Raw genomic sequence first — 72,089 nt, 5'->3', positions numbered from 1 at the left:
ATTGTGTTATATTTAATACTGCAACCAGAATGAGTTATAAAAATGCTACACTTTTTATGCCTTTCTCAGTCCAGAAAAGAAAGAGTCAAAATATATTTTATATATATACATCTGTGAAATAAAACAGAGAAGAAAAAATGTGGCACTTTGAAAGTGTTTCCTGGGATTTAGGAATTGTTTTGTCAGTTAATGAAAACCTACAAAGTAAGCTGTTCTCCTTTGTTTTTCTGACAGATTTAATCTTCTGAAGCAGCTGTTGTAATCATTTAAAATTGTCTCCTCTAGTTTAGTATTCCAAACCAGACCATCTACCACAGGATTAAACATAACACCATTCTTTGACTTTTAGGCCCCAGAAACCAGCTAATGCTGATAATACATAATGCTGGGCTTGGTCCAAGTTGTGTTAGCAGTTTCTGCTTTCTGATGTATGTCAGTGGAGTTCAGTCAACAGAATTCAAGACACCTCTGTGCAAATAGATTCTGTTTCACCACTTATGCTTTCCTCGGTAAGAGGGGAGCTACTGAAGAGGCTGCTACTTATGGCTTTCTTAATTTCAGATCACCTCTAGGCAACCTGGCCCATAACAGGAAAAGATAGCTTGCAAAATTACCATATAATCTGATTTTGCAGTATCCTTTCAATACGGATCCTCAGACACCACTGAACTGATGCAGTGATGGCGGTAATGAAAACACGATTTTCCTTTGCATTTCAGATGATTCTCTACTATACTCAAAAGGCTACATTTTCCATGTCCACCTGAAATGGATTTACATCTCTTTAACACGGATCATAGCTTAATAAAACATAAAAGGAAGTAAAATAAAAGTTTAACCTTTGTCTTCTATTCATCCTTACAGGACCATGGAAATGAGCAGTGGTGTTTGTAAGAACAATGCAAGGAAAGAGCTCCGCATAAATTACAGTTTTCTTCATGATTATCAAAATTTGAGAATATTTTGCCCACACTGAAGTTTTGAGAATTAAAAATATTTGTAATGATTAAAGATTTGTATATAAATTTCTCATCCCATTAAGAAAAAGTTTCATAAAGAAAAAACATCATGGTCTCTGTTTCAAGGAAAAAATATCAGTTCAATTATATCAACAATGTTCATTTATATGTGTCTTTGGGCAGACAGTCTAGTTTTTTTGACAGAAGTTGCTGAAATACCATTCCCCAAACCACAGATATTTTGCAATTTGATTTCTCTTCTGGTCAAAGGTTATTCCCAGGGAATCTTGTTCATTCAAAGGTGCAGCATATTTTCTATATACATGAAATAGACAAGTGTGTGCTTCCATTAAGAGTAAAAACCAATATTCCACCCTTACTGAAAATATAGCTGAAAAATATTCATTTTACCAAGAATTAGTCAATCTAATTCTTATGAATCCAATTAACTTCAAAAACAACATTATTCCTTTTCATTTTATTTTACTCACATATTTTATTTTATTTTGATTTTATTTTACTCATATTTTTTTTACTCACATCAAGACAAGAGTAAAACATTCTTTTCTGAATGGCTATTTCTGAGTTGTACTAATTGCCAAAATATTAAAGAACACAACTAAAATTGTAATTTTGTGTGTATGTATTTTTACATTTTAGTTTCCATGTAAGCTAAAAGATGTCTTTTCTACTACAGTTTTTCAAAGATTGTTGCTTAGCACAAATAAATGGAATATAAACTTTTAATTAGTCAGTATGTTGCATATGCCTATATTTAGACTTGAGTAAACAACCCAAAGATAAGAAAATATTTGAGCATTCAAAGAACAGAGTTTAATGATCTTGAAAGTATACTGACACCAAAGAAAAACAAAAAAAATAGGTTTTTGAAACCTCAACTATTTTGAGGTTTCTGTTTTGAAAATCCTGAACAACCCAACATAACCCTATTGGTATTTCCATGTTCACTTGTGATAGCATGGAATGCACCATGCAATTATAGTACATGTATGAGAGGCTTCAATGAAACTTCTGTTCCCTGGAAAGACAAATTATAGGATATCATAAGTGAAACCAAACTGCATGCATTTCACATATACTTTGTAAAGTTTTCTCCTATACTGAATACTACTATCTAAATAAAACCTAGTAACATATGATTAATGTATTACTCTAAGATTAGCACAGTTTTATCTCACCGTTTTGTCTTCTTTTGTGCTTGTTCAGCAATATTATACAATTCATTGGTAAATTTTGATATTTGTGAATTTCACTGTATATGAGTTCTGCAGGTTTGATTTTTTTTTTTTTAATTTGTGCTAAAATGAGTGAGCCATGACAGTGTACCTTGGCAAATAACAGACAAATTCCCACTTCTACTTCAGTTTTCACTCAGAATGGACTGTAGGCATTTGTGAGTTGTTGATTGTTTTTGTGTTTGGGGTTGGGGACATTTGCTTTGTTTTTTGTTGGGTTGTTTTGGGATTTCCAATTTTGTTTTGGCACGACATCCAGATTAAAATGTGAATTACAGCACTGCATTGATAAATTTTATATTAACTATGTACATTGAATGGCAGATCATATTGGAAACATGTCAGAAAATTATGCAGTTAAAGAGATTACCTTAATGAATGTGTACAGCAAGTCTCCATTTCAGCTTTTCCAATATTTTGAGCCTTTGATTTGGAAAACTAGATTACACTCTTCTAAGGAGGAGAAAGTCAATAGTGTGGTAAAAGGAAAACAAGAGCAAGACCAAGTTTATACACTGAGTCCTTTCTTCAGTGGTGTGATTTTTATGCTTCTTTCAAAGTTTTTTCACAGAATATTTTTTACATTTTTTTTTTTAATTTAAAATCTGAATTTTTCTTTGGAGATACATACACTCTTTTATGACCATACAAAAGTGTAAAAGAACTAGGCTCATTATTTAAATACAACAACTGGTGTTCAATTAATGCAGGATCGATGTAGACTTGGTTTATTTCTTTTTTACTTTATTCTTTTTAGCCTGATTTATTTCTTTTTGCTTTTTTCACTGAACATTCTGTCTGATTTTCACAAAGGACATCTTCTCTTTGATTCACTGAGGAATGTCATGATCTACTTACACTGTACTTTCCAGCTCGTGCAATTCTCACATTACATTAGCTGTCCATTGTTGAGCAAGTGTTAGAGGAAAAAGTCAGGAGAAAGTGGAATTCTAAGAGACTTTCAGCCAATGGGTCTACTTCTTAAGGATCAATCCAAAAATGCAACATTACATATTGTTCTCTGTTTCATGTTATTTTATAGATTTCAGATGAATTTGCAAATTATTTTCTTTTTCTGTTCCTAATTATCTTTCTAAATACACTCTATTGAAAAGGGATGTTCAAAATATTTCATGTTAGAGCTAAATGAATGCTAAGTAGTTCTGATGCAATTATTACTTCAGAAATAGTCTACAACCCCAAAATTCTTTGACCAAGGGGAGCAGCCAGTATATAATTTTATGTTCAAAACCACTTATTATACACCCATAGGAAGATTATTCGCTGGGTTTACTATATAAATCCTTCAGTTTATAACAAAAATTCACTCAAATCATAGGACTTCAATTTTTTAAAACATCCAGAATGGTAAACAAATATGTCAAAAAACAGATAAGTAGGTTAAAAAAAAAAATTCAGGAACACTTACCTACTTCTTATACAATAATTTCTCTGTGAATATGTTTTTCAGAATGAGTACTTTTTATAATAAAAGTCTGTAACAAATTGACTTTGGCCATCTTCCACACTAGTGCACACACACGGAGATTCTCTCTCACTTTCCCTCCTCAACAGGTGAGGAAATGGCAATGAAAATATTTGTGAGTCAAGACAGGGAGTTCATTTACCAAATACAAACATGGGCAGAATAGAATGGATTTGAGAAGAATAAATTTAATTTATCATCGGTCAAAATAGAATAGGATGGTGAGAAACAGTGACCCCCTTCTTCTCTACCTAGAAGACCTTCTTCCCTACCCCATTCCTCTTTTTCCCAGATTGAATTCCATATTGCCATTCCTGACTCCTCTACCTTCCTCACCCAAGAAGTGGAGGGGAGGATTGGAGGATGGGGGCTGTCTGCATAACAGCTCCACTCTGCTCCTCCTTCCTTATCACACTTTTCCCCTGCTTGACAATCAATTCTCTCCACAGCCTGCAGTCCTCTAGGATAAGCCTGTGCCTGGATGGTTTTCCATAGGCTGCAGTTTCTACAGGCATATACCCTTATTTTTGTGTCAGACTCTTGAAAAAATTGCCCAACTTGTATAGGAAAATATAATCAACAAGGGTTTAATTCAGCCTTGATACATGTCACAGATGTTCTCTCTCATCAGAAAAAACAGGAGGAATGGTAATGCAATCATCATTTCATCCTAGTGAGAAAATCTTCCCTTCAAAAGTCTTTATTACCTTAATATTCTAGGCTAAGATTCCTTCAAAGTGAAAACATCACAATTGTTATAATGCATCAAGATAGAGTGTATGTATATATATATATATATATATATATATATATATATATATATATATATATATATATATAAATGCATATATACATGTATATTACACACACACACACACACACACACACACACACACACATATATATATATATACATCCACATGCAGCTTTTAAGTATACTCCTCTACATTTAAAAAAATCTCTAAAAACAAGAATTACCAGGTAGTATATCATGTTGGTTTTATGTAATAAAGTTAAATAGGCAAATAAATGTCTGTGAGACTGAAATGCAATTTACCATATTGGTCAAATGCAAATTTTCTTCTGAATGAATTTTAGTTTCGGTTTGCTGTCAGCAATGAAACTCAACTTATTCAAACTTGCCTTTTTAACTAATGTAAACTTTGAGGCAGTTTCACAGATCATTAAATATTGTGCTAATTTATGTAAAGTAAAATGCAAAGTACGTTTCATAATTTTCTGTTTTCATATTCTTAATAAGGATCACGAATATTATTGTGGACAGACTGAATACATTTCATATTTGTATCCCTATTAAGTGCTTCTTCCAAAAGAAGGATTAATCTCAAGCATGGCTTTATTATTTAGTTAGTTTTATTCAAAGCAGATTCCACAGGGCATTTTAATGGGAACAAAATGTTCAGGGAGTCACATACACAAGTTGATGCACAAATATTTTGAATTTAGATGCAATTACTATTAGACACTTAAGTTTTTTCTATATCAAGCAAAAGAGAAGTCAGGAAACATCCTATTTAAGAATTTATACCCATTGAAAATCTTCATCAGATGACTGTAACTAACTACTTGTCAAATAACTACTAGTTGAATAACTGGAAAAAACATTAAGTCTTGAGGATATCATCTTTGCAAAGTAATTAAAAAAAATAAAATTAAATACTTCTGATCAATATAAATCTTTCTTCAGCTGTGTTTTTTTCTTCATCAGGCAAAGGAGGTTTGACTAAACTACATTCCTGATTGGCCAAGGCTCTTTTCTAGCAACTTAACTGTTTTCTCTAACTAGTGTTAAAATTCCTATTGACCTCTCTAACCAAGAGGTCAATAGGAATTTTCATCCTGCTTCCATAAGCTATTTAGCAAACAGGGAAATGGGCAGTGAGTTAGATTGAAAGCAGTCAGAACTGCTAGGCTAAGATGGATGTGATCAGCAGCATCTAGTCCAGATGGACAGCAGTCACTAGCGATGTGTGGTTCAGCAATCAGTAATTCAGCGCTGTTTCATCTCAGCAACAGGGGGGAAAGTGCACCCTCAGCAAAAGTGTAGGCTCTACAAAGTTCAGTCTAGGTATGTCAGATGGGTATGCTGCCATTTAGAGAGGCCTGAACAGGCTGGAGAGATGGGCTAACAACATAATGAAGTCCAGCTACAGGAAATGCCCTGTGTTGCCCTTGGAAAGGAGCAACATATAGGCACACATAGTACTCAAAGCTGTAACTCCCTTAAATCTGGTCAGAGTTTGTTATATATAAAACCAGATTATTTATTCAATTTATGACAATCTGTTGAAATCATTGAATGAAACTATACAGATGAAGAATGTGAGAGTGTGATTGCAGTCTTAGAATCACAAAATTGTAGGAAGTTTTGCATTGGAGGAGACCTTAAAGATCATCTATTTCAACCCTCTTTGCAGTAGCACCTTCCAAGAGATCAGGTTACCCAGTGTCACATCCAACCTGACCTAGATCACTAACAGTGATGGGACATCCACAACTTTTCTAGACAATCTGTCTCAGTGTCTCACCACCTCCACAAAAAAATTTGGTTTGTCCAGTCTAAATCTAAGTTTTTTCAGCTTAAAACCATTGCCTCTTGTCCTGTCACTGCAGACTCTGATTAAAAGTCATTCTCCATTTTTCTTTAACCCTCTTTTAAGTACTGAAAGTAACACAAGTTCTCCCTGGAGTCTTTTCTTCTCCAGGCTAAACAAATGAAATGTACTGTACATACTGCCCAAACATATTGTTTCTAGTAATCATAGAAGTTTTTAAAGAGGAAATAATCTGTTTGAATTAAATAAACAAACAGGGATTCTAATACAAAGTAATTAACAGAATTTCAAAGGCATAAAAAATGTTAGTTAATATCCATTGGGAAAAGTACTAAGGAAAGCATAAGTAAAAGATTATTTAAAAGCTCTTTTCAGTCCAAATTTATACTTTGAAAATAAAATTACACTGTAACAGAATATGATACACTTAGCTTAACAAAATTCCTGTGCTTTTGATATAGGCAAATTTCATATCTATTTCGACATTCTTTTTCAGTTGTCATTCAAAAAAGAAATTTAATCTGTTCTGATGACAATGTGAGTGAAACCATAGAAACAGATTAGGCATTTTAGAATTGGCATTGGAAAAAATCAGTTGTGGTGATCATGGAAATATCAAATCATATTTTACAACGTTGGAAAAAAATCTGAATGCACTGTAACGTATGCAGGTGAATGACATACCCAAGGGTAGATAGGCAAGTGGTACTAGTGGATTTTTTCTTTAATTCAGTGAAGCTGTAATCAATTATGTCATCGCAACCCCACAATTTCTTTTTACAGATTACAATCTGTCTTTGGGTAGGTTAATTTTGAATGTAAACCACTCTGCCTTTAAAACACATCTGTATTTCCAGTTTCAGTTCATATGTTTTAATATGAAACCATCAGGTTTTTCTTCACCACATTAAAAAAAAAATGTCATTTTGTGTTAGCATATTTTCTCAAAAGCACTTTGTAGATACGTAAAATTGCTGAAATGAAATGTGCTTATTTTTTCAGTTTCTAAAAAACAAAAAAGAGAAAAAGAAAAATTGTAAGAGAAAGAAAAAGTTAATTTACTTCAAGAAGCTAAATTGGCTAAAAAGATACATATTTTAAAAAAGATACATGTTTAAAAATCTGAATTATTGTAAAGAATATAAATTTTATTTTGTTGTGTTTTGTTGTGGTGTCACTATCACCTTGTTTGATTTCAGAGCAGCTTACTTCAAGACATACCTACCAATATACTTGTGAACTCGAAAGTCACCCTTTCTAAAGACAGGACAAATTTCAAACAATTTATAAGAGAATAATGGACCATTACTTCCTCATAAACTTGCTAATTACAAAAGGACTGAGATCTATAGCTACCATACATGATGTACTGTCAAAACTATGGATTTGACTTTGATAACACCTCATAGAAGTCAGAAACTTTATGCCCATGTATTTAAATTATTACCCAGGTGGCATATTTCTTCTTCTAAAATGTAACTATTTCAAGCCTTGGGGAAGGCAATGAGCTGTCCAGCGCTTAATTTTTTTTTTTTTTTATTTTGCTTCCATCAGCACAAATGCACAGCATGAACAGGCACATCTGAAGCAACATGAGCTCATAATATCTGTTTATTCATATCAAGCAATTTTTTCCATCTATATTTCTCAGTCTATTGCTGTATTTGCTTGTCACCTGAAATCCAGATATGTGAAATCTGAAATATATGGAAAGTATCAGTTTCAAGGTTTGGTTTGAATATGAAAATATCTTTGATTCCTTCTCATACTTTCTTTCCCAGGAAAGACTTCTGCTGCCTTAAATGATTAAATACATGTCTGAAAACAGACGTAGTTAAAGAACAAGTATTAACTTTTTTTTAAAGCCACCCTCTTTCCTATAGTTACAATAAACTTCCTTTTGAGTTCTATGGAATGCAGTTATTTTCACACTTGTATCAGGAATGCACAATGTAATTCTTCAATAAGAAGTCAGTATGCGTGTTCAGGACAAATGCATATAAAGGAAATAGGAATGATGAATATGTCACTGCAGAGATTTTATGACTCAGACTTGTTAATACACACTGCAATATCTTTGTGGTCTGGGACCAGGAAGTTGAAATCCTCTCTCGTCTCACTATAGACGGGATGAATGGTATTGACTGTTGCCCTAGTTAGTCTGTCACCAAGAGATAACCTGGGCACTCTTCTGGTTCTACTCTTTGGCAGTCAATTTTGACAGCGGCATACTCCATTCTGACATGTAGAAACTATTCTAGGAGATAAGGGATTCAAACTTCTCAATGAAACTTAAACTTTCTGTGTGTTTTCAAGTATGAACTTCTGAATTGTGGATATGCTATGAAAAATCTTAGGCAATCTCTGTACTCCACATCTAGTCTTTTTAAAACAGATATAATATGGAATGAAAGAAAAAATTTGAGAGAAAAAAGATGTCCACACATCCTCATCCTGGAGGAAGAAAGAATACAGACATTGTACACAGGGTCTACAGAAAGACAGCTTATGAAGTTAAGGGAAAATGCCTCCTCCCACGCAGTCATTGAGTAGACTGTATGTTTAGTTCCTGCCCTCTATCCCTCACTGCAGCATAAAAACATCCTTGTAATATTAAAACTGTCCTCAGCACAGAACCAAAACAGGGCTATGCACAATCTGTTCTTGAGAAAATTAACTCTGTTCCAGCCAGACCTACTACAAGTGAAGGATATTTTCAGGGAAAGAGGTCATTTGGAATATGATTTAGTGGTGAACTTTATACAGTTATGGCAGTAGAATAAATGATCAACATCTTTTTTCAGTGTCTGCAATAAAATTAAAATAGCAATGCAGGGGATAACAGAAGTTTTTTTTTTAATTTTAATGACAGAAAACATTGCTGACTTCATTAGAAGGGCTTTAAGCTAGGATGGCTGGAGAGAACATTACTACCAGCTGGGCTGCAAGAAAGTGATGGACAGATCTGCTGAGGAAAAAGCATGGGGTGGCATCGAGGAAAGGGATCAAAAATTCAACAGAGCTGAGACTGGGGTTACACCCAGCACCTGAATGTGGGTGAGGAAGTCCCTGCAGGGCACCATGGAGGACAAATCCCCCAGATTATATCTAGGAACATGTTGAATGGCAAGGTGCTCTGCTGAGGCCAGGTTTGCCAAGGGGGAGGAGTGGAGGTTTATGGTGTCAAACCCTCTGGTCTGCACAAGAACAGCCCAGGTGCAGGGGCGGGATGAGTAGCACTGCTGGAGGGTGACCAGGATAAATGGACCCTTGTTAAACAACAAGCTGGGTTTTGAGCCATATGGAACAGAAGGCTGATAAGAAACAGATCCTGCAGTAAATCAGATAAATGTACAATCATACAGAAGGATAAAATTATCTAAGGTTCCAATAAAAGAACTGAAGTGTAGCACTTTTTCAGTTCTCCTGCAAAAAAATGACATACAAATCACTTATGTTTTAAATGCATCCTGCAGAAGAGGTGTGCTATCTTTATTCCAAAAATCAATGAAGTCATGTTGGATTTTTCTCCACATTCATTCATGAATAAAACAATTAGTTTTTATTTTAAAAAGATCCATAAAAACCTTCATCCAATAATATATATGTTGCTTGTAGCTTCTAAACAAAACTCAAGAGGTAAGAGTTTTGGGGGGGGTCTTATTTTGCAAATATTTATTTTAAATTATTTATATATTTTTGTATATATAATTTAGATATTTATATATATAATGGTAGGATGCTTCTATGTACTGGAAAGATAAACATGTTGTTTGTTATTCAAAACCAGCTAAGTTGAAATATTTTTATATCATACTACAAAACTATGATATAGTAGACACAATAGAGATTATGTTATAGTCACACTCATTACAAGGTTTTTGTTTTGCTGAAGCGAGCCATTGATCTGTTTGATTGGCTTGTACAGTTCTAAAGACTCTCTCTACTCTTTATTTAGAAGTACAAATAGCTCAGCTTTAAGGCATGGATTAGCTCCTTCCTTCCTTTTGTAACTACCTGTGTGTCTTAGTGGAACAGAAAATGTCTTTCTTTTAGAAGAGTGCTGATTGAGAAACAAATTTTCAGAAAATATTCAGTAAAGTCATAACACTTGAAATATAGTGTTACATTTCTTCTTTTTCTTTCTCCCTGGTGATGCATGAAAGCCATTTGGCAGTATTCTGCTGAACTCCAGCTTTCTGTCCAGAAAGGTAAGACACCCCAGTAGGTAGTACGTTTTACCATCCCTGGGTTACAGTTTGTTCAGCCAGAAAGATGTACTTTCATGAGTTTTTACTGCAGGCATTCACAGAAAAGATCAAAATTTAAGAGCTTGCAATAATAAAGTTTTAGGATTCAATTAATTTGCTACATTTAAGCATCCATCTAGGCCATTTGAGATGACCTGGGTACCTAAGAGGGCCATGTCTGCCTGACAAACCAGTACCTACAGGAGACGCTTGATCTTATAGATGGGCTACTGGAAGACAGGCAGGATGTTATAAGACATCAAGATGAGATTGCATATTTTTCTTACATTAAAAAATTAGCATTAATTACACAGTCAGTGGCCCCAAGAGGTTATACACCTGATCAAAACTCAGTTCTCCATATATAGACTTCTAAAGGCTGAGTGTAGCTGCCAAGTCAGGCTTTTTTTTTTTTTAATTGTAGTCAAGAGTTTGGTAGATTTTTACAGTTCTGTTCTTTGTTTGTTTGTTTGTTTGTTTGTCAATTATTTTTTTTTCTTTAAAAGACTTTTATTTCTCCTCTTTGCAAGGAAAATATGTTTCAAGTAAAGTTTTCTCACTCTGACTTCCCTTTCAGACACTGCAGAGAGGCAGATAACCTATAGAAAGTTTAGTGTGAACTGTATTCCCAGATTTGAAATGTAGCTAGCTACCTAAAAAACCCAAGAAATTAATCTTTGCCTTAACTTGGGCATTTTGAAGAATTTTCTTAAATTTTATTCTTACTTTCCCTCTGACTTCTGTAAATATTTTATGGAATTTTGATAGTCATATTATTAGGCAGTACTCAAGATAAAACCAGAGCTAAATATTTAGGAAAGGAAATTATGACCTGTAATAGATCATCATTAAAGATTAAATGAGGATTTATATCTTTCTGTTATAAAATTTTGGAAGGGTGGACTGAACTTTGCTTAGTAGGTATAATCTACAAGCAGAATATATTAAGGGCTATGGGGTTTTGTTATTCATTTTTGTTTACTGGAATCTTTTAAAATATGTTACTTAATGCAATACGTCTTCTGCTCCCGAAGAGTACTACTTGTAGAAAATAAAGAAAGCTAAGCAAATGCAGATTCTTCTTCCTTGTTCCCAAATGAAAAAAGAAAGTTTTGTTTTTCTCAGGTGGCATCTATCTATTCAAACAAGTAAAACCTATTTTGGAAGGATGAAAGGATTTTTACATTCCTCACTACAGTGAAAAGCAGTTCCAGAAGCACTGTTGTGTCCCATTCACATCTTACAAGTTTATTTCACTGTAATTCAGTGACTTCATGACACTTACTAATAATTTATCTCAGAGGAATATGCAGACTATTAATCATTGTATTGAGCATGATATTCTATCAAAGTAACAGTGCAAGCCACAATTTTTTCTCAAAGACCTATTGCAAAGAGAACTGAAGTGTACTTCTTCAAATCTTGAGTCACTAATGAATGGGTGAAACTTTTCTGAGTGAGTACTGGACAATTACTAACTCACTCAAAATTACTTCCACTTTCTGATGAGCTAATTCTGACTGCTGGCAGCAAAGGTCCATCAGTTCTGCTTTCTTTGTAATAGGAAAGTCTCTAATATGAAAATATTCGTTGTTTGAACAGTCTCTGAGATATGTTTGAGTTTAAATTTTTCTTATTTTGAGCAACTGGGACATTTAAAATTAAAATTTTCATTAAAAATGTAATGAATGATAAGTAGTACTCAGAGCTAAATAGTACCCATCTATCTCACTTTAATCAGATGTGAAGGAGCAGGTATCTGGCCCATAGTTTAATTGTGCAAAGTCACACAGGAAAAATCAAACAACTTTATTAGACATCTGATCACAAGAAGAGAAAATTGCAGAACGACAAATTAAATAATGAGAGATGTAATTGGCTGTATGTCTGCTTTTGTTTGTTATAAGGTGCAGTGGGAAGATTTTAGATTACTTTCTTTTAAATTTAGTAGAACCAAAAACATTGATGGAGAAAGTCTATAAAGGGCTAAGATAGCTAAAGATAATTTAAAAAATTTTCCTTATTATTTATTGCAGCCTTTCACAAAATCCTATGTACTTTTATGTAAATTTTTTTTTTCTCAAGATATGCACATATAACCCCTCACACACAGACACACACACACGTGTATACACACACACACACAAACACTTGCAAATATGATTTATCCACCTGCCCTGCTGGAGTGCTAACCTTTTTTTATTTTTAATGTTCCATTTATAGCTTAGCAAACAATAGAATTTCTTTGTTAACATGTAGTTCTTCTTCAGCGTGCTCAGAAGAATGAAGGTAAGGCTGCAAGTTTTAACTAAGTATCTGTTATAAGCTAAAGGCTTTTTTCTGTTAATAATTAGATTATTAAAACACAAAATATTGCCTTATGTAGGGTAAGAAGCCTGGGAGCAGATTAAGAAATTCAGAAATCAACCTTCTTGTGATCAGAGCCAAGAAACTGTAGGCTTCTTCCTTCCTACTGGGGTAACTTTCATATGCCCTCCTACAAAATGCAAGCCCCATTAGGAGGTTAGTGCCTCTTTTAGCACAGCAGGAGGTGATTGAGTCTTGCAGTCAGAGGAGAAATCAAAACATTTGCCTGAGCACAAGAAAATTGTTTGGGAGGAAAAAATCCCAAAGCTAAATGTCATTACCTGGCTTCCCCTGTAGGGTCTCACACAAATCACAAATGACTAGTATTACATCACAGAAACTCACGGCACGGCTGGAGGAAGGAATTGAGACTTCAATCAGTGCTCAGAGTTCCTTATTTCAATGTGTGCAGTGCACTGTTTGACTTAGAGACCGCTCAAAGATATCTGGCTTTTTGCTTGTTGTATGAAGACTCTGTAAGCCTGACTGAGGCCTCCAGGTTTCATGGTACACTCTCCAAAGTCCAGTGACACCTCTCTGTATCCCATAAAGAAACAAGGTTTCCTTAAGCTAAATCAAATTATCACTTTAAAGTGAGTTGTCACAGAAGGTGAATCCAGAACCACGTGTGGTCCCCAAGTCTTTCCTACAGTATGTGTAAGAATGTTTTAGAGCAAAGATTAAAAAAAAAAAAAAAAAAATAATCTGAGTTTCTGAGGAAGAAACTAGCCTTGCGTCATCAGAAAACACTAAGCACTAAGATATTTAAAATTATATGCCCAAGGCTGTAGTTTCCATCCACTTGGGATGCAGACAAAATTCTCTCTCAAAGATAATCAACAGACTCAACAGTGTGATCAAGAACAACTTAACTTGTAAAAAAGCTAGGAACATGCTCAGAGGTCATACCTGCCCTATTTGGATGTCCTGGAAGCTAAAACACTGTTTAAAAGTACAGGTAGGTTCCTAAGACTGTTTACATTAGATCTGTTCAAATTCCCATTGACCCCCAGTACTTTTTCATCTCCTCTAGCTATCCTAGTGTGCAGGAAAAATGTAAGTCCATAAGCAATGTCTGCATTGTGTGAGTAGGTGACCTTGGAGAGTGTATCTCCTGAAGATATTCAGTTTCTGGCTGTACACTGATTTTATGCTGTCTGTGAAGCTTCTTTGAGCTCAGAGAGTGACAGAATTACAATGGCTCAGTGACTGCTCAAGTTAGGCAAAAATATTACATGATATGAAGTTTCTGAGAAAAACCTTTTTTTCTTTAAGACAGAATTGAAGAACTCCATGACATCACCTCCAGTTAGTATTTGCTCAAAGTGAACTAGTCTTTATCAGCTCTAGCCCCATTTTGAATTTATTTTTCCCCTTTCTGACAATGGAAATTATTATATATTTAATATTTTGAAAGAGAATCACTAAAACAGATACACACCCAAATGTTTTATAAGAGGTCAAATGCAGACATTCTGATTCTGTCAAAATTCAGAGTAAAATATCAGTCACTTTTGGTGTAGGAACTCTATTTTCCAGAAACTTAGTACTTTGTATTTCTTGTTAGACTATGGCTTCATCTATTTCAAAGTTAAAAAATAGAAAAAGAAAATCATTAGCAATTAATTACTCCAAAGATTTGATTATTAATATTAAATAATAAAAACTTCCACAGACTTATAACAAAATTGCCAAATCTCTTTACAACTGTGAAAAAAACCACTCAAATTTATAGTTTGTTATTTAGATAGCATCTGACCCTGATCCTCAGTACATGTTCACTAGTTTTATATCTGCAACCAGCTCTACTCCTGATTTACATCATTTATCAGGGACAATAGAACCAGTTCAAATAAGTTCAATTACTAGAAACTGCATTATCTTCATCACTCTTTCTGTAACCTGAAACAACCATTCATGTCATAGAGTAACTATTAACTACATAGGAAGACACTTCTTCCTCTATATTCCCCTTCAGCTCTGCTAAATCTAGATAAATTGCCATAATAAAAGCCACTAGTGAGTGAGGAAATGTAGCAGTGGAAGGGAGAGAAAGAGAAAGAAAGGAGAGCTCATCTGCTCCTCTATTAGATTAATCAGGTCCTCTAAACAGATTTTAAATGCCTGTGACACGTTTTTTATTCCCAGCACAATAAAATTCTATCATGCAACTGGAAGAAAACATCACTCATGCAGCTGACAAAAAGGCAGCTACCACAAAAATCATACACAAGATATTTGCAGTTAACTCATATGCTTTTTCCTATAATCTAGTCCAATGAATAAGTAAAATGAACCTTAACAGAAGAAACACAAATTTCCCTATGAAGCTCATGTAGGAGAAATCAATAAAACGACCATAAATTAAAGTGGGTGGCTATAAAAGAAAACTATCTTCTTTTCAAATACAGAAGAGGGGGAAGAAGAGGAAAAGATAAACAAAGGAAACTAAAAGAAGCAATCTCTCTGGCAGCCCTTTCTATATTTTTGTTGTGAGCAGATTCAGTTTAATGAACCCGTTTGTTGTGGACTCATTCTAATTGCAGTGTGCCCAGAGAGCAGACATCCCATTACTTAAAATGTTACCACACTTGTGATGATGAACAGGCTACACATTATTCTAGTAAATTTGCTTTATGCTGTTTTACTGCAGCTGAATTTGTTCTGCTGTGGTTTCAGGGATTTTGTAGGATTTCCATTAAAAATCCTATTTTTAGTCATTTATAGTGGGGATACTAAAGGGTAAAACAAACAAACTACAATTGACTGACACTTCAGTTCCTCCAGTGCTAAATGAGATTCTTGAAATTACTTTATAAAAGCCAGTATGTGCTGACAAATTAATTTATGGTGAGAAATACTCCACATTTGCAGATCAATTTAATTTTGTGGGTGGTTTGCTTTCTCAAACTTCTCCTCTTTGTTTTATGGTGAGATTGAGCTACAAAATTTGGAGCCGGGGTCTTAGCTGCTGTAAATAGACTTAATTCTATTGAAGTCAATAGGAGTCTATTGATTGACATCAGCTGGATTTTTTTTTTTTGTTAGTTCTTCTAACTATGTATGTATAAAAGATACTTCAACAGTATCACACCATTTCTAATATTCCTAGTGCTAAGGACTGCTATTTTATTTCAGGCAAACTACTTTATCCCCACTTCAACTAGATCTGCTAAAGGCTGTGATGAAGAATTCTTTTATTTCTGTAGAATATGCTTCAGTAGAAGCCTTTAAAAATATGTAAGGCAAAATCATCAGGATTATTCTATCTATATTTTTATCCTGCTTTGTGTGTATTTGGGATAAGTAGACTCATTAGAATTCTTCCTGTCCTGTCTTTCTGCGACTCTTTGTGCCGTGGTAATACAGCAAAGTCATTGTCTCTTAAACCTAATGACATCAATTGTAGCCTTCACTACCACTTACATTTAAGCAACTCCAGAGTGCCTGATTCTCCAGATTACAGACCCATCACTTCTCACTTCTAACTGTCCCCTCAGTCAAATATAGGGTGAAACCTTCTGTGATGATATGGCAATACTATCCTTACTTCAGCGAAGTTCTCTGCTTCAGTGACCAAGTCCTCAGCTGACCAGGAAATTTTTAAAAAGAAAATTTCTGAATGTTCCATTCTTGAGGTTTAGGGGGAGGGGGATGTTGGGTTTTTTGTGTGTGTTTATTTGTTTGTTTTCCTTATCCATTTAACACAAACACTTCCCTCGTAGACAAAAGGATCAAGAGAATTTTCCAACACTAAGGTGTTCAAAGGGACTAAGGAAAGAGTAAGTTGGCATTAGTCTGTTACTTTCATCATATCTAAGTTTGTTTCTTCTATATTTCTTCCTTTAATATTAGTGAGAAAGCAGCAGCTGTATCTCAAGATCTGAAATTTGAGACAATCCAAGGAATTAAAGACCGATTAGCCCCATCTGAAACCCTATGAAGATGGTGGAGTAAATAATCCTGAGAAAATTTCAAAGCACTTTAAAAACAAGACAATAATTGGTAGTAGTCAACATGGACTGGCAAAGGGGAAACCATCCCTGACGAGACTTGTTGCTCCCTACAGCAGAATGACTTGCTCAGTGAATGAGTTTGTGTGGTGGGTTAACCCCTGCAGGCAACCAAACTCCACACAGCCCCTCTCTTACAGAGACACCCCTGCCTGCAGTCAGAGGGCTGAGAGAACTGAAAGGACATAAAGAAAACTCACCAGGAAAAGAAAAACATAACAAAACAAAACCTTGGTGACTGATGCAAATGCTGTTGCTCACAGCTAGCAGACCAATGTCCATCCAGTCACTGAACAATGGCAATTTTAGAAAAACTCCCTTTCTGCCAGTGCCTTCCCATTTTTATTGCTGAACACAACATTTTATAGTATGAAATATCTCTTTGGTCAATTTGGATCAGCTGTATCAATTTCTCATGTACCCCAGTCTACTTGCTGAGGGAGCAGAATGAGAAACAGAGAAGTCCTTGACACTGTGAAAGAACTGCACAGCAATAGCTAAAGAATCATTTAAGCTTTAGCTGAAAAAAATATAGCACCATGAGGACTGTTACGAAGAAAATTTACTCAGCTGCAGGCATAACCAGTATGGCGGGAGCCCTGCGTGTTTTTCTCAATTGAGCAAGGCTTTGGACATTGTCTTTCATAAAATTCCACTAAGTGGACAGTGAGGTGCACTGAAAACTGCCAGAACTTCTGGGCTCAGACCATTGTGATCAGTGGTATGAACTCCATCTGGAGGCCAGTAACTGTGGGTGTTTCCCAGGGACCAACACTGTGCTCGGCAATGTTGCACACCTTTGTTAATGACCTAGATGGCAGAGTGCCAAAGTACACTTTCAGCAAGGTTCCAGGCACCATAAAACTCAGAGTAGTGACTGATATACTAAACAGTAAGGTTGCCTTGCAGAGGGACCTAGACAGAGTGAAGAAAAGGACCAATAGGAATCTCATGAAGTTCAGCAGTGGGAAATGCATAGTCCATTAGAAATCAACCTTGTGCACCAATCCAGTCTAGAGACAAACTGTATGGGAAGCAGATTTCAGAGAAGGCCCTGATCTCCAGGTGGACACCAAGATGCCCATGAGACACCAATGTGTCCCTGCAAAAAAGAGTTCCAGCAACTTCTGGGCTGGATTGTGAAAAACCATTGCCAGCAGGCTGGGGGCTGGGATCCTTCCCCTCTTACCTGATGGGACACAGATGGAATATGGGGTCTAATTCCGTCCTTGCCAGCAGGATCAAAACTTGCACATACTATGGTGTATCCAGGAAAGAGCAATAAAGATGAATGAGAGCTTGGAAAGTTTTTTTATATGAGGAAAAGAGGAAAGAGTTTGGTTTATTTGATCTGGAGAAGGCTCTGAGAACTGAAGGAGTGATGGATATTATTTGTTTGAATATGTGATGAGGAAGTGTGCTGGAAAGATGTCATATACATTCAAAACAAAACTGCATATGTGTTGACCCTGCTCTGAGTAGTGAGATTATGTCAGACTTTTACAGAGATTACCACTGACCACAGTGATTTCATTAAGTAAGGTAGATATAATTTTTCTATTGTTATGTAATTTTTTTTCTTTATGGTTTTAGCATTTCAAAAGTTTTAAAAATGCTTCCTTTTCCTTATAACCCTGGATTTTTTTTTCACAAAATAAACAAAAAATATTTCAATAAGTTTACTTTATAATCAGCTGTCTACAAGAACCTGACGGAATATATGATATTCTACATAATAAATTTAAATTTAGGTGCAATATAGATTAAGAAAAAATAGTCACCATTATTGTCTTTCCCTAAAAGGAATCCCTTTTATGCTAAAACCATTAGCTACCCTACTTTTAATTTAAAAGATGTAATGTAAACTTGTGCACTCCACTTCCTCATAACAAGTGGGAACATAAGATGACTACCTTATGTTGTACTAGAACTAATGATTTTGCTTGTTGGTTTGGGTTTTTTTTTTTAATTTAACATATGTGTGCTAGTAGTTAAGAGGTATTGCTAGAATGCACAAACTAGCTATCAATTTCAATTAAATTTATTTTAATGACCACAATTATTAAGAACTGATTAAAAAAAAAAAAGAAAAAAATTCAAGGGTATTAAAAAAAAGTAAAATTTCCAACAGCTACAGTATCAAGGATATTAAGGCAATGTAAGAAAGCCTGTAGATAGGTATTTTAACCTGCCCTTTGGTGCAGTGCAACCCTATCCAACAGGAAAAATATTTACTTTTCCAAGGTAATTGTATTAAAACTCTAGAAATAATTTATCTCTGAAAGAGATGGTTTCACATTCTGCATGAACCTGCAATGTGCATCAGAAGATGGAAAATCACTCCAAGCTTCCACTTCATTTGGTGATGGAATTTTAACAAGAGCTTCCCAGGTTTCCCCTCAGGCACATCATTGCTGAGTTTTTTTATATTTTGAAGGACATTGGGAAGATTCCTGCTGCTGAGGTATGGTGCAGTATACTACAAGAGGACATTTCATTTGTAGCACAGCAAGACGGAATTTCCCAGAGGCCCTTCAGGGGATGTGTCATACAGAAGAAACACATGCCCACATGCAAGCACTGCAGCAAACTGGTTTTTTTTTTTTTGTACCTAGATGATTAAAACTGTCAATTTAGTGTTTAATTTCTGCATTTAATTTATTATGCCTAATAGCTTAAAATTTTAAGCAAAAATTAATGAGTTTTGCAATATCTTTTTAGCTTGAATTACTAGAGGTGCACGAGAGTCCCCTTGATATATACGTTGAAAAATATTGGCAAGATTTAAAAGGGAAATATTTAAAAAAGTCTTTTTCACTGGATATCATTAATATTTATTTTAAATATAATTGTTGAAACAAGTATTTTCAAAATAGAGCTACAGCATTTGCCTCCTGTAAAGACTGGTGTTGTAATTGCCCTGTTTAGTGAACAGTATAAAGCATACTCTGTAAAGAAACAAAGACAGCAAATTAGTCTACTTCCTCATTCCCAAGGAAGTTCAAGACAGCACCAACAGTTTGGAAATTATAGCCATAAAAAATTATAGCCATGAAAAGACAAAATTTGCAGTCTTTTTATGCTCTTCAAATCCTGTTGTGTTTGATTTGCAAAGGCCCTCTTTTCCTGAGGAATAGGTTAATTAAAGAAAAAAAAATCAATTTCTGCTTGAACTTCCTTTAATTGAAGATTTAATTTCAATTTTCCTTATTGCAATGTCAAACACAGGCAATCACAACTGAACAAACACACACAGAAATTGCAGTGACAGGAAAAATTACCAGTAGGGTGGTGTAAAGACCTGGTTTAGTTCCCCCCTCTCCCAGTCCTCATCCTGTGAAAATCATTTGCAATTTTTTAATTACAGCTTCTCAAAGGAGTTTTCAAAACTCCTAATAAGCACAAGCCTAGTCATTCATGTTAATGAAAAGCTGAAGTCAGTCTTAAAGCAGCACAGATAATTTCTACTGGATGAGCCAGGAGAAATCAAAGCCTGTTGAATGCAAGGAGATGGGAAAATGCACATATCCTTGAACCCTGTGCATGCTGCTCAGGGCAGAGCTGCCCACCAGTCAGGAAGAAACATCCCTTGCTAGCTGCACTAGTAAGTTTCACATATAAAAGCAGTTCAGATAGCTCAGAATGAAGTTGTGGGCAGATGGTCTTGATTCTCCCTGCACCTATTATGTAGATACACGTTTTAAGACAGTCAGACTTGTTTAGGACCAAGAAATTAAGACAAAGCTGGGAGAGGATGTTCAGGTACTGTTGGCCTTGTTTATTTCTTCATGCTTTCTTTTCAAAGTCAAAAAACCCCCAAAGGATCTTCTAAGTCTTATGGCGAGAAGAAGATGAAGAAGAAGAAGAGGAAGGAAAAGATAAAATAATACAAGACACATTTTTTTAGGACAAGAATTTTAGGGAAGAAAAATAGAGGAATGCCTATTTTTCCTTTTTCACTGAGTTTCTGGATTCCAGGCATTATTTGTCTTTTCACAAAGCAAAGAAAATGCTTTGAAAATTCCTGGAAAACTTGGAGAAGGAAAAGGAAAAGATATTTTTTAAAATCAGACAATATCTCAACTGAGAGCAATGCAATTCCAACTGATCCCATAAGGAAAGGCTAAAGCCCTACTCCTTTTTTAACATACTTAATTTCAATCGCGAAAAGGCTATGCTAAAAAACCAAAATTTGTGTAGCTATCAACTAACTGTGGAAAGAAAAGTCAACAATTTTCTATGCTTACAGGCAGAACTTCTTGCAGAAAAACATACAGTCAAAGTTCTCATTTTTTGGTGTCATTTTTCAAAGTCAAACATGATGCTTTGATCAGAGAAACTCTTACCATACTCAGTTTTGTGATGCCTAAAAAAAATTTTGTTTTGGTGAATTTTTTTACAGCTTTGTGGCTAGAGAGTCAATCTGCAGTACATTTACTCTAAGATGAGTTCTGAAACTTTTTATAATTCATTGACTGAAAGAGAAGCTGCAGAAAGGCAATTCTTCATGTACTGCTTTAAAAAATATTAGTGTTTGTTATCCATAAGCACAGTGTGAGTTTCTGCCATTTTTTGAGAAAGCGAAAAGATATTCTTTTATCTGAAGTTCTTAGGGAGCCAGAAGAAAAATGCCAATGGATAAAAAACTGCATACTATTTGTCTGATTGTTCAGCTGTCAAGAACAAACAGTTGAGGCAACAAATTAGCCATTTGCAAATAGTACAATAAGCATAAGAATGGTAACAGCCTCTACAGTGTTGCAGGAGTTAAAAGAGAATAAGATCCCTGTGTCTGGTTTAAGATTCTAGCTTTCATCTCCATTTCAGCCATTTATTTCCATTCATACATGCAAGATACAGAATGACAGGAAAAAATATAAAAGATGGGATCAAATTCAGACACCTGGATTCTTGTGGCCTCAGATACAGGCCCTCATCTATCTAAATGTGTTAGTTTTTGATGCAATCTATCCTACAGACTAGAAAGGCATTCTAAAAGCAGAGGACTCAAATAATTTGGCTGTGTTTTACAATCCTGCTTCCTAATTGGGAATCGAAGAGAGTCTAAAAATATCTGCATGCCTGTCATTTTTTCTCTCAAAAAAGGAGGAAAAAAACCAACAGAACAAAATTAAAAGCCAACAACCTAATTAAAAAAAAAAAAAACTAGGTTCATCAATAATGAAGCTGTTTACAGCTCATTCATACAGTTATATGTCACAGAAAAATGCTGTTACTACTAACAATATTGTATTGGTTTTATGTACAAGGTTTCACTAGTGGGGGACTATAGGGGTGGCTTCTGTCAGAAACTCCTAGAAAGCCTCCCCTCTGTCCCAGAGAGGCAATGCCAACCAGCTCCAAGAGAGGGTCCCTGCTAGCAAAGGACGAGCCCATCCCCAATGCTGGTAGTGCCCCTGGCATTACAGATTAAAAAATGGGAAAGAAGTCACTGTGCAGGGGCAATTTCAGTCAGAGGAAAGAGGAGAGAATACGAGAGAGAAACAGCCCTGCAGTCACCAAGGTCAGTGCATAAAGAGAAGCAGATCTGCTCCAGGAGCTGTAGCTGATGTTCCCCTGAAGCCCGTGGCTGTGACTGTGATGAGGAAAGCTGTGCCATGCAGACTATGGACGTCATGGGGAAGCAGATATCCACCTGCAGCCCATGCAGGGCCACAGACCAGAGCAGGTGGATGTCCAAAGCAGGCTGTGATCCATGGGAAGACTCTGCTGGAGCAGACTCCTGGCAGAGCCTTGGCCTGCTAAGGAGAGGAGCCCATGCTGTAGGTTTTCAGGCAGGACTTGTGAGAATGTGGGGACCATGCTGAAGGAATACTTTCCTGAAGGACTGCATCCCATGCAAGGAACCCATGCTGGACTAATTCATGAGGAACTGCAGCCTCCCTAGAGTGGGAAGAACTCATAGAGTTCATGGAGGACTATCTCCTAGGGAAGGGACACCAAAGGTGCTGCAGGGGAAGAGTGTGAGGAGCCCGCTTCCTGTGGAAGAAGGAACAGCAGAGAATGTGAGAAGAACTTACTGCAACCCCTACTCCCCATTCCCCTGTGCCACTGAGAGCAGGAGGGAGAGAAAATTGAAAGTCAATTTGAATCCAAGAAGAAGGGAAGGTTGGAGAAATGGTGGTTGGTTTTGTTTTTGTTTTGGGGGTTTTTTTGTTTTTGTTTTTGTTTTTCTATTTTTTGTTATCCTACTTTGATTTGATTCTAAATAAATTGAACTAATTTCTCTGAGTTAAGTCTTTAAGTTTATTGGTGATAATAATTCATGAGTGATCTCTCTCTACCCTTGTCTCAAATCGTGAGCCTTTATGAGAAAATATAAATTTTTTTCTCTCCCGTCCAGCTGAGGAGGGACATGTTAGAGTGGCTTTGGTGGGCAGCTGGCATGCAAACATGGCCAAATCACCACAGACTTAAAGTGTTTTCAGTGGACAATCCAAATAGCAATCTACACTAAACTATTATCAAAGATCTTGAGTTAGTTAACAAATAACTTTCTTGTTTACAAGTTCTCTATCCTCTAAAGTGAACTGTCTCCACTTTTCAGTTCCTCTGTTGCCAGGATCCTCATTTACTGAAGGATTATATTGCTATTTTTAATTGTGCAGCTAGCATATATTTATTATGTTCTAGCTAAAGAGGTTCAGTTCCAATATAGATGATAATAAAGTTAAAATTTCTCTTACATGCAATATTTGCAATTTCCTGGGACAAGGTGAGTCTAAAAGAAAGGAGTTAAAGACCTTTCCTTGTTCAGAAATGGTTTTGCACACTTGTTGCTGCTCTCTTTTAGGGCCTCAGCTTACATTTAGAAGACTTCATGAATTGTTGAGGATTTGTTGCAGATGGAGGAGTTTTTGAGAAACAATGGCCATATTCATCCGATGCACAATCCAGCCTGCTTGGGATAATGGACAATGGACACGTTCACAAACAATAATGGACATATTCAGAAAATGGGGTCAGTATATCCTTGAAAAAGATACAAGAAGAAGAGTCAAGTGGACTCAGCAAGTTTGTCAGTGAGCTTGGAAAAGTGAGGAAAAAGACAGTTCATGGGTGGGACAGAAAACCACAGCCAGACGTGTGAAAAGTTAGATGCTCCAATCAGCACCCTATCTTAGACGCGTGAACAGCTAGACCTGGCCAATCATGTATTAGCTAGAGACGTGTGGACAGTAGAGAATTATTATAAATACAGTCTTTTTGGGGATAATAAATTTGGCTTCACTAGATCATATTGGTTGTCGTGTGATGTCCCTGAACCTCTGCAGCCCGCACCATTACCCCCACAATTAATAAGTTGGGGTAACAGTATTCCCATGATTATTACTCTGAAGTTTAGAGATAGAGCTACATTTAGACATTTCTAAAAACTTTTAAAGCTAATAGAAGACAAATGAAACCCCAGTATTCATATTCTCAAATATGGCTTTGAAATATTGTTCAATATTTTAAGTAAATATATAAATATAAATATTTGAATAAATATATATTGAAGAGTTGTCAGTTTGATCAGTAGATACCTATATCTAGGATCAAAGTAATCAACTCAATCAGGTTTCCTACCCCTAGTGCCAAAGTCACTTCAGATACATATTAGACACTTCAAAAGTAGTTTTATGTGAAAAATGTGAAGATAAGAATGTGTAAATCTGTCCGCTGTAAGTTAAATCCAGTCAGTTGGGATTCTATTATCTCACTGAGATGAATCCCTCTCCCCCTGCCCCCAGTCCATAGCTGAATAGTCAGTTTTTAAAGTCAATGCCATTAATGCAGAAAATACAGTGTGGATTTAATTGGAAACCCCTCATACAGACAGTATAATTAATGAATTTGCTTTATTAACACAAGCAGTTGACAGACTGAGGACTTAAGCCCCAACAGTCATGGCTGAACTGCAAAGATTTTGGTAGTTGAATTACCATAGGGTTCCAAAACTTCAGTGCTTTTATCAACATTTTATGAATTGTCCAGATTTCCCATTTTTCAAGAAAATAGCTGTAGTGTAAAGAAAGCAGGATCTGTGATAGTTATGACATGTTTTTTTTTGTTCAGGTTTCTAATACCAGGAGAAAATTTGGGCACTGTCACTTCTGGAGATAACCAGGGTTAGGAAATGCAGAAGCAGTTAAAACTGTATGTCAGGCCTTTGTGACCTGAACAGATATTATATATTCCTTCTATTATAGTGACTCAGAAGCAGAAATTGGAATCCTGGCTATAGTGCTTGAAGCAATGCACTTGAAGCATTTAGAGAGTTTCTTACTAAGTCAAAATGTTAATCTCTAACGATTCTAAGGAGGCTATAGCAGCCATTAATAGAGGTCTCAAATGAGATTATAGATTTCTATGTGGTAGGTGCTGCAGCAAAGGCCTCAAACAAAACCCAGAAAAACCAAGAGAGATACAAATGCCCACATACTGAAAACACTTTTTGTAATAGTTCAAATTAGTTTTAATCACAATGAAGCAGCAATTCCTGGATGAAATTTGCTTCTGCTTCTGCTTAATGCTACAAAAACCAGAATTAAGTTTTGTTCAGTGTGAGAAATGGATTTGTAAAGAAACATTTCATCTGTTTAGACAATGAGAAGAGATGAAGTCAGAATCTTCAATATACATTTTACCCCCATCCCACTTCCAAGATGCCATTGAATCTGTAAGCAGTCTGCAATTGGGAATGACATTGGCTGCCCTTTGGCACAGCTGCATCCATTTTGGGGAAATATATTCATATGTTTTGCACTAGAACACATTTAGTCATTAAGTGGATATAAAGAAAAATGCATACAGTAAAATCCCACATAGTTAATGGAAAGAGGAAGATTTTTGGAAGGTTCTAGTTTCAGTCATGTAAATAACTTTTTCACTTTCAGCTGTAAGGCAAATAAAGCCAAGGAAACTAGGCTTATTTGGTCCAATTACTGGACAATCATCAATAAAGCAAGACTCAGTATTTTTTAGATACAACACTCATGCAGCATAATAATGAAACAGGTTTGAAATTTTAATGATCAGTTCATTAAAAATACATAGACTTTGCACATACAGTGCTTGTCTCAGAATCTCAGATTCAGATGCAACCTCAATTAAATAGTTTCATTCTGAGGTATCTCTTTCCAGAAGACATCATTCACAAACATTGAAGGCAGTCATCCTATGGTCTCTAAACATGATTGTTTCTCTAATGCCATTGTTTTGGGAGAGGAGGAGTTGTGTGAGTGGAAGGCTCTAAAAATGCTGAAGGTGAATTAAACACAGCATTGATTTAGCAATATCAAAGGTTTATTTTTTTTGAACTGACTTTTACAACACTTTTAAAATTTTCAGTAGTCACACAGTGTTTGAAAATCTAAAACTGTCCTTCTCATTTGCTGATATATAAATGGCTATTAATATAAAAAAATAAATGGGAAACTAGAAAATTGTGTTGCTGGTATGGAAAATGGAACAAGACCTTAGCCTTGCACTACAGAATTATGTAATAGGTTAAAAGATAACTGGAGCCCTGTTTGGGTCATGAGTGAATGTGGGGTCATCTACTCTTCATATCACATTATAGGTAGGCAAGCTTTCATCTATCTAGCCACAGAAAAACAGTATTCTGAAAACCTGTTAGTCTTGCTTCTCATTTTTATTTTTCATCTTGCCCTCTTTCAAATTCAGCCTTCTGAACTGAGAATGTTTCATAATGGAATCTAGGATCCTGCACATCTAGGGGATGGTTCCATGAGATGGTATTAGGTCATGATGTGATTGTGATGTTGAAAGCTGGTATCTTTTCATTGTAGAAACAACTGATTTGCTCCCTGATTAAGTCAAAATTGAAAATAAGATTTTAGTCATATTTGATTTAATAAATTGTTTTTTACCTTGTCTTCTTCACAGATGGACAGGATGTGCTAGTAAGGCAAGCAAAAGATTTTGGCTGGAAGAAAGGGATGAAACTCACTCTGAATTGGCTTTGGTTCTAAAAGTCATCTCACACTTATAATTTCACCAACTTCAGCAGCAATTTAATGAAAAATAAAAACAAGATTATCAAGACTTGTTCAGATAACCATGAAAACTTTGGTGAATATGAACAACATTTTTCAACATTTTTGTTTCTTAAATCATTGTTAAGCTTGGGAATGTCAGCAAAATAATATTGAGATCCACAGAAAACTTTAAAAAGGGGCACATGAAAAAAAGGGCAAATGAAAAACCTTCTCTGTTTTAGTAACCAGAAATAAAGTTAATTCTATTTTTATTTTAAACTGAGAGGATATTTTCTTCTTTTTGTAGACATTTACCATTTAAAATATAAGAAAGTACCTGAAGAACTGGGATTATTGAATCATTTCATGATAGATGCAAGTATTTGTTATTAATATATTGTTGTTTCAATTACTGTTTATTTTATTGTTTTTCCAACAATAAAGAGCAAAAAATGTCAGTATTTGACTTTGTCACAATTTATGAAAGTCTAAAGGCAAATGTATAGTAACTATATAGTTGAAAGATGTATAATTTTCGTGCTTTAAAATAGGAAATTGCTCAAAACTTCTTTGTGAATAATATTCTTATTGAACTGGGTGCAGTGAAGCAGGAAGTTTGAGTGCCTGCATATCAAAGACTGGTTTGGCTATTTGCATTATTAATGTCACCCACAAACTGCATCCTAACAAAGAGTTACATGAGTTAAGAGGAATATTTCCTGCAATAAATTTTAAAAAAGCTGTTACTGCCGAAAGAAAATTCATGCACTGTATTTCCAACTCCTCTTACTGTTAACATACTATTAATTTCATGGACATGAGATTATATTTTAAAAAGGATTTTAGATTTGTTTTAAGACCCAAGAATTATTCACTATTCTTCACGTTTAGGAAATATTCCAGAGGTAAATACCAGTGACACAGACTTTCAGAATGTTATCCAGTGAGAGGTTGCCTAAGCATCATCTTTAGATTGATTCTAAGGAGAGGTTGCTATTGTTCTGTTTTCTATTGTTCTGTTTATTGTTCTTGATATCTTCTTCATGTCAAGGTGCTTACCAAATGGATGATATAACTCAGCTTTTCTTCTATGATATTACACTTTATATGTGAATAAGTATGAGAACAGTTAAATCTTGGCTTAGACATTTCTCTTCCCCTCAATAAAAACAATTTTTGCAATTGTCGGCACTTGTCTGCAAAATCAGTCTTCCTATTTAATAGATTTTTCTCCTTGAATGACTTATTCCTACTCTAAAACAGGGTAGCTCTTACCTCTCCTATCTTGTCTTAGCTCAGGCAACAGCATGTTTCTTGTGCTGTAGTTAATTCATAGACACATATGAACATTATACAGATTTAAGAGATGATCAATTTGCCATATACTTGCCTGCACAGAGTTGGGGTTTTTTTAATTATTGTGAGGTTTTGCTTTATGCTTTGGCATACTAGATGATGACATTAAGTTAGCTCACGGATAAGCAAAGTAGAAAACTATTAGAAGGGGAAAATAAATCAGGGAGAAGATGAAAAGAAGGAATTCCATCCGTGCTGAGAAAGTGAGGTGAGAGGAGTTTGTCTCAAGTGTCACACACGGAAACAGACTAGGAAGAAAACAGATCTGACTGCAGGTGTTCATTTCAGAAAGATACAAAGCCAGCTCCTTCTCTGAGAAACACAATAAAAGGAGGAGAGACAATGGTCATAATTGGCACAACTGATATTGTGATACACATGTAAGTAAAACAAAAGTATAAATAAACATTAAGAGATGTTAACCTAGAGATTTTCAGAACTAAACAAGGTATGGCTTTAAGCAACCTTGTGTAACTCAAACATACCCATGTCCAAGCAGGATTTTGGTCTAGATGGTTTACAGAAGCTTCTTCCAATATTTTTTTTTTTTTGCAAGATGTGGTATATGGTAAATAAATGTTCTCTTTGTGATGTTATTTTTCTTATTTTGTAAAATTCATGACTAGTATTAAAACACGGAGAAGTTTACTGTTGTTGGGAGAAGTAAAATTTTGCAACTGTTTCTTAAAAAAATAAATGTCTAATCTATAAATATTTTATGTATTATTTATTTAAAAAAATAAATGTCTAATCTATAAATATTTTATGTATTATATATTTAAGACTTAAATATACTAGAAGTATATTTAGAAAGGGGACACTTTGGCTACATGAATGATATAGACATAAAATGTAAAAAATTCTACTAATAAGAAAATTTCCTTTGATATTGACTGTCAACATCAGCAAAATTATGCACAATTAATGTGGGGTTTTATCAGTATTGACCTCTGACAATTGAGCCTTTCAGTTTGCTTAAAAATAATTGCTGTGGGATTCCTTAAGTCTTTATCTTTAGATAACCATAAATCCTTTTTCCTAGGTTGCTCAGTAACTTTTTGTCCTCAGCTAGGTTTTGCGTTTCCATGGAAGAGGGTCAAATATTTTTAGCCACAACATCTCTCACATTTTATTCCCTCTAATCTTTCCATAATTGCTCCTCAATAAAAGTCCACTAAGGGTTCAGAGTACAGCTAATAGAGATTATGCATTTAGCATAAATTCCTTTTATTTAATAGTGAAGTCCTGAAAAGACAGATTATACCCCTTATAATTTTTTAATTAACATGCATACTTAGAAAAAAAATATAAACATAAGGAGAAAAGAGAGAGTTCCTTTCTGACAACTAACTGATTTTCCTGCTATAGTTTATTTTAGTAGATAAAGCAAAAGCACAAAGACACTTATTTATGTCACAATATGCAACAAGGTACTCCAATTTGGGAATATGTTGGTTGTATTTTCCTAAACTTTCTCTAGTAATTCACCCAAAAATTATTTTCAAAAGTTAGTTCACAAATGCATATTAAATTTATATCTGAAAGACAATGGCTGTGAGCCCTCTTTCTACAGGTTTTGTATTTTTCTCTTTTGTAGGGAAAAATAAATAAAGATTAATTTAGTAGAAAATTTAGCATATATATATATATATATATATATATATATATATATATATATATATATATAATTTCCCTAAAATCTAACTCTGTGGCCATTCTAAAGTGAAGGCAGCAATTAAAAATATAAATACAAAATACAATAGAAGAAAATGAGATGCTAATAGGTAAATTAAGTATCAATTAAGAATGATGGCGGATGGACTTTGTAAGAAAAAAATATGAAGAGGAAACCAGGGCTGGCATAACTAAATATAAGATTTTCCAGAGTCTTCTACAAGGAAAAATATTGTAATGGCACCAAAGAGAAGACCATTAGTAGGTGGACACTAAAATGGGAAGAAGGAAGAAATGAAGGAAGGAAGTGGCGGAAGGAAGGAAGTGGCGGAAGGAAGGAAGGAAGGAAGTGGCGGAAGGAAGTGGCGGAAGGAAGTGGCGGAAGGAAGTGGCGGAAGGAAGTGGCGGAAGGAAGTGGCGGAAGGAAGGAAGGAAGGAAGTGGCGGAAGGAAGGAAGGAAGGAAGGAAGGAAGGAAGGAAGGAAGGAAGGAAGGAAGGTGATGAAGGAGAGGAAGGGGAAACTAAAGCAAACATACAAGGCAAGTCAAAAGCAGGAAGAAATAATTCTATAAATATTTTTCTTCAATGCTTGTAAATGAGCAATACGTATTCATGTCAATTCAATTTATTCTGAAATTGATAATAATTGAGAAATATGTTAGAGAAAAATCTCACAGAAAACAATCAAGCCATGCATAATAAGAATGCTATTTATTCTGATTGCAGAAATCAGGACAAAACACCCTTTTTAGGAGAGTCACTGGTGATTTTGAAGGGTTGATATTCTTGCTGATGCAATACACTCAGCCAAATATTTCCAGATAAAAAGAATGAGAACTTCATTAGTCATATTCTACAAACAACAACCAAAAAGTAATAAAAGAAATACTGGTATCTCCTTTTCCTACTGCTTTCAAAAGAGAAACTAATATTTTCAGCAGTAAAGCTTCTGCATCAAAATTCTCCTTTACATAGATGAAGTTAGCAATAAGGTTTTACTCCTGTAGATAATTACAAGATGTAATTAAAAAGTCTATGAAACTAAAAAATTAATAATCTGTTACACACATGACACCAGACAGACCTTATTGGGGTCTCTAGCTGGTCAGAGTGACCCCGAGAAAAGTTCAAAAGTCTCCCTTCCCAGCCCGGCGCCTGAAAAAGGAGTCAGGGCTCTTCATTTCTCGGTCTCAAGGTTGTTTATTGCATATTATCTATAAAATTCTTTCTCCTGTCCAACCGAGGTCTGCTCAGCAGGACAGCCAGAGGCACTCCGCCTGCTCCCAGGGCAGTGTTATCTTTATATACTAAAAACTACGTGTACAATATTTACAATTATTTTCCAATACCTATCACCTATCTTAGACAGCGAGCTTCTACTCTAAACCAAAGTGCCAACATCACCAGTGAAGATGGAGGTACAGAAGAAGAAGAAGAAGAAAGGCTAGACACTCCCAAATCCCTCCATCTTGTCCCCAAAAACCCCTATACTAAAAATCCCAAAACCTACATTTACACCCTGTGATAACTTTATTATTACACTATTTAAACTGCCGTGGCTTTTAGATCTTCATGTAAAGGTGGCAATTTGCTCCACAGTTCATAATCGAACCCACTGGTGTTCTGGGCTGTGTGCCAGGGTCTCTGAGCCCCCTGGCAGGGATCCCGGGAACTCCGAGCTCCCAAAGGGATGTCCTGAGTTCCTACAAGACCTAATGTCAGCAGATTTATAAACTACTAAAGCAGGTATCAACTGTGGTATAATACTACAGAATCCTAAATAGAAGATTTTTACTGATACAGTATTTTGTAGCCTTCTCTCTCAGCTACTGCTATTTTATTTTTGCATTGTATAAAAATCTAATATAAATTCCCTTTGTGTCAGTTTTTCAATGGCCTTTTATACTTTGGTACTTATAGATTAGATTATTGCAATGGAAGGTGAGTGTACCAGACAGATGCTAGGTTGGCAGGTCAGCAAGGAACATTAACACACAAATTGATTAAGCCAGGAAGAGAAAACATCACACTTTGATAAGCACACAGGCTGTTGCTGCTAGTTCATTAAGAACTCAGAGCATGCTACAAGTTCAATTTTTGCCTCATGTCCCCACTGAGCTTTACAATGAGTCACAGCATCCTATACAGGCTCACTTTCCAGAAGTCAGGTAGAAAGCATATGCTCTGAGCGGAGAGGATTGAAGAAATTCTTCTCTTAATGTCTGAGGAAAATTGTGCAGAGCTCTGCGTAGATGAAAGACACATGATCTGTGACCACTGTGAAGTTCTTATGAATTTTAATAACTGCCATGTGTTCTCTGAAGTATATGACACTTTAACTGCTAATTTGTCAGCTGTTTTTCAGATGAGAAACTTATAGCTGATATTTGCAGAAAGTGTAGACTTTAAATTAAAGTTGTTCATTAAAAAAAAGGAAAGAGTTATGGAGAAAACGCATTCCATCTTTTATGAGTTTCAACTTTTGAAGTTATAATTGGGCTTTCATTTTGGGGTAAATAACTTGTTGTGCAAGTTAAGTTGCATCACCTGTCTAAGAGTAGATAGCAGCATAAAAGGCAGCCTGAACACAGAAAGTGCAGAGAGAAGGACAAAGTAGGCACAAGTTCACAGAGAATCTGAATCATCCAAAAATACTGCATAAAGGTGTCTGGATGTATCTATGGGGAAAGCCCTCAGGAAGTGTCTCAATAAACTCTTAATGTCAAAAGAGGCAATGACAGATGGAGTTTTACTTTAGCCCTTAGAAAGATACTTATTTTGTTGAAACAAACATTTCATACACTTCCCAAGAAATATCTAAGGCAGAGAAAAAAAAAATCTTTATACATCTTATATTATTCTGTGATATTCAGAGAATACTTAACAAAATTGCATGTTCTACAGAACAATCTAGGGATTTACAGCCGTCTCAGGTTGAAGTAAATCAAACTAAGTTGAGAATTCAGAATTGCATTGTAATATGGTTGCTGTTGAAAGCAACATCAGGTCTTTGGTCCAGTGAAAAAATCACTTGTGTATGTGATTATTTTGGTTTTCTTCAGAAGGAATAAGCTGATTACTTGATACATTTGAAGCAGTACCTACTGAAAATTTGATTTCCCAAGTCACTGTAGGTCTGTCAGCTAGGATTTCTGAAATGTCAATCACTTTATTATTTGTTCACCAAGGGATCCAAAAACTTAGATTCAAGAAGCAGGCATCATTTTCCGTGATGAATTGAGGATTCTACCTTCATTTGGTTCCTGAAGTGAGGTGGCATTTTATAAGAATGGAGAGATTTATGAAGTAAACTTTGAATCCATGAGAAATATTTAGAACCTGCACATAAGAGTGAAATCCACATACTCTACAGTACTATACAGATGGGTGAATCCCATCTGACTCCATGGACTTTTGTGTGTCTAAGTGGTGTAGCATGTCCCCTTGGATTATAGGAGCTTCATTCTGTTCCCTGTTCTTTTCTTCCAGCTCATGAGGCTGGGTACCCTGAGAATAACTAGTCTTGCTCTTAAAGTCTGAGGCAAAGAAGGCATTAAGTTTCTCAGCCTTTTCCTCATCCTTTATCACTGTGTTTCCCCAGGCAGACAGTAAATGATGAAGATGCTCCCAAGCCATGTTTTTGTTGTTGATGTATTTGTAAAAAATTTTTTCATTGTCTTTTATGACACTGGCCAGAGCAAATTCTAGCTGGGCTTTGGACCTTTTAAGTTTATATAAACTCATGACACTGTTGTAGTCCTCCCAAGTTGCCTGCTCTTTGTCCAAAGGTGATGCACTCTCTTTTTTCTCCTGAGTTCAAGCCAAAGATCTTCATTCAGTCAGACAGGCCTTCTTGGGCCTTCTTCCCCTGCAGAACCCACACGGGAACTGGGGAAAAGCAGAAAGAATAATGACTGGCAGATAGGAACCATTATGTACTGACTGCAACTCCCAGCTCCCAATTCCTTTTGTTCCTCTTAGCTTGGAGGAAGGGAAAGGCAAAGTGGTGAAGAAAAAGTTCTAACTGATTCTGAGTAAAGCATGCAGGGAGGAAAGGTGTTGTTTTAATTTTTGTCCTCATTTCTCACTATCCAAATTATTTTAATTTACAATAAACGAAATAAATTTTTATCCAGTAAATTTATTTTTTCCCAAGTGATGTTATCTCCCTGTCTTTATCTCAACTATAAATCTCTTTTGTGTTATTTTCTTCCTTTTTATCTGATGAGAAGGGGGTGTGAGAGAGCAGCAAAGTGTGTGCCTACCGACAGCTGAGGTCAACACACCACAGCAGTCATTCAGGATTTTGTGCTCCTGGCCCTTTTTCCAAGAAAGTGGCAGTAATGGGCTTGTAGTAGAAAGTACACCAACACATACTAACTTTGAGTTCAGTATGATACACAGCAGTCATACACATATTTTCTCATAGACAGTTAAATAATTTTTATGCAAAGCATATAGCTAGCCCAGATTGGTCGCCCAGAAAGTATGAGTTTCAGATTGAAAACATTTATCAAACAGAAAAAAACCTAGAATACTGCTCACAAAGACAACATCCTACTACAAGGGACTTAAAGGGGTAAGAATACAGAAGAAGGGAGAGAAGGAATGGAAAGAAAAGTTATATACCTCTGAAATAGGGAATGCTAGTTTCTTCTCACTGTTTTTTTTTTAATATATTTTATCCAAATGTCACTGAAAGAAAATATATAAGGAATGTGTAAAATCCCTAAGGGCTTAATAGAGAAGTCAGCATGCACTTCTTATATTTATCTTTTCCACAGTACTTTTTCTTCTGTTGAGTATGTTAAATGCTATTCTGCCCCTGAGAGCCTTAAGAGCTTGAGAGACAAATTAGGATCTAGTTATCAAAAAGGTGTAAACCCCAGGCTTTTATATAGTTAATTTGGAATGCATTTCTTTTTGTTTTATCACAATGCACAATTTATTATCTTATTGTATCAGCATATCTTGCATCAAAAGGAAAATCTTGTCCCTTCAATACAAGCTGCTGCTTGCAATTTTCCATGTAGTTTATATTCACACTCCAAAATACCTTTACTGTATTGTTAGTAAAACACTGAGTCTGAGGTCTCATCTCCCAGCATTTTGTTAGAAGCATTTGCTCCAACAGCAACAACAGTCTACAGGGTGTTTTCTGAAAAAACATTATTATCTTGCCTTTGAGATTTTTCAAACTAATATGGACAAAAGCAGGCTTGAACTCACTGGAAAGATGTGCAGCTTTATCTCCTAGCTCAGACATTCACAGTGGCTGGACTAATAGTAACAGTTGAAAGAACTAACCAAGACCTCTAAGGAGCTTACATCTAAAACAAGATTCAAAGCATAGAAGAGGAAATATGAGAATCAGCTGCCTGAGTATTTTACCTGGGGTAGCTTTAGGTACTATGGGGAAGTCTTTCAGATTTCAAGTTGCTGCTCAGAAAGATATGAGTCTCCTCTTAAGTCTTCTCTCATACCTGTGAGCTCTGGGTGAATATTTTGAATACCTAAAGGGTCTCAGATGACATTTAGGCAAAAAAAGTGATGTCCAAGACTGATGGCAATAAAATGGTAGAGAACAAGAAAGTTGAGTATGTACCTTTCCAATCTACCGCAATTCTAACTTCATTTTTTTCAAAGTCTTCCTTATCCCTCTGGGACAACTATCCCAGATATCAACAGTATGTGCATATGGAATTATGTGCAGACTAATTGTTATTGAACCTGACACATCAAACAGTAGGATATTTGTGTACACATGGTATTCCTTTATGTAAGAGACATGCTCTCATAATATTTGTAGTAATCATATAATATTTGTAGTAATCATAGATGCCAAGAGCAACACACCAAATCTTTTAAGAATGCAGTTCAGTAATATGTGGTGTGATCTTCACAAGCAACTCATTAATCATCAAGTAAAATCAAAATATCTCATGCCCCACTGAGTCACAGTACAGAAATATGTTTTTTCTATACACCAGAGACTGTTTTCTGCTCACAGAAACATTTAGCACTTGCTTTTGATAAAGCTTCATTGTCCTGGCATTTCTAAAACCCCACCTCTGAAAACTCCTTATCATCTTCACTCAGATCTCTCTTGTTCAGAGGAGCAGAAATAACTCTTTTTTTCCCTCCAGCCCAAGTTTTCACATGCAGAACCAGCAAATGCAGTTTCCCTCTCTAAACTCAGAATGTACCTCCAAAAGATTTCTAGTTTAAACCCATATAGAAAGAATTATAGACTCATATAATTAAAGAACATTGTTTAGAGCCTTTTCTAGTCAAATTCTGAATGTGTCTAAAGGATAGATATTCCACAGGATCTGCAGGAAATATAGCACGGTTTTTGATTGCTGTTAAAGTGACCCCTCTGATTTTTTGTTTTACTGAGAATTTTCCATATTCCAACCTGAATCTGTTTCCTCCCATTCTCCTGCTCTGAAATTCTGAGAAAAGTTTAACTCTCTCTTCTTCACACTCTTTCCTTAGGGGCTTGAAGAAAATATTAGATCCCCCCGTCAGCTTTCCCTTTGTAATATTGAACAAACCAAATTTCTTCATCTTTTTCTGCTTCATGTGCTCCAGCTCCTGGTGTTGGTGGACTCCTCTTGTACTCCCTCCGCTATGTTAATGTCTTTCCTAGAATGGGTAGAATCAAAGGCAGAATCATATGTCCAATACAATCTCACAAGTTCTAGGAGGGAATAATTGCATGCTTTGACTTACTAGGCTCATTCTTGCTAGCTCTTCCCATGGTGTATTTGGCCTTCTTTACTAGAAGGGCACATTCCTGACTCTTTCAATTTATTGTTGAGCCTGGGTATTTTTTCAGAAATGTGGCTTTCCTGCCAACCAGTCCCCATCCTGCACTGTCACAGGGGCTCCTTTCTTCCCTGGTGCAGGGCTTTGCATTTACATTTGGTGACGTTGGAACCTTTCTACTGGCTCACTTCTTCAGGTTGTTCAGGGCACCCTGGGTATCAGTCCTAAGCTCCAGAGTGTCAGCAGCTTCCCCCAGCTGGGTATCTTCAACAAGCTCATTGAGGGAGCAGGCTAGCCCTTATAAATGTTGCTGAATGCTACTGATCCTGGTATTGATCCCTATGAGGCATCGCTAGGAATTGTGAGCTAGTTATTCAGTTGACCTTTTGAATCCATTTTGACTGCTTTTTTATCCACTTTTGTCCTACACCCAGGCCATACTGTCTTTCATCAGAGAATACCACTTAAAACTGAATTGTTTTTCCATGCAGGCAGCCTGGATACTCTGGTATCCACAAGTAAAAATAATTAATCACAACCATACCATATTTTGTTCCTGTAAGTCTTGTAACAACCTTACAAGTCACAATAGTTTTAATACACTATTACAATGAATTTTTCTGTCTAAAGCAAAGACAGTATATTTCACAAATGATGGATGAATACACTAGCCAACAGGTGGAGAAAGGTTTTTTCTACTGCTAAGTTACCTGTCTTAACAAGGGCATTCAACACAAAGAACTGTGTATATAAAGGACTGTCAATTCAGTCATGTGAAGTTACTACAGGAGGTTATTGCAGCAAGTGCCTTTGTGTTTATTTAAAAAGTTGTATAATTTTCTCAAAAGGACTAATGAAGCTTCAAATATTTTCTCTTTGATAAAATAATTATATAATTTCATGCTGTTGATATCTGAACCTTCATTTAAAAAAAAAATCAGTTTTCTTGATAGTGAGTTTATTGTTTTACTCTATTGAAATAAAAAGGAACACTGAGACTAATTCCTTAATTTGGAATGCTACATGAAAATCACTTCTCAATAGTCTTTTTATACTTGCAGTTCTCTCTTTTCTTCTGTATTTTCTTTCATTGCCAAATACTCAAGGTGGATTTTCAGATTGAAATTACCTGTCTTTTACCTTTTTAATATTCAAAAGTATTGATATTGCTTGAACTGTAGGGCATTATTTACTTTGTTCTTTTCAGACACTATTAACTTGTTACATCATTTTGTCACTAGCTCTGAAGTTCTGATACTAAAGAGAACTAAATTAACATTATAAACACACCTCTTTCCCAAGCAAGACATACTGCATTATAGTATTGCCATACAAAGCCTGCGATGGAGAAGAAGATGACTTTTAATATCTCCATCCTAACAAGTTCCTAGCAGAAAAGCTTTTTGAATTTGGGGTTAAACAGAGAAGCTGTTAAGCCCATATTTATCTGATTACATTCAGAATTAATAAAGTGGAATAAATTTCAATCCATGTGATTATTTTTGCTCATATAAACTTAATGAAGTGCACTCTGATCTGCTGACCTTCGCAATTCCAACCAATTTCAAGCTGTGATAATAGATTCAGGAGTGGTATTAGTGAGATTTTTACATTTTCTTAAAGAGACTCAAGCCCCAGACATTCTAATGGTGTAAAACAAATTTAAAAAACTAACAGGCTAACAGAAAACACCCTAAATTAAAAAAAAAAAAAAAAAAAAAAAAAAACACAGAATTATAAGATCTTCCTACAAAGTTTTGATATTATGATACTATTTCATTCCTTCTTTTCAGCCCTGCATCAACAGTTTTGTCAAAAAATACTATTTATCATTCTTCTCTTTGAAATGTTGTCAGTGTCAACCTTCATGCTGGTGGAGAAACAAAGGTAATATTTCAATGTATTAATCAAGAAAACGAATGGAGATTTTCACAGCCTACCAATCACTTGGAAAAGGAAAACACAAAAAACCCCAAAACCCAAACAAATAAAAAAACTAAACGAACCAAAGTATTAGATTTCAAGTTGCTCAATACTCCTCATACTTGCAACTAATAAATCACAGGTTTTAGTAAAATTCTATTGTGTATTTTCTTTGGCAATTGATCAGCAAGCCTTTTTTGCTTTTTGCTTTTTTTTTTTTTAAGGAACGCTCTCTTTAATGACAAAGGGACAAATAAAAGAATAAAGAAAAACAAATAATTCACAGATGTTAGAATGGAGAAGTTGTCAGTAAAATATATTTATTTCTCAAAGAGTAAAAACAAACAATTTTTCTACAGCCAAGGCATGCACAGAACACTGTGACTTACGTGGGTGTCCTTGGCAAAAGGACAACATTATCTGCCTTTATAGGAGATGTATTTTAAGCTGATGATCTCAGAAGTAACCGGACCCCAGTGAAACAACACCCCGACGAACAACCCAAATATATTGGTGTTTACCCCAGAGTAAAAAGCAATTGCAGTTTGATCAACTGATTGCAGTCCTCACCTGGGAAATCTGAAATCACCACCTGTTGTTTTCTTTCTATGCCAGTATGACACACTTCAGCTGATTTCAGCAGAATATAAAACAGCATTGTAGTCCAGGGAGAGGGGTTGGGGGAAGGTGCTTATTCACTTGTATATTTGCATTTGAACTGTGGCAGCAGAGTTTTTAAAGGAAGCATCAAACAGAAAAGGCAAGTACTCAGAAGCCCTGTAGAGAGTCCTAATATTGAAAAAGTACTAGAAGAATTTTTATTCTGTCACCATCTCTAATTACATTTATCTATCTATCTATCTATCTATCTATCTGTCTATCTGTCTATCTATCTATCTGTCTATCTGTGTGTGTGTGTTTCAATAGACCTTCTCCCCAAGGTGATTATTTTCTCTCCTGTACCCCACATCAATCTCTGTAGTTATAACTGAATAGAACAAATAATTTCTATTGTAACATTTGATATGTTAGTATTTTTTTAATCTTACAGAAGGTTATTTAGGTGTTATTATGAGAAAATACAATGTACCACCACATGCAGCAAGATGTTTTAGGATTATATATTTTTTTATTGTTTTGCATATTTGCATTACTAAATGAGAAGCAGAGAACTAACAGATATTTCTTTCATGGAGAAAGGGATGTTAAATAACCAAAAATCATGAAACTGCTACACAAGTACATAGATTGCACAAATAGAGCCAAATAAAGAAATATAACACAGAGTTCAATTTTATATAAACTAAGCAGTTCAAATCTGCAAGATTGCACAAACCTAAATATAAATTTGTAAATAAGTTTTTTTCATTATAGAATGAAATGCAAAAAAAATCTGCATCATTATTCCATTTTTTCCTTTTTTTTTTTTTGAAATATACATATGCAGTTCATGTTGTCAAGTGTATGTTAGGAGAATGTTTGCATTGTTGACTTTCTAAAGTGAACATCCTTGATACATTCTGACTTTTTGAAACAGAAAATGAGACCAGAGAATAGAGCCGTACAAAATGGATTCGGCAGTGCAATACAGCATTTAGTTCACAATTGTGGTGCTATTCCAGCTTAGAGCACAGACACACAGCAGTAAAAGACTTGGAATAAAGACAAGTGAGCTAAGACATTTCTCCTTCAACTGCAGTCTATTAGCTGCATACTTCCCTTTGCAAATAATAGAATGACACTTCAAACATTACTGAGCCAAACATTAAAATTACAGCTTCTCAGTCAAGGTGACAGATGGACTGTCTGGTCACATAGCAGAGATAAGAATAGACCAATTTCATCCAAAGCTCAATTTAAAATAAAAACAAAATCTAAAATACAATAGTAAAAATTTAAGCCGATTACATATATAGTTTTTTATAAGCTTTATCCTGAATCTGAGGCAATCAAGTATATCCAACCACTGTAATCTAGTGGTGAATAAAGATTGATTGTAGCAAAGCAAGGTCTTTGTCAGCTTGTACTGTGCGGAATTCGCTGTATGTATGATTAATGTGCTAAAGGTCTGAGCTGAGCCTACAGGCTTCTTGCTAGCTCTTACTGCCATCTACTGATCAAACCTAAATCTGCTTTGTTTCATTTCTCCTTTTTTTTTTTTTTTTTTTTTTTTTTAATTTGTGAGCTTTTCCAAACTTCTCAAGATATGTAAGGCTCAACAGCAACAATCCGAGTCAGATTAGAATCACTGAGCACTGTTAAAAATTAGCTGCCATGTTCCTAAAGTCAGGACGAGATGGGAAGGTACTTTTGGAAACTAAGAAAACCATGTCCTGTGAGTTTGTTCAGAATTAGATACTTTCTTCTGAAACATCAATCAGATTAAATAGGATATTATTAAAATCTATATTATATGCCTTAAAGCAGTCGGCACACTAGGCAAATTAACAGAATAGTAATCCTTCCAGTAAGATGAATAGATATTTAAATCACAGCTCTATGTACTATGATTAGAAATTATTATAAATGGAGTGCTTCTAAATGTACAAAAGCAGTGTTAAATTAAAACCCTAAACCTGGATGATTATTTCACAAACAAGAAATATGGTTAGAGATTTTCAAAGACTGTGGAGGATAAAATTCCAGATATAATTACAGTTGGACAGAATACTGCATCAAAAAGTACAGCAAGCAGCAGCTATTTTTGAAGGCTCAATAAGATGTTAGGGGAGAAAATGAAAAAAAAAAAAAACTCAAAAGCTTTATTTTCTTCAAGGCATGTCTGCCCCTTTAGCTCCTTAGGTGGTTCACCTGCAACATGTGCAAGAACTTGGCACTACATTCCTCCCAGGGTCTACAAAACTTTTCTGAGGATATCCAATAAGCTTTTCATCAAGTCTACAAATTAAAACCTCTTATCTGATCATGCTGATTTCAATAGATTGAAAGATATTGCACCAAAAAAATTAGTTGAATTTTTTTGGTACAATAGCACTTCAAGTGATATGGGCATACCAAGTGGACAAAACTGACTGTGCTTTAAGACAAAACAAAGGGTGTTTCAAAAAATGGGATTTTGCAGTGTTTCTTTAGGAGAGAGGGAAAAGCTCCAAACCAACTTTTGAAAAACACAACACCTCATGTTTCCTGAACTAAAAGCTCTCATAAGGAATGTAGAATGGTGTAGTAATCACTCAGGTTTTGTGAAGGCCAGATATGCCCACTATGGGTCTTTTTTTTATCCTAGTATTTACCTAATGCAAAGCTTATTTGAAGTGTTTGCTGCTCTTTTAGAACATGGTATGCACAATTTTTGTATAATCATTGACACTGCAGGGACAAAAAAAAAAAAAACCAAAAAAACGGGTCAAGTTTTAAATTCAGAAAGTGTCATTGTTTTAATGACACAGATTGCATTTGACCAATGATAACTCATCCACTGCAAAGCACTCCAGCTTTGTTTCTCAACAGCCATGATGAAGTTTTCATATTAACTTCAATTCCATTAATCCTACTGCAGAACCTTGATGAAGGAAAGTAAGAATTTTAAAAATTGGGCTTTAGAATCAAATACAGAACTCATATCACTGAACTTTAGATGGCTCCAGCAGAACCTTCAGCTTTTAAGAAGGTCTCTATATTGGTTAAAGTATTTCTAATTCCGAGCTCATTTTGTTAAAAATTAGACCAAGGCATGAGCCCTGCTTGCCAGATGACATCTCATTCTTCAATTTCTCTCAATTTTTTTTCTCTTTTTGTTCCAGACTTTAGGAAAGGTGGATGAGAATGCTGAAAACATCTCACTCTCAGGAATAATCCAGGAATTATTTAAATGTCTGCTTCAGCCAACAGTGTAGTTCAGAAGAAATTAGTAAGACTCTTTACTAGTACACAAATAAATCAACATTTAAGTGTTTTGGGTATTTCTTTTAAAGCCTTGGAATTATATTTTCTCCTTCCTAGTGCACACCCATGATTCCTGAATAATCTGGTAACAAGAAATATCCTCTCCTTCCTGTGACTTCTCTCTTGTCCTCTGAGTAACACGACTCTTTCAGTCATTGTTTGACAAATAGTGGTAGTCATTGCAGTGTATGTTGTAGAAATACATCCAAAATCATCCTGTCCTGGCATATAACTGCATCACATTTAAATAAACTTTACATTTAAAGTAGTATTTAGAAACCTTTTTAAATTGCCTGGTGAAAGCTGAATGCCTAGATTCTTTACTAAGGCCCCTAGAGGAAAATGTCAAATTTTATCATGTGCTCCCTTCAGCCTGGAAGATGCCATAAGCATAATAATTTCTTTAAAATGCAGTAAGACTACTGATTTTTCTCTTACTGAGGTAAAATCATTTAAATTATTTATAATGGAAATGGTAACACCATCTCACATACAGTGGCACGAACATGCTGCTCTAAAAATTATGATCCTACTAACTTGTTAAATTCAATATATTTGCCTGTCTTAAACTACTTCAGTTTTAAAGCTTCAGTATTTAAGCACACAGGCAACAATATGATTGAGGTAATATTATTCTTACATCTTAAAGTCTAGTTATTTGCATTTTGTATGAACAAGTAATAAGACAAAACAGTCCAAATCAGATGTATGTCTCTGACAGAGCAAAGCAGAATACATTTTTCATGTATTCCTTCAACTGCATCAGAACTGGAACTTAGAAAATATTCCTTTAGGTACTATTGGTGGTGGGTTTATTCACCATGATGTATATACTTGCTGAAAAATAAAAGTGGGACACAAAGAGGAGATGGAAAAAATGGGTAAAAGTGTCTTTAGAGTCTCTAAATGCAGACAAAATCTTCTGAGGGAAAATTATCCAGACCATCTCCATTATATACCAAATGCCCACACAACTGCTTGCTCACACCTTCCCTTAGTAGGACAGCAGGAGAAAATAAGACAAAAAGGAAGGAAAAGGTTACAGATTTAAAGATGGGGACATTACCAATTTGACACTGCAGGCAAAATAGACTCAACTAGGGGAATATTAATATAATATATTAGCAATTAAAAGAAAAATACAATTACTAATTTGAGTCATGGAAAACAGAAAAAAATAAAATTCTTTCCTTCACTCTTTTCTAACCTCGGCTTCATTTCTTTGCTTCTGATTCTTCTAGCCTCATCTTGATCACTGCAGAGAATAAGAAATGGGGGTTGTAGTCAGTCCATAGCAGCTCCTCTCTGTTTCTCCTTTCTCCTCACACTTTCCCCCTCCTTCTCTATGAGCTGCAGTCCTTTGAGGAAAAAATATCTGCTCTGTAGAGGGATCTCACACATGTTACAGATCATGACAGGAAAAAAAATCTCCTCTAGCTCATGCTCTCCATTGCCTGCAGTATCTCCTGTGTCAGGGAGCACCTTCTCTGTCTTGGGCTCTGATCTTCTTGTTCCCTCTGCCACCTCTGCAGGACGTCTCCCCATTTACACCAATAAATGTAGTAAAGAATTATTTAGTATTACTGTCTAGTTTAGGAAAAATGGCAATGACACCATATCTCACTCAAATCCATGCTCAGCTCATGCCAAACCCTTTCATAACATAAAATAATGTGCCATCTCTCTGAAACCTAGAAAAAAGATTCATTTAAGTATTTTAGGCTACAGATCTTGTCTTTGTTGTCTAATATTCAGGTTCCTATCTGTTGATTTAATTTTTTTTTTAATGGTTCAGAAAACAAGCTTTGTTGATTATTGAGAGGGTGATTAAGTACATTACTGTCCCTGACTGCCAGGCCTAAACAGTTTCCTCAATCTACTATTTACAGTGAAAGAATAATAAGAAAAATATATAAGTCTTCACTTCAGTCCCATAAGGTCATGCTTAAGATCTGTATTTGTAGTTAATGGAGTAAATTCTAGAAAACGCTGAAGTGAAATGTATGATGGAGGGTTTATGAATCCCGTTGTGTTTTCCCTGATGTGTGGGTAATAGCACTAAGATTTGGTCATATTTGCATAGGTCATTTTACAGTGACTATCTGGCAATAATGATTTAAAAACTAACTGACTTCTAAATATTTTATACAAAGAGTATACTAGCTCATCAATTCCCTGCAGCTGTCCAGAAATATTGCTAGGAAAAATTACCACAACACTCTTGAATAGTTGTCTTATTAGTACCTTGTCAACACCTAAATGCTGAAATAATTTATATCACATAACTCCTAGATTTTTCTGTTTTCCACTGTAATAGAGTTGAATTTCTTCTTAGTAACTGGTACAGTGTTATGTTTTTGGATTTGATATGAGAATGATGCACAAGCATAGAGTGTGAATTTATTACTTAGATAAAGACTGCTTTATACAGTCTAATAGCATATCTTGCAGGTCACAATAAGGTTTGAGAATATGTTCAGAAATGCTGCAGTCTAGACAAACTTTCAGAAACTTCCTAAGCCAATTTTATCTCTCTTTGAAGAACTGGTCTCTCTGTGTGGACTATGACAGGAGACTGCAATCACAAGCACAAGGATAATGAGAGCATAAAGCTGGCTAAGATGAATCTGTGCCTATGTGACTTTGCTCAAATCTCTCAAAAAGCCTTGACTGAACCTGGATTTGGTTTAGTATCTAATACATTAATTAGCTATTTTTTTTAAGTCAGATTTCTACAGAGTTGGTGGCATCAGAGAATCACCAAAAACTGTACTTGTTTTTTGTGTCAATAGGTAAACTTTACCTTCCCCTGCATATGAAAGCAAAACTCCTAAGAAAAAAGCTATAACTATGAGTGCAATCAAATCTAATGAAGTATAAACAGAAATAAACTGGTTTATGCTAGTTTTGAGGCCAAAAATCAGAGAAGAAAAAGGAAAAAAAAAAAAAAGGAAAAAAGAGACGGTATAGCTAAAAAGTTAGCCTTGTTTTCCAAAATGTTTGGGGTTTAAACTGAAAATGTTAGACAAAGCTGTAGTGAAGCCATCTGCTCAGTAGATTGGAAGAAGGCTGGAGTACAGAGGCAGTGATTCAGTTTACTTTGCCACTAGCACGAAGCAGCCAGGATAATTATCAAGAAAAAGGTGGGACAAGACAATATCGAGGTATGTGGTTGCTGTTGGGGAATAAAATAATGAAAGGGGACCAATAGCAAATATCAAAGTCAGGAAATGGCAATTCTAGAAAGGACTGTGCACTAAACTTTTGCAATTATATTGATTGAAAGCCCTGCTGGCATCTGTCATTTTCTCACAACAGGTTTCCTTTGTCAATCATTATATTTAAAGGTTTTTAATTATAGGACTTAATCAGACTAACAATAGAAATGTGATGAAGAGCTTCCTACTTAGAGATTATATAATATAGCAGGATGAAAATTTCATCAACCTTATGAATAAATAACACTAAGAGGTATTTCAGAGGACTGTTGTAAACGGTATATGTGGTGTGCTACTTCAAAAATTGAGCAGTGGTAGAGATCCTTTTTAAAAAACAAGGAATTAGTCTTACATTAAAATTAATTAACATTATCAATTAAACTCTTATTTCAATGCATGTTAGAGAAAAAGGTTGTATCTAGAGAGTACACTTGTTATTTTGGCAAACATAGAAACCATTATACACTCAAAATAATTTAAAAATGGTATTAAATATTAGAAAAATAAGTAATTTAAAATGTCTGTGTGTTCTTCGGAAAATAATAATTGGATTAACATACTGTTTTGCAAGAACACATCTATTTCACAAAAATGTGCCTATAATCAATTACTCAATAAATTTTCTAGATAAAAACAAACTTTCTCATTTTTTAATTGTTTTCCTTTTTTTAAAATAGCAAACTGTTAAAATGAAGCGTTTCAACAACTTTTTTCTAGAAGATTCTGGCAAAATAAACTATATACCTTTCTAAGCAAAATCCTAATAGATGATTTCCTTCCTTCCTTCCTTCCGCCACTTCCTTCCTTCCTTCCTTCCTTCCTTCTGCCACTTCCTTCCACCACTTCCTTCCTTCCTGTTTCTATGAGAAACTAACAGAACCTGAATAAAAAGAAAGTCTCACAAAACACATAAATGAGCTCCTGACTCTCTGTATTACACTCCATATTAAAGATTTCTCCAAAAAGAGAACAGATGTCTTATTAGAAAAACAAACAAACAAACAACAAAACACACTACAAAATACCAAACAAACCTAATGCAAATAACTTTTGTTTGAAATACTAATACTCTGAAATATTTGTCCACTACACAGGCAAATGACAATTCCATTAGCAGATGTATCAGGACAGGTTCACTAAGTATTCCAAGACTTCAACTTATTTTCACATAAAAATATTCTTAACAAAAATTAATTCTATCTGTTGTTGAATAGAAAAATGGAAATGCACACCTTTTGTGAGTCTACAACAACATGAATGGAGGGCAGGTTTAACATATATCTACATCTGTAAATTACCTTATTTCTCAGTGAAATTTCATAGCACTGTACATCAGATAAAGATTTTGTAATAATAGTTTGCTTGGTTGTTTTTCAAAAATGGCCTAGTAAAACAAAGAAGTGATGCAATTTTTCTCAAGTATATCAATTTTTAGAAAGTGTGGTTGAGATTAACTTCCCATAGCAGAATTCCCAAGTGACTGAGTTCCAGACAATTCATGATGAAACAACCACAGAAGCAAAACTGTTCAGGTGAGTAAGTCATTGGAAGAGGACAATAGTCCGTACTAAAATCTAAATATATATTGATGCATCTGTAGATCTAGAGCAGAGGAACAAGATCAAGATCCTCTAAATAAAATAATTACAAAAACAAATTATAAGAAAATATGCAAGCTTTGGATTCATATTTTGCTTTACATGTGTGCTGATTTTGGTTACTGTAGGCCTAATATTCTTCACAGGTTTATCGTTTGTGCTTGTGTTGAAAAAAACATCAACAATATAGAGATTAGTTGGTCATTGCTGAGCAGTGCTTAGTACATGGAGTCAAGGCCTTTTCTGTTTTTCATTCCACCCTGTCAGCAGCGAGGCTGGGAGTGCACAGGGAGCTCTGAGGGGACACAGTCGGGACAGCTGCCCCCAGGTGACCAAAGGTATATTCCATACCATATGGCATCATGCTCATCATATAGAGCTGACAGAAGTAGGAAGGAGGGGTGTTGGGAACAACGGCTCTGTTTCCCCAAGTCACAATTATGCATGATGGGCCTCTGTTCTCCTGGAGCTGGCTGAACACCTGCCTGCCCATGGGAAGTAGTAAATTAATTCCTTGGTTTATTTTGCTTGTGTGTGTGTGCATTTTCCTTTACCTATTAAACTGTCTTTATCTCAACCCACAGGTTTTCTCCCTTTTATCCTTCTGATTCTCTCCACCATCCTGCTCAGCATGGGGAAGGTGAGTGAGTGGCTGGGTGGTGCTTGGTTTTCAGCTGGGCTTAAACCACAGTGTGAGAGACAGAGACAGAGCAGAGTTAGCTATATCAGAGATCTCTCATGTCCATCTGCCTTACCAGATTGAATGCAGTGAATTCTAAATTTAAATGTTTATGGTTAGAGAGGAAATATGTGAAACAGTGGCTCATACAGAAAATACCAAGGGAAATTTTTCAATAACAGTGTTAGCTGATACCACTATAATAAATCAACAGAACAGTTCATTCAACACTTCATTTGTTGAGATGGAGAATCAAGCACAAACTTTTCCTCTTCCTGTCAAGGAGAATATATATCCCATTTATTTCTTGGGTATCTCAAGAAATGCCAGACACCTGTACTGTTTAGATGCAACATTAATCATTTTACCACCTGTGTGTCTTTTCATTTATAGCATCTTCCTCCTTTCAATTCCAATCACTACTGTAATTTTCTACAATAATAGGGAGCAAGCAGTTGCTGACAGTATTCTGTTTCTCATTTAATTAGTATAATATTTTGATTGAAATTTTTTCTATTTACACCTTTTTTTATTTACATACTTTTATATTACATCTTCTTCTCACATCTCTGCCAGTTTGTTGTTTCACCAGAAGCCTTTTTTGCTAGTGCATTAATAATAAAAAAATCTTTGCAAATAAATAGAATGGAAAAAAAATCAGCTTAATCCCTTTTTTGCATACAAAGTAATTTTAACCTTTCTGCCAATACTTGATTGGCAGTAAGCAGAACAATATTCATGCAATTTGAGTAGCTGGTAAAGCACTGGTTCAGGACTCCACCCAAAGAGATCAGAGCATTAAACTATACATTGTGAAGATAATTTTTTTTCTACTGCAAACAGATGTCCGTTATTTAAGCAAACAATATTTCATGAAGGAGGGAAAGAAAATATTCAAAGGTTGACAGACAAGGTAACAGAACATATTTAATTCCTGAGACATAATATTTTATTAACAGTCTCATCCTTTGGTGAGGCAATGCTGAGGCCAGCTGGCTACTTGCTTTCTCCTACGCTGACACTTGAATATTGTGGTTGTGAAGTTTTGCTACAACGGCATGAATTTCTTGTCCTGCTCTCCTACTTCTACCATTCCCACACTGCAGCTCTGCCAGCAGCTGCTGCTGCTTGCTCTTAGGCAGACTGCACGTAACACAGAGAGCTGGTAATCCCACAGAACAGGAATTCTTTAACAACTTCTCATGCTACAGTATCCTCACAGTATATTAATGTCTTTTTGTCAATATCTTCTGAGTTCCTTCAGATTCTAGCTTTTACACTCTGGCTCTAGAAGCTATTGTTTAGAATTGAGAAACTGCTCACCCAAGGCACAGATAGAAACAGTCTCTTAAAACAGATGCTTATGCTCTCTGATCTTCACTAAAATATTTTTATGAGATATAGGTTTCCTAAACATAATCAAACATAATGTGCATCTATCAATTCCCACATCTCAATTATCTTGCATTTCTCTGCAAGACTAGCTGTCTAAAGTGGGATCATCATCTGTCTTCTCATGCCTCCTATTTTTCTTGTAAAGGAAGTATCATGCGACTTTTCCATCAGTCCTTCACTAATGGGCTTGCAGAAGGCTGCAACTGAATCCCCATATCATGTCTAAACTCTAAGCATAGCACTGAGATGGCAGTCCTGATCAGTACACTCCATGATGAGCTGCAGAAGAGTTCAAGACTTACCAGGAGTATGGGGTCAGTAGGAGAAATTTATTCTGTTCTGTACAAAATAGATGACAGCTGGAAGTAACATAGTATTTGAAATGGTGTCTTTGTTCTTCTGACTATTACTGATTCATCATTTAGGCTTACTGTAATTACAAGCTTTCTCAAATAGCATGCACAGCTGGAATTCTCACACAGTAGTAATTCCTAATTGCTAATTCCTGGAACCTATTGTTTAAGCACTGAGCAAATTTAGGAGGAGTTCTAAAAAATTTAGGATGAAATCTAAGGATGAAAGCTAGCTAAGCAATGAATTAGATTTTAGTTTATGTGTGGAAGAACAGAACATGAAACTTTATTAGTGCTTTGCTTTCACAGAGAGATAAAGAATATATTTCCTTGTATTGTAATTATGAGGACTCAGTCTGCAAAAAGGACTATGCACAAAAAAGTGGAAATTTTTAAAATATCCCAAGTAAATATAATGAAAAAGGGGTGATGAGAAAGCTGCAAAAAAAGAAAACATGGGCAGCAGAACTGGGAATGCATCTCAATGTCTCAGATGAGAGGCAGAGCTAGAAGCAACAAATGTTAATTCAAAATCATAATATCTATTAATTGTATCTCTAGCTTCTCTACCTAGATTGCTCTTAAAAAGTAAAAGCTCTGAAATTAAAGGTATGAAAAGTAAGTCTACATTGGATCAAATAATAAGACCTCTTTCTCATGAATTTGAAAATTCTCATAAAAAGGAAAAACTGAAGAATGGAAAATTTCAGGAGGATTGAAAAGTAGATGTCTTGGCTTACTTGGGACCCTCTTTGTGCACCACTAGGCTTACTGCTATGTCTTGACCTTGGCTGATGAGTGGGAACAACTTGAAACTACTCAACTCATCATAAGTGTAAGAAACACTGAGTTCTACTGTTGTCTTTTCTTGTAGAGTAAATGTCATATAGGCGAAAAGGGCCATTTTTCTTCTGTCTCCTTTTTAACAGGAGACAGAAGAAAAATTATACTTGTGATACTTTACTGAAATAAAAACAAAAAACAAAACAAAACAAAAAAAAAGAGAATAAAAGACCCAACAGGGTTTTGCTCAGACCCAGAAAGTTCAGCCATGTCATAATACAGACTGGAGAAATGAGCCAGACACCATCTGATGAACTACCTGTCAGACCAAGGGCTCTCAGCAACAATTGCTCTATATCAGTAATATTTTCCTATTTTCCTCATTCATATCACTTTTCTTTAAAGTTTTGTTTGCGTCTATGTTTTCATTAAAAATGAGAAAAAAAAAGGTGACTATAGAGCTAATTATTTTATTCCCAATATGTATAATTATATAGATATAGTCTCTGTTTTTTCTGACACATAGACTTGAACTTAGGCATGGCCTTACCATCTCTCTTCCTAGTCTTCTTTCTCTTCCTCTCTCTCTTTCCCTCCCCTCATTTCCCCTCTCCTCTCTACCACTCCACAGACTATATAAATGCCATTCTAACTAATCAATTTTCTCAAAGGCTAATATTTCAATTGTTTTCTGCACTTTCTTTATAATTTATAATTTAAAAATTTTATTCTTTTAAAATATATTTCTTTTTCAATCTAACATTCCTTGGTTTGTATGATAATCTGATTATTAAATTTCAATAGAATTACCAAAAGACTCCCCCCAAAATTAACTGCCCCCCCAAAAGAAATTAAAGTATCAATTCTGCTAGGATGACTGAAAGGTCAATCTGCTACAATAGTAGCTCTCTTTGTAGCTTAGGTTTTACTCTGCTAGCAGTGCTTCTGCTGATTGTCATGAAGTTTTGTATAACAACCACTATAAGCAGCTGCATGCACCTACAGATGCTTTCAACAGTAGCAAAGGTCTTAGGTCTTCCTGCATACCATTAAGCTGCCACTCATGATCCATTTCAGAGGTATCTCATTTACTTTACTGATGTTCCTGATAGAACTAGGTGTTTAAGAAGCAATGTTTCTGTGGCTGCGACTTAAGTGAGATAGGAGGTGGCTCTTGCTGCCCCACAGCACCTGATCTTCACCCCTTTTTTGAAAAGAGTTATCTCCACTTACACTACCTAAAATCTTCTACTAGGTACGGTTTTAATATCTCATTCTGTCAAAAAACTCTGCTATTGGAAGTATTCTATTTAAAATTTAATGTAGCAGATCTCACAACGTAGTGACTAATAGCTGAGTGCAAACATAGGACAATACTGTATTGTTCTCACGTGGTCGAAGCCAGAGAAACACTGATTGCAGTGTAATTTTAACCCAAAAAAGAGATTCCAATTTCTTGTTAATTTGTTGGTTGGATTTCATTTGGTTGGTTTTTGGTTTTTTTTGGTTTTTTTTTATTCAACTGAGGAATACAAAAAGGAGGTTAAGCAACAGGAGTCTGAAGACCTCAAAGGTTGCTTTATAAAACACCTGCATTATCCATTTAAATCACTGCAAGAATGCCAATGAAGTCATGGGATGCTCTTGTAAAGCACTGTTGCAGTTTTGGCTGGGGCAGAGTTAACTTTCTTCACAGTGTCTACAATATGGCTAATATGGGTCTTTGTTTTGGATTTGTGCTGAAAGCAATGATGATTACAGAGATGTTTTTGATATTGCTGAGCAGTGTTAACACAGAGCCAAGGCCTTTCCATTGCAGTGAAATCCTCCAAAATCTTTAAGTCAGCTTGCTGCTGTCCTAGACTAATTATTCACATGACCCTCTAAATGGTTAATTTCTGTTGTATTGGGAGTGCATGGCAAGGTTTTGGTAGCAGCAGGGTTTCAAGGGTGCCTTCTGTGAGAAGCACATGTGAGACCAAAAAGGTGAACCTCTTTCAGAATCTTCATAATGAGCAGGAAAGGATAAATTCTCCTTTGCACAAAAAATTAATTATTCATATTTTTCATCCTTTTCCTTCCATTTGTAGCAGCACAGTTTCTTTGGGAAATCTGAAAAAAAGCAATGCCATCTGTACAGAATTAGGGGTAAAAATCAAATGCAGATCAATGCCTATTTGAGACAAAAAAACCAAACCCCTTGCATTGAAAAATCCCTTTCTTGAAGATGGTGACAGACACAATGTACAAATTCACTTTGTCTTTTAGTAGCCATTATATTTCATTTGTCCAAAGTAAATACTTCAGATGCAATTTGTGTCTGCTACATTATGTTTTCAAATTTTATTATTGTGGATTTTCATCCAGAAATTAATATAATGATGCAAAACCTTCCAGCTAATTTCTGCTTGAGGCAGATAAATACATTTGTTCTTTCTCCTCCTTTAAACTTGGCAGTAAACGGTTGCACTTCCTCATAGCTCAGAAATAATGGCACAAAGCCAAAGAATTTGTTTTTGTTATCTTTCCTATGTTTAGTCTTGGCTCAGTATTATAAAACAAATTGAGAGTTCCCTTCCAAAAGCCGTGTGTTTCCCATGAAAACAAATCTTTAAACTACAGAAGTCTGATGGTAAATCCCAACTGTAAAGATTCAGGTGTCCAACCCTTTGGGCTACTATTAAGATGATAATTCTAATTGGTTACAATTTTGAAAAAAAAAAAAAAATCAAATAGAATTAAAAATGGGAAATTTTTTTTACTCTAGACCAAATAGGACTTGACTTTAGAGCATAGGTCAAAAATAAAATAGGTGTGAGTTTGTACAGGTTTCTTCTTGCTTCCAAAACAAATAAAAAAACCTACAAGCACCCCCAAAAATTCAGTATATGAAAAGCATTCTTTATTCAAAGCTTATCTAGTTTTCAAATTTAATATAAAGTAGGAGCCAGTTTTGCAGCTAGCCCAGGAAAAACAGTTTGGCATTTAACTTGATAAAACTATGATTGACACATGATTAAAGCACCAGACTGGCACTTTTGGCCCACCATAAATCTCATCTATACTACAAACAAGATTTGTAAAAGCATTGGTGGAGCTCCTACTGAATGACTTGATCAGAACCTGGTCTTCCTAATAACTTGGGGGAGAGAGAGGTAAGTTTATTGGGTTTTGTTGGATAGTCTGTGGCTCTTTTTACTATATGATTTCATTTCTTTCTCAAAGAAATAATAATCAAGATCTTTTTGGTTTTCATTTAATAGGATGAAAAACTCCAACTAAAACGAATGTTTTTCGTGCTTTATGTATGACAAGGTGTCTTGAGATGAAGAATTAGATTTTGTCCAATGAATAGATTTTAGTCTAAAATACAAATATAACAAATTGAAAGGGTTTTCAAGAGTAGCTAGTGTTAGAAACTTTTTTATATGCAATATGGACAATATTTTTATTCAAAAAGAAAGGAAAGGGTATCCTTAGCATTTCAAATAGATTGTATGGGATTAAAAAGTCAACTTTAAATACATGCCTACTTGGCTGAGACTAACAAGCATGAGCAAAATTTCCCAGGCAAGTGCCTTGACTTGTCTGATGGCTCTGTTTTTCCAAATAAAATTTTGAAAGCTCTGGCATCCATCTTGCTATACAGTTGGAATTGCTGTTTTTGTTGCTCAAATTTATTTGTACCTTTTTTGGACAAAACCAGGTTTATTTCAGGGTATAGAAGCACAGAGTTTTTTAAGTCAGATTCTTTCACAGTATTCTTGTCTGATAATACCAAAGCAGAAGTCAAGATCAGACAATATACAGGTTTGAAAACATGAAAATGTTATGACATTTCCAAATATCAACAGGAATTCAATTCAAGAAATGAACAAATACTAGGTTAGCTCTTTATTTATCCAAGTGAATACACTCATCTTTGTTACAATACCTATACATATGAAAACGCTCTTTTGCCTCACAGCCACTTAAAAGTAAAGAAAAAAAATTGAACTTCTAGTATTACTTTAAATTCTCGGAGTGCTTGTTCTGAATTTAATATAAAACCAGTACAGCAAAATTTTTGATGTTTGATAGAATCATAGAATACCAGTTAGGAAGGACCAACCCTTCTTGTCAAAGGTATGGTCTAGACAATATGTCCCAACACCCTGGCCAGCTGAATCATACAAGTGTCCAGCATTGCCACTACTGAGGAAATTATAATGGCTAATTGTTATTCTGAAAATTTTTCCTTTTCTGTCCAGTTAGAATCTCCCCAGGAGTAATTTCTAGCCATTATCCCTTACCTTTTCTAAGTCACTCCTTTCTTAAAAGGGTCTTCTTATTTCTAGTAACCCTTTTAAAACTGAAACCTGGTGGTAAGATGTTCCCAAAGTTTTTTGCAGAACAGACTCAGTTCTGTCAGTGCTTCCTTGCTTAGCAGGCTTCTCATTTCTTTGATCATCTTTGTGGTCCTTCTCTGGACCCTCTCCAGTTTGTCCACATCTCTTTTGCAGAGCTGTGGGAGGATAGAATGTAAGAAAATAGCGGAGAAGGTAATGTCACCCGTGAGGAGTTGCAACTGTATTAATCACCAAAGATTAGGAACAGGCCTGCCCTTAATAGGCCACAGCTGTCCAATAAGAAGAAGAGTGCTATAAAAGAGTGGGTTAGCTGGTTGAGGAGAGAGCTGGAGCTTGTTGGCTGTACTGTGAAGAAGAAGAAGGAGTCAGTGCTGTGAGGAGCTGCCCATGAGAAATCACCAAGAAGGTATGGAACTTTTGCAATAAAATGACAATACAGAGCCAAGGCCAAAACTGAATGAAGTATTCCAGGTGTGGCCTGGCAGGCACTGAGCAGCAAAGCGAGATAATGACTTGTCTTTGCTGGTCATGTCCTTGTCAATGCAATCAAGCTTCCTGTTGGCTTTCTCTGCAGGGGCAGCACACTGTTCATCCACTAGGACCCCCAGGGTCCCTTTTCACAGAGCTGCTCCCCAGACAGGTAATGCATCAGTTTCATTAGGAGGCAGCTGTGCGAAGCCATATGGAAATACTTTGAGAAATCCAAGTAAACAGTGCCCCCACATGCCCTACATCAACTAAGCAGGATACTTTGTCATAAGAGATGTACAGGTTTGTCAAGCACAACTTGCCCTTGGTGAATCTATGCTGACTTTTCCCAGCCATTCATGCTTCATTAGACTTCTAACAGCCCACATAAGCATGCATTCCAAAACTTTCCCAGGAAACTAAAGTAAGGCTGACAGATGGGGCTATGATTTTGCAGATCCTCTTTTACGCCCTTCTTGTAGATGGGCATAAGGAAGTAGACATTCTTCTCGTCTTTTGGGGCCTTGCCTGATCTCCAGACATCTCAGGATCTTCCTGTGTACAACTCTAATGTGAGCACCCACTGCTATGGCAGAGACGTGGAGCCCTCCCCTGCAGGGCTCTGGAGCTTCAAGCAGGGTGCACAGCCCTTGTCACACGCCTTTCTGTGTGTACTGCTGCACAAGCTGCAGTGGCGTCTCAGCCCCTGTTTGCCCACCCTGCCTGCCGTGCTCCCAGTTGCTGGTGCTCCACAGGGCCATTTAAATCTACCCCAGGTGCTTCTGGCAGCACCCAAATCACATCAGCCTCTCTTGTGCTTTCCCTTTGTTTGAGACAGTAAAATAATGAGCACACCTTTGTTTATGTACAAGATAACACCCTATAGCATACAGTAAATAATACCCATAATATCTCTCTACCTCATTATAATCTCCTCCCTGAAGTTTTATAGTTCCCTGGTGGAAATCATGTGATGTCAACACTGGATCTAGCTATTAATCTTTAAGTGTACACTTCTCACTATCTATAGCCCTTAAAAATGGTCTAAGCAATAAAAACATAGAGATAAAATGCAGCATATCTGTATCTCTATTAAGGAAATTTAAGTTACATGGCACTCCTTGAGGTGCTACTAAGAAACCTTTAAATCAATTCTATTATTATTGTTAGGTTTAGAGTTTTCATTATGATACCACACCAGAGCTCACATCACTGATGCCCTTGTGTGCTGGGTACTGTGTCATGAATCAATGGAGACAGCAAAAATGCAGTAATAATGAAATATGGGGGTTTTAAGTATCACTTTTTCCTTACTGGTCTACACACATAGAACATAATATGTACTAGAAATAACTTTTTTCTCACTTGTTATCTGCTGCTGAATCTGAAATTTTCTAGAGAGGCTGTTATAGTGGGGTAACAAAATGAGACAGAAAAATAAAAGAAAAAGATATGGACACTTTTATGATTTGTCATCTGAATTGGGGAACCTTGAAGTCTTGGTCGAGATATATTTCCTAGCTGAAGTTTCAGATTAGAAAGCTAAAGGGAAATCTGCCCAGCTTTCCTTTTCTCTTCCACTACGCATAGAATTTTTTTTTAGTGTAAGAAAATCGTGTTATTAGACTCTAGGGGTATCATGATGCCATCTAAAAACCTTCACAAATGGCAAAATAAAGAACAGAATACTGTTTAATTCCATGTAAAACATTCATTGGGATCCAGACCAGGGAGGGTTAAATACTTTTACTTGGTCTGATAACCAAGGAGTAGAGATGTAAATGTAATTAAATTATAAAGGATAATTTGTCATGATGGATCTGATAACCCAATAGACACAGGTCTGATACCATTTCATGCCCCCATGAAGGATATTTTTATAAGATTACAAGAACACATTCCTTATGCTAATTTTTTTTCTGTTTGATTGGTTTCATTCTTTTTATTTTGTGTTTGGAAATGGATTAAACACAGAAGAAAAAAAAGAAGAATGAGCACTTCTGCTAAATTGGTGTTTGCTCTTTAAATATAATTTTGTTATCCCCTGTCATATATTGCTGAAAAACAAAATTTGACAACAAAGATTATGAACATAAACTAACTTTTACAATGAAGAAATATTAAATTTTGTAAGGATCAACAGATACAGACATTTTCTTATTTTGGAATAAGGAGCATTAAGATGACAGCTAGGGTACCAGCGAAAGTCAGGCTAGATTTCTCTTAGTATTCATCTCTACATAATAATTTTTGGTGTGAGAATATAACAAGATGACTAATACCCATTTAATTTGTGAAAAAACCTAACTGCTAACTTTATCTTGCAAACCACAGCATGCAGTATCATTTGGGGTTTTTTTAAACAGAGGTTTCAACCTCAAAGTCAATGAATTTGACCTATTAAAAATCTCCACAAAAATAATGATGTAAGAAAGAAGTAACTTTAAATTCAGTGAAATAGATATAGGAAATGCAAATCTTAAACTAGCTTGTAACTGTCTTTTAATTCACATGATGAATAAGACAAGAAAATAATTAGCCAGAAGTCCAACTGATATTATTCTAAAAAAATCGTGCCTATTCTGTGATCTTGAACTCCTGTGTTTTTTGGCCACTACTGACAAGACAGTCACAGACCAGTTCTTCCTTTTCATTGAATAGCAGATCCTGTGTCACAAGGTTCTCACTGATAACTTTTTATCAGAAGGAAATGGAAAATCCACCCTTGGAGACATTCAAAAGTGTAGTCCTGGCCAATCTATTCTAGTGCAGTGATACAGAAACTTCTTCAAATTGTTTAAGAAAATTTCATCCACTTCTTTGCCCTGATCAGGCAGTCTGCAAAAAAATTCTGTCAAAATTGAATTGCTACTAGTCTCTTCTCTATTTCTGACTACTGCAGGAGCAGTAAGAATTATCTTCTCTTTTTCTTGCTGTTATGTGTGAATGTTATTTCCAGAATTACTGTTTCCAAAAGATATGTCACTGAAGGAACCTCACCCACTGCTGTGCTAGGAGGTACATATAGTATTTATGGCACTTGTTCTGTGATGGAAGAAAATCATAAATGGACATTTTCACATCCATGAGATGCACACAATTTACATACCAGCTCCTTGCACTTCTTGAACAACATCTGCCTCCTGTCTTCCTCCCAAAGAACCAGCTTAGAAGCTACCCATCTAAAAGCTCTAAAAAATCTTGCAAATGAGTGGATCATCATGACACAGAAGTGAGTTCATATTATGAAATGGGCTACTGAGGTGGGAGAATAAGCCTTTCTCAAATGTCAGACAGCTGTCTGAGGTGGGTCACCATTTATTTTGTTTTTCTTCTAAAATACTTTAGTGTGCCAATCATTATTTGGAGCTCGTGTTTGATACTGCCCCTGTTAGACCAAGATAATTTAAGGTTTTATGTGAGCTGCTTGTAAATTATATCCTTTCAAACCTTTTGTCAGGAAACTCATCAGCATCACTTTATTCACAAAGAAATGATGTTATCCAGTAAATGCTTAGAGGAAACAAACAAATTAATAAACCCACAAATTGGTGTATTCATTAAGTCCAGTTCCTTTTAATATTCCCAGTTAGGTTTTCAAGTGCTTTAACAATGGTTACCAGCTGCTGCCTACATGAATTGCACAAATGTTTGCAGAGTAAACAACAGTTTCATGAAAAAATTTGCATAGCAGTTAACATTATTTATGTTGTCAAACTTGGGAAGCTGGGTGCTATTTCTGCCAGTATCCTTGCAGTTTTCATCTGCTGTGTTGGCTCCATTTCAGTTAATCCTTTTGTTTTAGTCAGGTTCTACAGGGGTGCATTTAGGAAAACAAGAAGGTAAACAGAGATGAACATGTTATTCTGGTTAAAAACATCTTTCAGCTAATCCAATTTAGGAAACTGAGTGTGAAATTATACACAACTTCAAAAAGCAGCAGAACAGATAATGGAGACCACAACTGAGCTGTTTATAGCAATAAAAGTATTATTGTGAGTCAAGGAAAGGCTGCATCATACATCCCAAATGAAATATGTGGTATACAGTATTTTTCTGCACTATTTTTTTCTAATTTCCCTATTATTTTTAATAATTAGCATCATTTTTTCTTCTGAATCTGGCAAGGTAAATTTAGATAGCATACTAATGTATATATTTATTTAAGTTCCTTATTAAACCTTTATTTTTGCAATGTTTGGTTTATAGTTTGCTTATCTAACTGTTACCAGTATGAGTAATACAATTTCCTGTATTGCTCTACATCTGCAAGTTATTTTTGATCTCTGGGACAGTTTCAATTACATTTTGGGAAGAACTAGAAGTCTTAAACATAATTAAGTTCCTAAAACTTCTGTGACAAATGCCACCACGGTATACAGAGAAATCCCAGTCTGTGCCTTCACAGAAGGAAAAATAAGCAGAAATTTTGAACTAACAGTTCAAAAATAGGCTGGCCTGTCTGCATGTACTGCATGGAGGATGGTGTACACATCTCTCTTGCTCAGAAGTGTCAAAGGATGCATGTTTAAAAAAGTATTTATTTCAGTAGAACCTGTGGGGAACAAAGGTACAAGTGCAGAGGTTGACAAACTTCATTTTTATGCTATTTGTTTAGCAATATTTTTTACATTAAAATTCTCTAATCCCTTGATATTTTGTAATTAGGTTCATGTTTAAGGCTTATCAGCATGTGAAAACAAGCTATACTTTGTCATTTAAATATATTAGGGTCCTGAGGGAATTGATTGATGGAGTCATTAAGTCACTACCATCATATTTGAGAAGGCATGACAGTCAGAAAACATTCCTGATGACTGGAGCGAAGGGGAATTTAAAAAAGGAGGGCTCTAGGTACTACTGACCAGTCATCTTCAACTCTGTGAGAGCATATCCTGCCTAAAGACATGTCAAAACATATGGAAGACTGTGGTGATTAGAGGCAGCCAACATAGCTTCAACGAGGGCAAACCATACCTGACTAACTGAGGGACCTTCTAGAGCTGAGACACTTCTTCAGTGGGAAGGGGAAGAACTACTGACTGCATCTACCTGGACTCTGTAAGGCCTTGGCCACTGCTCCAGTACTGCACAATATTCTTGCTGCTAAACTGGAGAAGTATGAGTTTGATAAAGAAACTGCTAAATGGCTAACAAATTGGCTGGATGGCTGCTCCCAAGAGGTACAGCTAACTTCTCAATGTCCAAGTAGAAACCAAAAATGAGTGGTGTCTCATCAGGGGCCATACTGAGATCAGTCATTCATCAATAATACACACATTGGGATTAAATGCACCCTCACCAAGGGCATTTCTAATGTAGGAAGAATAACATTCCCCAGCTTCAATTTGTTTCCCTTTAATAAAGAAGAAAAACAAAAAAAAGTTTGATTTGAAAGAGCAGCTTTACCAGAGGAAGCAAATTTTTTGTTCTGCTTGATTTTCCTTTTTTTTTTTTTTCTATTTCTAGGTAATGATTGTATAAAATAGAAAGATAAAAGAGATCAAGGTTCAAAGACTACATTCAGGCCTCTCTGTACCACCTCCCTCTGCCTTTAGGACTTTCACAATCTTACATGCACAATAATTCAGGAATGGGTGAAGAAACAACTTTCAGTGCATTACACACATTTGGTCTGGAGCTTAGGACATTTCCATGCGACCTGTGGATCCAAATCTACCAAAATGAAGTAGCAAATCCAAATCTCCCATATTCTGATTCTATATTTTAATCATCAAGATATTTGTCAAATTCTTGAAGATCTGCAGTATAATAACAGGTTCAATTCTCTTCAAGATTGTTTTGCTCTTCACAGATTAGAAACTAACAGTCAATACTTCTTTTGTAATTATAATTCAATCATCTAATCCCTCATGATTTGCCAGAGAAAAATCTCCCATACACCTGTTCACTATCTCAGAATTCTCAATGTTTTTCTCAGAGTGCCCCAAAGCCAAGATAAAAAGTTTTGTTGATTGCTATTTCACCCCACATATTTTTAGATCCTTCTTCTAGTACAAGAAGTGATAGTCAATTCTGATGAAATACAACCAGTTACATATTTTCATACACAGTTAATTTAAAAAATATGGGAATATAAAAAAATGACAATATATCTGAAACATTGCATATGAGCATGGACATGCATATTTTAAAAGACAATACTTGAATAAATTTAAAGTAAGACATTTAAAGACACACACACATAGTGTTCTAAGTCATATTTCCCTTTTTGAAAAGTTGCCAAACTTTAAAATGAATATTCAAACTAGTTTCAAAAACATGATTTGTAACAGTGTATTAAGACATAGCTCAGATGCGGTATTGATTCAAGTTTTGTATCTGGATTCTTAGATAACATTCCAAGTTTTAAATATGCTTTCATAATGAGTCATTCCCACTCAAAAAGACAAGATGTATATTATGATTTTTCTGTTTAGCAATACAGCTGTCAAAAAAACTAAAAAAAAATAAAACAACAACAACAAAAACCGACCAACCAAAAAAAAAAACCAAAAAACCCCAAAAACCAAACAAACGAAAAAACCAACCAACCAACCAACAACAAAAAATACCCAACCCCCCACAAAAAACCCCAAAACCATAAACCCAAAATGAATCTCTAATACTTTTGCTGTAATAATACTGAGAGAATATAACCAGCAGTTCATTCACTCAGAAAAGCATCAAGGAAGCTTTTTATTTTCTCTAAAACTCCCTGAAAATCTCTGATTTTTTATTTAAATAAGAAAGATTCTGAGACTTCTATTCATATTTTAAGGTTTATTTCTCCCATGAATGACAAAATTAGTACGTAGAGAACGACAGTTGGATAAACATAGAAAAAAAAAATGTATTTTCCTCCAAAGGGAGTAAAAGACAGATTATGCCTTTGTTACATGATATTTAAGGGAAAGATTGCTCAGTTTTAGTATTCACATAAAATTTGGAAAATGTTGCATGTTTTGGACAGACAATTTTTCAAGTAACTTTGGTTCCTTGATGTGTTTAGGGATTACAACCACTAACATTCCATTCAACAAAGCCAAAAATATCTTGATTAACTGCACTTGTATGAAATAGATTTGTCTAAGAATCAGTTTGCTGTCAACCTGTCTGCCATCTCCATAAATTATGTATGCAATTGTGCAAGAGAAAATAACATTTATGTTGATTTTCCAGGATGGGTTCCATCATTTTATTAGATTATTATAAAAGGGCATTTGCCATGACTAACAACTTCCATAAAATTGCCAGAGCTGACCATATCAGAACATTTTGTTATGTAATTATGTTATTTAGATATTTATGTCTGCTCAGCTAGACAGTCAATAACTGAAGGACACACACCTTTTGCACTTGAAGCACTTTACTATTCCACAATAAACAACCTTATCCTGCATATGATATAGGTAAAATTCTGAAGCCTACAATATGGGTTCATTTACAAGACAATGTTATGCTACCACACGCTTCAGATGACAGCACTGGTGTCACAGATATCCTCCATAAGGGAAAAAAAAGTATGTGAAGAATTTCAAGGCAAGATATTGATTTATGACTGTAGTTTTGCTGTAAATGTAGGTGGTTCTGAATAAAATGTACTTCCTTCATCTGCTATTAGTATTTGGAATCACTCTGCGAATTCCAGAAACAGCTGAAGGATATAAGACTTACTCTTCCCTCTAAGTTAAGTTGGCCTATGTTGTGATCATAATACTGTTGTTATCCAAATGCTGCCAGGTCTTTAGGAGATATTAAAGGATCTGACAGTGACTGAAGTTGGAGAAAATGAGAAAAAAGTAATATTATCTGTATGTGCATAAATAATCTATGTATGTGAATGTTGAGAGGAGTCTGCTTTCCTATTTTTAATGTCTTCTATTGATGGCTTAGGCTGCAGCATCAGGTGATGCATCTCACTCAATGTCTCTAATCTCAGACTGGTGCAGGTGTTACTGCACGTGGTGCCACATTCAGATCACAGTTCTGGAAAGATGCATTGCCATCTGTAGCTGAAGATCTAACATTTCAGTGTCAGCTTCTCAACCCTGGTATGTGGGGTTCTTTTACCACTGGCAGTGCCAGCAATGAAGTTTGGTTATCTTTGTTCCTAAACTCACTATTTTCTTTCTTAAGGATGGGCATGAGACAAATATTTTAAGTTTTATATCTTAAAAATGGCATTTGAGAATTCATTGTTATTAATATGTAGTCTTGCTAATTCCAACAACCTTAGAGGAGGAGAATAGAACAAGTAATATTCCTATAATTCAGGGAATTATTTAGAATTGTGGATTTTAGCAGTTTTAATTGTAGTTTCCGTTCCGCCACTTCCTTCCTTCCGCCACTTCCTTCCTATTCTTTCTTTCATTCTTTTCTTTCATTCTTTTCTTTCATTCTTTTCTTTCATTCTTTCATTTCATTTCTCCTCTCTCTCATACCAGAAATGTGAAGAAAATTAAGACTAGGATGTCTTTTTCTCTACAGTGTTCTGACACTTCTTGTTAATTTAGGTCCTCGTTCAAGTTTTTTTGATTCTATGCTTTGGAGTATAGGCTCACATCAGGCAGTTGCAATCTGCCATCCACATCTTTCTGGTCTGACTGACTTTTTCTCTTTTCTGTAGAATTTAGAGAGCATTGTTCTTGTCCAACAGGTAAAGACAGATGTAGTTACACATTCAGTCCTCTGAACATCTTTATAATAGCCCTGTCTGTAAGAGTCACTTCTGCCAGGTAAAAATTAAACTGGATGGAAGTAATTTTTCTCTTGATAAATTCAAAAGAAGCACCCCAAACAAAATGCATCTACACCGAGGAGTTTGTGATCTGGTGAAAGTAAGATGATTCATAAACTTTTAAAACATCTTTGAAAAAGCATGGATGTCAAACCTGTCTCTAAACACTGAATTTTATGTCCTAACTCATTAGACTTATATTTCTATTTTCAGATAGAATGTATGTTTAAACTATCATCAAATGCCATCTTCACTGATACTTCTCCACTTTGTTATTGAACATTACATCAACATTGATATTTACCTCTTCAAACCAATGTGCCGTGTTTCTTATAACTAAACCCTGTATTGAATCTAACTGGGAGACCAATCTGTATACATTTCATCAAAATAAACAATGATGTCTGAGTAGATTATGTTTTCAGTTAATACCAGGTCATCCTGTGTTTCCATTTCTGGCAAATCCACATCAGTCTTTCTGCAAAAAAGCAATGTACTAGATTTATCACCTTACCCATACTGCATGTCTTTACAGAAGAAAAAAAATTTGCTAATTTATTAGATATCTCTGAGATCTCTTTCTGTTTCATTTACATTATTACTTTACTAACACCTTAGGATACTTATCAGAGTAAATCAAGATATAGCATATACAAAATAAATCAGATCTAGGCTAGCAATAACGCTTTTTAAAACATGAAGAGATTTAAAGTAAAATGAGAGAGAAAAATACACTTAAAATATTGCTATATCAACCAACACCAATATAAAAGACCTTAGATGAGCAGTTAAGTCAGAAAGCATTACATATCTCCACACTCCTGTCCAAGGTATGGTCATGGAGCACAAGAAAAAGACTGCAGCTTTAGTTTTCAACATAAAATCTCTAAGATTTTGATTCTTTTGTTATCAGTCTTTTGATGGAGCACTCAAGTTTTTCATGTAAAATTAGAAAATGCATTACTTTGAGGTTTTCTAGATTAAGAATACTTCTTTCTGTCTTGGATATATTGTTTTTCTTGACTCAAAACAAGTCTTAAAGATGGCCCAGGACATAAATTCTAAGGAAAAACAAAATTATCTGTGAACAATCGCAGCAGTAGTGCAGCTTCCTGAAATTTTACAAATATTTCATTGAATTGATGTGGGTTTATTTGAAATAATAATTATGTAAGCAAAATTGAAAGCAAAATTTTGGATGCATATTCAAAGAGGATAACCCCTCAGTTTTTTCTGGGTTATGCACAAAAAACATTACGCATAATGCTTTTAATAAGAACATCCCATGCATTACTACATCAGATAGTATGAATATATCAGAATGAAATATATAAAACTTCATTCTCATTACTACTCACACACTAATTTCTAAAATAAAACTCAACACTGAAAAAAAGTAGAAAAACCAATGTTAGAATTTTCATAGCTGTTTTAGAGTAATGCAGATGGCAACAGAGTAAGAAAATTTTATTTCTAATAAACTATATAGATATCTTGAAGCAGATCATACACAGCTGTCTTGAAAATATTTTTTATATAAAAATAGATAAAGATAATAAAAAGCCCTAAGCATGAGCAAAAATGATTTTCAGTCTTTTGATGACACACTACCTCTTTACTAAAAAATACAAAACTACCTCCTTATTAAAAAACCCAACAACAAAACATCCTGAAGTAAAGGTTTTAATTATGAAGTTTTGTCATGAACAACGACTGAATATGTCATTGCACAAATATGAAACTACAATTACCTGTGATTGCAGAAAGTGCACTCTTACACATTCCTTATGATGAGAAAATTATCATCTGACACTTCATTATTTAGTGTATTTAATCAAACAGTTAACCTATGTTCTCTTCAATCTGTAAAATCAAAGTATTCAAAAACCTTTGGATCTTTTCTGTTTTTCAAATCATATTCATGCCTTTTTAGCAGCACAGTTTAAATTTCAAAAGTTATGAAACCTCTTAATAGTTCTGCTTGTTTATCTTGCTACATCCTTGAGTGACATACATCTAACAATATCTTTAAATACGTGAGCAGTAAAAACTCCCAGTCTGATAAGAATTATAGGCAGAAGCCACAACTAAACAATAAGATCAATAGTTGAGATCAGAGGGAGAAGTTTAGACTGCCATTTTCAGAAAATTTGAAAAGAAGCTATTGCTTGGCTCTGTGTTCACAATGTTCTTGCTGCTTTTTATGAATGTTCTGCTGGGGCCTAAGAAACTGAGGTTATCAATAAAGGCAGTTTCTTAATGAGTGCCCTACACAGAGAAATGACAAATGTGGATATCCAGAGATACTGTTCCCATGGAAACCATAATTCAGCCAGTTTGTGCACATATATTAAAGAATATGTTTATGCAAGGAAGATGAGATATGGTTTCTTTGGGGAGCATAACATTGACTTTACTGACTTTTGTGTGTGCTAAATGTCAACCATTATTTTGCATTAGTATATCTTGTACTTTCTTTATTGCGTTGTATTTGCTGAATAGCACACTGCATTCTTCTATAATGAAAGGATGTTTTGTGGTATTTTCAGGCAGAAGATAAGATAGACATAAAGTAGTAACTAGAGCAGAAATTATAAGTTTTCACTTTCAGGTTATTCTTTCAGCTGTCAAGCTTGGAGCTGAAAGAACATTTCTACTTACAGATCTGCACAGCTGCAGAGAGAACCATGATCTCTTTGTTTGAGAGAATTAAACTAGTAAAAATATTACACAAAAGAATTTACCTTAGAGCCTTACACTGTTAGCTTTCATCTTTAATAAAAACAGAAGTTAAAGATGCAGAAGTCTAGAAAGGAACTTGTCAATATTCCTAAGCTAGTGAGAGTTTAGCTTTCTTGTTAGACACTGAAAAACTTCAAATTTACATAATGGTCATGTTACATCACAACAGCTAAAGAAGACCTGCAAGGCCTGGATATTTAGCTAGTTTTACCTATAAAGGCTGTCTAAAAATACATCAGACACTTGCAGGCACAACTGCATTGTAAATGAAGTAGAAAGCTGACAAAACAATAAAAGAACAAGTAAAAGGTTTTCAAATTCAGATGACTAAAACATACGTCATTACAAGATTTCAGGATAAGAACCAAAGAAGAACAATCAGTTTAAATCTCACCCCAAAAATCCATGGATGCAGATAGAATGACCAGAATTCATCACTCTTATCTTTGCCTCACTTAAGTTTCACATTCATGCTTGACTGGGAGCAAGCATGTACCAGGAAATTACTAGAAAATTCTTAGTTGTGGTGATTTGGCCCTGGCTAGCAGCAAAGTTCCCACACAACCACATGCTCACTCACTTCCCCTCTCCCTAGAAGGAGCTGGGAGAAGATGGAAAGAACATGAATGAGAAAACCTGTGCATTTAAAAGAAAATAGGAAAATCACTCACCGATTAATATTGAGGACAAAATAGACTTGGGGAATTTAATGTATTGACAAGTAGCATAAACTAAACATATTATCACTGGTTCCAGTAATGGGAAACAAATTTTTTTCTGGTTTTTGTTGGGATCATTTTCCTTATAGTAACTTGCATGCACTGTCTTTTGGGCTTGTGACCAACCAATGCTAATAACAGAGCAATGTTTTAGCTGTTGCTAAACAATGCTTTAAAAGTGCCAAGGCCTTCTTTGTTTCTCATGCTGCTTTGGCAGCAAGCAGGATAGGAATTTGCAAGAGATTGTGAGGGGACACAGCTGGGACAACTGACCCCATTTCATGTTTTTAACCCCAGGTGGCAACTAAGATCAGCGCTGTGTTAATGTATTTCATGCATTCACATATCTTCCTATACTGTATCAAGCAGGTATTACCTTGGACTAAGCTTTAGTGGAGATTCCTATTTTGGAAATGAGTTTACAAAAACATGGGTTTACACAAAACAAGCTGAAGAACATAATACAGAGAGTTATTTGACTTTAAAATTGCAGTAGATGCTTGCAAAAATGAGCTCACTCTTCTATCAAACACTGTCAAAAACAGTCCTGCTAAAGTCAGTGAGATTTTTCATAGAGAAAGATGCTACACATTTTAGTCTGAGTTATCAGGATCTATCCCATAATTATTACAGTGAACCATTAAAGTCTTGACATTTATCACACTATGGTATTTGCTGTTAGTGAGGCATTTGCAGTCCCCCTAAGCTTGAATGGGGAGTACTGCAAATACCATGTGAAGTTTAACTACCATCAGCAGTAAATGTCAAGATTTTAATGGTTCCTGCTCTACATGTAATATGAATTTAGAACTGAAAATGTTCAAAAAGGTCTGACTTCTGAACTGAGTTTGTTTTTTTGCATCCTATATTGCATCCTGTAATTTTACTAATTTAAGTTATACTTGAGATGTATTTCAGGTTTATGGAAACTCTTCTGTCAATAATTTAAAAGAAATTTCACTTTCTTAGAAACTTGTATCATGCACAGCAACACTCTACAAAAGTGTTGCCAGTAAGTGCAAACATTACTAAATCATTTACATAAAAGTTAGTAGTTAATATATTTTATAATAATATTGTACAAAAATTAGTTTTGTAAATCATTCTTCATTAGCTAGGAGGAATTCTCCAAAATTCCAAACTAATAAGTAACGTAATTGTAAGATGTTACCTCGAATAGATGTGAATAATATTAGAAGTTTTGGTATTATTCTTTGAGAATGAAGTGAAAATATGTGCAGTACAAATGGCATGGATGAACTCACACATTTGAAATCAGACCATTTTCATGACCCCAGTCTGTAAGGCTGTGAGCTCTACTTTGGATGCAAGCCTTGTAGACACATTTTACTCCCTGCACACTACAGGGGAAACTAAAATAGCTAAAATTCAGTAACTGATAAAATTTCATTTAACATGAATAATTTTAAACCACAGCAAGCCTCCCAGGCTTGGAGAATCATTTCAGAAGGAAGAGGGAAAGAAAGAGTTAATAAAAATCAAAACAAACTAACAGAATTAGAGAAGCAATGCAAACTCTTCCTACCCTTCTCTGCTGGCTTATAGTGCATCAGGGAGCTGCTCACTCTGTAATTCACATCAGGTACCCATGAAAAGTGGTGCAATTTCCAGTGATATGTAGAAGTCCTGAGGGGTGACTTCAGCTATATCAGCTATACACTCAAAATTGAATCCATGTATTGCATTAATTATTCACCACCATGCATTGCAAAAGATTTTGGTTCTGAAAAAAAAGTCTTTTACATTGTTCAAAGGGTAAAAAGTGTTCTTATGCTTTTTCTTTTTTTTTTTTTTAACTTGTTTCTGGCATATCTATAGTTTTGTATGAGGGAAAAAAATTATTCCAATTCATTATCTAGTTCTCTAGTAATGCCTTTAATAAATCTCCAATCATATTAGGAGATCAGAATACCCTTCCACCACTCATTGATTATTATTGTGGAAAAAAGTTATGTAGCATATAGACTATATACAGTGTCTGATATTTTACTTAAAGATTACAATAATGTTAATACTTATGAGTATGTAAATTCATTTACTATCAGTGATGTTTTTCAAATGGAACTGCAGAGTCTGGCTGGATTTAATTCAGTTTGTGAAAGGAGCAAACCTTGAGTAATGAAATAATTATTTCATAATTCATACAGCATACATCCTTGTCTGTGGATATGCATAGAATAAATTATGAGGATGTTTAAGGTATAAAGATAAAGAATATTTAGAAATAATTTCCACTAAGTAATGTTTGCAGCTTGCTATCTAATGTTTCACAAATTTGGGTTTTTATTGAATAAAAACATTTCATGTGCACAACATGTGTAATATTTTTAACTACTAGTCAGGTAATAATAAAGATTAAACATATATGTATATCCTATACCCTTACTTATAGAAAACCTATTTTTCTCAGGATTTACAAGAAAAAAAAAAAGCCCATAGCTAGAAACATTTAATTTATCTGTTTATATGGAAAACAAACTCTATCAGTCAGCTCCAGTGTTTGAATTTTTATGTGCATGGTACAGACAAGAAGAGAAAATCTATTAGACAGTTTTATCCTTAGCTCATTTTATTAACTAGAATAGTTCATTGTAGACATGTGTTTTCAATCAAATTTGTCACTGCAAAGAAAGAAAAAACATAAAAGGACCAATTATTTACCTCATGATGTTCTTGCAGTGAAATGCTAAGCCTTGGTTATTGATTATCATTCATGCAATTTTCTGCCTCTATTAAAAATGTTTTGAAAAACACAGAAAGAAATTACTTCTATAGAAAACTCACTCCTATTTTTAAATAAAAACTTTCTGTCACTCATTAAAAAAAAAAGCTAGACTTGTAAATAACCATGAACCTGAGTACAAGAGGCTCTTTAATACACTAGTGAGGTAGACTTCTGCTTTTAAATATCAAGCTTCTTATATCATCTATTTAAAAAAAAGAGTGTGCTCAAGGCCATATTTAAAGTTTAATTAATGAATAAAAAACCATTGGGAATTGTTACTGTACATTATCTTATACAGTCAGTCATCACTCTTTTCTTAATTGCTCTAAATAATTTTGGAGCAGTTTTCCCTAGCTCTTTCTTTATTTGCCCTGGTTTCAAAATTCATACAAAGTAAAAAAAAAAAAAAAGTCCCCAGCTTGAAATGTGGTAAGTGCAGTAGGAATACATTCAGCCGAACAGTCTGCATAGAATTTTCTCAAGAAACTTCCAGCATCCTTAAATGATTTAAAAAATATTTTCTACTTTGTTAGTTTGGTACTAATAAAGTTACATTTTTAAAAATCATGAAATCAGAAAACAATCAATTAGAACCTTTCTTCATGCTGCTGAGATAGGATTCAGCTCAAGATTCCTAAAATGCAGTCGGTCTCCAAGTCTTGGCAGATGTTATCTACTTAGTTAACTTTGATTTATTCTTATATTTGGACATCTGTACAGCTTTCCATTCTGTAACTGAACTGCCTAAACAGAGGCACATACAACCAACCTGGAAAATTTAAATAATACTATTATTCCCAGTCTTCAGTTGCTCATAGAAAAGAGTTAGCTCACCTCACTCCCAGTTTTCTGTGAATTTGTACCTGTTAGACCTCTGTGAATATTTCAGATACCTTTGGAACACCAGAAAGTGCTGTTAAAGTTAAGAGCTGATTCTCATCTCCAAGTTTTCCTGACTGATTGGACCATCTCACCATTGGTGATGGTGGGAACATAGAAATGTAGCTCAGACACAGATCTCTAAAATTTGGCATTTGAGTAAATTTTGAGGATTTAAAAGCTATTGCAATGGCCTTGTGCACATCTCCTCATTTCTGGGCATTTGCTGGCCTGGGCTCAGGTCCAGCTGGAAAAGAGCCTTGGGGAAAATTGTTCTGAAGAAGGTGGACTTGGCAGGGTCAGCCTCCCTTTCCTCCCAAATGGAGCTGCACTGCTGGGACTGGCCCAAGTTCCAGCCTCTGCTGTGTCATAATCAGGCCCTTACTTACAGAGAAATGCTCTCAGCCTTGCCCTGTCCCCAGAGAAATTCTCAATGGCCAGGTCTGGGCCTCTCCCAGTTTTCCCCAGCTGCCCTTTTCCCTAGCTGGGTCAGTGAAATAGGTCCTGGCTGCCAGTCCCTGCCCTGATATCCCCTAGGGAACCTCTGATGCCTTCAGGCAGCCACATGCTGCACCTTCATACACCTACAGTGCAGTCTGCAACACACCATCATCCATCTGGCTGCTGGAAAGTGGGTAAAAGCAGACTACTAAATTTCTTACTTCTTGCTTCTTGTTCTGTGCAGTGTTCACAAATTATTCCAGAAAAGATCCATACGGGCAGGGATCACCTAGGCAAAAAAAAATTTAAAAGTTAGCAGTTAAAAAAAAAAAAAAAGAAAATCCACTTTGGAAAGAGCAACTTAGAAGGAAAACTGCAGATTTGGGAATATATCTATGGAACAAAATAATCTCCACAGAGTTTTTATCCTTTCATTTC

Source organism: Haemorhous mexicanus, chromosome 2, assembly GCF_027477595.1.
Source record: "Haemorhous mexicanus isolate bHaeMex1 chromosome 2, bHaeMex1.pri, whole genome shotgun sequence".
Lineage (NCBI taxonomy): Eukaryota > Metazoa > Chordata > Aves > Passeriformes > Fringillidae > Haemorhous > Haemorhous mexicanus.
This window is presented reverse-complemented; position numbering follows the sequence as displayed.